This window comes from Miscanthus floridulus, chromosome 4 (assembly GCF_019320115.1).
Source record: "Miscanthus floridulus cultivar M001 chromosome 4, ASM1932011v1, whole genome shotgun sequence".
NCBI lineage: Eukaryota > Viridiplantae > Streptophyta > Magnoliopsida > Poales > Poaceae > Miscanthus > Miscanthus floridulus.
Genome location: NC_089583.1, coordinates 855,452 through 927,006, shown reverse-complemented (window position 1 = coordinate 927,006; position 71,555 = coordinate 855,452). Strand labels below are relative to the sequence as shown.

General features: G+C 45.2%; 3 protein-coding genes across 7 annotated transcripts; 2 read left to right on the top strand and 1 right to left on the bottom strand.

Moving 5' to 3' along the window:
* Positions 1-29,308: 29,308 nt before the first annotated feature.
* LOC136550741 (polyadenylate-binding protein RBP45-like) lies at positions 29,309-36,242 on the bottom strand. Of its 2 annotated transcripts, XM_066542339.1 has the most exons (7): positions 35,863-36,242; positions 34,490-35,003; positions 30,550-30,602; positions 30,343-30,473; positions 29,985-30,081; positions 29,777-29,887; positions 29,309-29,641 (listed from the first exon to the last, which is right to left on the bottom strand). In XM_066542339.1, exons 1-7 carry the CDS (start codon positions 36,046-36,048, stop codon positions 29,639-29,641), a joined length of 1,095 nt encoding a protein of 364 aa, XP_066398436.1. In that variant the 5' UTR covers positions 36,049-36,242; the 3' UTR covers positions 29,309-29,638. The 2 variants fall into 2 exon arrangements, 1 of the variants encoding a protein (XP_066398436.1); XR_010782359.1 differs by lacking the exon at positions 29,309-29,641 and having other exon boundaries at positions 29,985-30,070.
* A 3,796-nt stretch (positions 36,243-40,038) lies between these two features.
* LOC136550740 (uncharacterized GPI-anchored protein At1g61900-like) lies at positions 40,039-45,190 on the top strand. The gene is made up of 8 exons (XM_066542338.1): positions 40,039-40,241; positions 40,527-40,769; positions 40,937-41,521; positions 42,624-42,869; positions 43,021-43,032; positions 43,879-44,022; positions 44,683-44,727; positions 44,863-45,190. The coding sequence occupies exons 1-8, from the start codon at positions 40,193-40,195 to the stop codon at positions 44,940-44,942; spliced, it is 1,404 nt and encodes a 467-aa protein (XP_066398435.1). The 5' UTR covers positions 40,039-40,192; the 3' UTR covers positions 44,943-45,190.
* A 2,959-nt stretch (positions 45,191-48,149) lies between these two features.
* Positions 48,150-51,829, top strand: LOC136550739 (autophagy-related protein 23-like). 4 transcript variants are annotated; one of them, XM_066542334.1, is made up of 4 exons: positions 48,556-48,941; positions 49,585-49,710; positions 49,775-51,318; positions 51,784-51,829. In XM_066542334.1, exons 1-4 carry the CDS (start codon positions 48,753-48,755, stop codon positions 51,812-51,814), a joined length of 1,890 nt encoding a protein of 629 aa, XP_066398431.1. In that variant the 5' UTR covers positions 48,556-48,752; the 3' UTR covers positions 51,815-51,829. The 4 variants fall into 4 exon arrangements, with proteins under 4 accessions (XP_066398432.1, XP_066398431.1, XP_066398434.1 ...); XM_066542337.1 differs by having other exon boundaries at positions 48,562-48,941; positions 49,582-49,710; XM_066542335.1 differs by lacking the exon at positions 51,784-51,829 and having other exon boundaries at positions 48,150-48,941; positions 49,582-49,710; positions 49,775-51,777.
* Positions 51,830-71,555: the final 19,726 nt, after the last annotated feature.

Here is a 71,555-nt window from a genome sequence, read left to right as displayed (position 1 = left end):
GGATATCACATCTGATCTCCACAGTTGTAGCTGGTGGATTATTCTTGTGCATAGTTAGAAAGAAAGGAAAACATTAATTGGCAGTTATAGTCTCCTTTGAAAATAATATGCACACAAGATTTTCTATTGTTGGTTAGTTGTGATCCTTGTTGGGCATCTCTTTGGTTTTTCCTTGCGCTAATCCAAAAGGAAAGTTCCTGTTAGGGTGTCCACATCGAGGTAGTCCTACTACTGATATTGCTTTGCTGGCCAAGAGTTTAGATCATGCTATAGTACAGCTTCTTGATATTTTTATTTACAATTATTTTTGCAGCACTTTTCTGAGTAAAAAAAGAAAGAGTTAAAGGCAAAGAGGTGCAAAAACCAAAAGAAGGAAAAAAAAGCTGCACCTAAAAACAAAAGAGAGAGAAAAAAATAAAGAAGGAAAGAAAAAGAAAGTGAAAAAAAGTTTAGAAGTGCTTGCATCCTTTTGAGTCCTTGTGCTGAGTTGTATTGTATTGCTTGCTTGAACTAGGTCTAGGACGAGTTTAGGCCAGCGACATAGACTAGCTTGGGACTACTTTTCAATCTTGCAATTTCTGAATTAAATTATTGCTATTCCTTGCTACTATATTGTGCCTGTCCAAGCTCCACTTTCTTCTAATCAAGTACAGGTTCGCCTTGCAACTATTACACTCATTCTACAACGGTATCACAGTCACCGACTGATTGCACCGCCTGTTACTTTGGTAAGAACACTTGTAAGACCGTGGTAAGATGCTTGAGAGTTGAGTGCCTTATTTTTCCTTGTCCACAACCTAAGTAGTTGATAGGGATAATACTTTTGTGTTGTCTTTTGCTGTCTTCTAACAATGACAGGTTGTTCGTATCCACTGACTTATGATGGTATAGGTGCTAACGAGTACATGGAGTGGGAAATTGCCATAGATAACATATTTGTTACTCGCTTTATGTGTCCAAGGAGGAAGGTAAAAAATGCAGCTAGTGTTTTGTGACATTCTGCTTTATCTTAGTGGGAGTCTTTAGATCCTTCTGATAAACCTCAAACTTGGAATGATATGAAACTTCTTATGCGAGAAACCTTTATTAATCCACCTCCTGTTTTGACTTCATATGATGAGGTGCACCATTTAGAGGAAGAGTCTATTGTTATTCCTCTTGCTATGACTAACCTTCTGCAGGATAATATACATAAGCGAGAGGATGACATGGAAGAAAATGAGGAGCTCACAACCTCATATGCAAATTTAGAACCATCACTTCACAATGCACCTATTACTACTACTGAGAACATAGGTAATGCCCATGGTGCTACACTCACGGAAGGTGAGAATTGTTTTAATGTACTAATTTTTTCCACAAACCATGCTATCATAGAGCAATTGTTAGTGGAACTCTCTCTTGATTTATCTCTGTCCCATGATAATTTGCTTGAAGTTCCTTGTGATAAAGATGAATTGGTTGATGATGCTTCAGTTTTACATGTTTTGGAACCTGTCACTTGTGCTGAAAATAAACATATTATTCATATTGCTACTAAAACTGATGAATTCAAACTGTTGTCTTCTTTATATAGTTTGGGTTACATTGAATTTGATGTTTTGTGTAACCTAGATTGTTTGGAGGAGAGCCTCTTTAAATATGCTAATTTGCCTTGGTTTTCTAAACACACATATCATGTTATTGGAAAATATAACAACAAGGGACAATATATGATACATCGAGTATACATTCGTAGTAATATAAATTCTCCTTTTGTTGTACAAGATTATGATCATTTAGAGGGCAGCCATAATAATATAAACATTTTCTCATCTTCCTCAAAGAAACAAGTTCACTTCCAAGAAGGGGAGCATTGTTGGATGCTACCTATGTCTGCTAGACCATCTATTCCTGCATTGTCTTTGGTTAGTTCTAATCTTTTGCAGGATAGTGTTGACATATATTGTGTGCATTCGGATCATGGAGTCTACATGCTTGCTGAAATTTTTACATGAGATGACATGCTAGAAACTTGGAAACATGGTCATGTTTCTTCTCATAATTATTTCAGTTCCCTTTGTCTTCATAACCCCGTTCTCCTTTGTGTTGTGCGGGGTCAGTTTCAAGCACAATCGACGCCGAAGATGGCTTTTCGTCGAGAAGAGGAGGATGATGAGGACATGACACCCATGCATATGACCATGTTTGGTGCATGGTGTGGCGGGGTAGGAGGCCAACTAGGGTGTCCAAGTCAAGAAGGAGGTCCGAGGCTAATTCAGTTTGAATCCCCGAGGTGGAGGCCCAAAACAACTCAAGTTCGAGTCTGCCTCGACCTCCAGGACTAGTCTGTCTTAAACTGGTCACCCAAGAAGCATTCAGACTCCATTTTTTACGATCCACATATTGTTGGAAAGCTAATTTGATAAGAAAGCCAATACAAGTGGTCTCATGTCAAAATACCTTCAGAATCAACAGAAATTATCGAAACAAGTCAGCGTCCAGAATCTACCAGGGTGCTGCGACACCGTCTTTTGGTCCGTTGGACCGTGTATCGTGTTTGGGCCCATTAGAGGGCGCATCCAAGGAGTGACGCCCAAGACTCTATAAATAGCAGTCGTCGCTCTCCTTAGGGTTTGGGTTTTTTTAGTTCTTGATTTCCTTATAAAACAGACATCGTTTTGCTGCAACTGTGCCGCCAAGGCTGCTTGCTGTGAACCAGGGCCCCAGTTCTTGATCTTGTTCGCCTGTGATGATTAGTCCTTTTGAATAAAGACTTAAACTCCTTGTTATCATAAGCCTCATATTTATTTGCAATTTCAGATTGCATTCATCCCGTTCTTGCTTGTGTTCTCGATTCGCTTGTAGGAAAGCCTTCTCAGCAAGGTCAATCACGTTCGTGTGGTTGATAACCAATGGAGCAGTGGTGTAACGGTTGTGAGGGTCCAAATCAGTTTTGGTTCAAAGCCTAGATCTTGAACGTCGAGTATCCACCAATCGACGCTATCATACCTTTCGGAAGATCAGGCCTAGTCTACATCACATTCATACCATGCTCTTGGTGCTTGCTTAAGCCCATACAACGCCTTTTGGAGTTTGTAGACATGGTTGGGAAACTTATGATCTTCAAAGCCAGATGGTTGCTCAACATAGACAAGTTCTTGAATAGGGCCATTGAGAAATACACTCTTCACATCCATTTGAAATAGCTTAAAGTTATGATGAGCGGCATAGGCTAGAAGCATTCGAATTGCTTCAAGTCTTGCCACCGGTGTATATGTTTCTTCAAAGTTCAAGCCCTCTACTTGAGTGAAACCTTGAGCAACCAACCTTGCCTTGTACCTTGTCACAACTAAATTCTCATCTTGCTTATTGCGGAAGACCCACTTGGTGCCAATGACATTGGTATTGGGTCGTTCCACCAAAGTCCACACTTGGTTTCTTTCGAAGTTGTTTAGCTCTTCTTGCATGGCTATCACCCAATCTGGGTCTCCAAGTGCTTGTTCTACCTTAAGAGGCTCCAAAGAGGAAACAAACAAGTAAAATTGATAAAAGTTTGCTAAATGTGAACGAGTTGTTATCCCCTTTCGAAGACTCCTAAGGATGTTGTCAACGGGATGATCCTGTTGAATTGATTGCCTTAGCCTTGGATGCTCAATGGTCTCTTGTTCATCTTCTGGATCTTCATCATCATCTTGCTCAAATATGGGTTATAGGTTTTGTCCTTGAGCTAGAGTAAATAGGTGTAGCAGCAACTTGAGGAACCTCCACTTCAGTGACTTCTTCTTCTTGTGGTCTAATATCACCAATAGCTAATTGCTTGATTACTTCACATGGTGGATCCTCCTTTCCTACAACATTTGAATCAACTTGCTCCACTTGAGAGCTGTTAGATTCATCAGATGTCACATCTATCGCAATCTCAACTCTCTCGGAGGTTTTGTTGAAGACACGGTAGGCATGCTCATTTGATCTATAACTAAGAAGAAAACCTTCATCAACTTTAGGTGTAAACTTAGAGATTTTGGGTTTTTTGTTAAGTATGAAACACTTGCACTCAAACACTCTAAAGTAAGACACCTTAGGCTTGTTACTGGTTAGAAGCTCATATGAAGTTTTCTTCAACTTCTTGTGTAGGTAGAGGCGGTTGATGGCATGGCAAGCGGTGTTGACAGCGTCACACCAAAAGATGTCCAGCGTCTTGTACTCATTTAGCATTGTCCTTGCTATGTCAATGAGTATACGGTTCTTCCTCTCTACTACACCATTTTGTTGAGGGGTGTATGGAGTTAAAAACTCATGCTTGATGCCCTCTTCATTAAGAAACTCCTCAACTAGAGTATTCTTGAATTTGGTCCCATTGTCGCTTCTTACTTTCTTGATGGGAAGATCGAACTCCTTTTGAGCTCTTCTAGCACATATCTTCACCTTCTCTTGAACTTGGCACTTGTCATGCAAGAAAAATACCCAAGTGAAATAGGAATAGTCATCAACAATAACAAGACCATATTTGTCACCCCTGATACTTAGGTAGGTGACAGGTCCAAAGAGATCCATATGTATTAGCTCCAATGGTTGCTTGGTGGTCATGATGCTCTTTGGCGGGTGAGGTGCTCCAACTTGCTTTCTAGCTTGACAAGCGCTACAAATCCTATCTTTTTCAAAGTGAACATTTGTTAGTCCAAGAATGTGTTCATCTTTTAGAAGTTTGACCAAGTTCCTCATCCCAACATGGGCTAGTCGACGATGCCAAAGCCAACCCATGCTAGATTTTGCCACTAAACAAGTCTCAAGCTTAGCTTTACTTTCATTGAAATCAACTAAGTAAAGCTTGTTCTTTAATTGACCCGTAAAGATAATAGAGGAATCCTCCCTTCTAAAGACTTCCACACCCTTATCCAAAAAGAGACAATTGTAGCCCATCTCACATAATTGAGAAACGGACAACAAATTGTAACTCAACGAATCAACATGTAATACATTTGTAATTGAATGCTCAAGGGTTATAGCAACTTTACCAAGACCAATCACATCCCCTTTTGAATTGTCTCTAAAGACAATATTTTTATTTGAGTGCATCATCAGGGAATATGATGAGAACATACTCCTTTCTCTGGTCATATGATTTGTACATCCACTATCAAGCACCCAACTTGATCCACCAAAGGAGTATGCCTACAAAACAAGTTTAGTTGCTAGATTTAGGTCCCCAATTTGACTTGGGGCCTTGTATGTTAGTCACAAGAATATTAGGAACCCAAATAGAAATATTCCTATATATGTTGGTTTCCTTTTCAACATATTTTGCAACGACTTTCCCCCTGCTGTTGTTCCTCAAAACAAAGCATGATGTCAAGTTTTGTCGAGGTGCATAGGTCTTTGGTTGATAGGCATACTTATTTTTAGTGGCCTACACTGATTCCTTAGGCTTCTAGAAAACCTGTTTCTCCTAGTACACCTTCTTCTTTAGCTTAGTTTGATCAGGAGCAGAATTCGTAGCCTTTCCATTTTTGCGGGGCGCGGCACTGCCGCTCGGGGATGCTGCACTGCCATGGTCTGTGCAGGCTAATTTGTACCAATTTTACCCTTCCTTTCAAACTACACACACTCATAGCCATTCACTATCCTTCTTCCATTTGTCTTGGCTCCTTTTGTGTGTCCAAGCCCATGTTTGATTGAAGGATGCCTTCCTTGCTTGAATTGTGGGCCTTTTGATTCATTATTCTTCTTATCATTGGATTGGGTCTTACCTATCCACCCTTTTCCAATGACTTCATTAAGCCTAGCAATTTCCTTTCTCATAGCCTCAATGTTTGCAAGGTTAGTGGAATAAGCATTCAGATCAATATTAAAACATTTTCCACAACCTTGACTAGTAGAGGGAGTAGAGGTTTCCTTTGCCTTAGTGAGATGTGAGTTGCTATCCCAAAGAATGCTATATTGCATCTCAAGTTCTTTGTGCTTTTCATCTAAGTCACAATACTTTTTCTTGAGAGCTTTATTTGCTTTCTTTGTGATAGCATGGTCATCTTGCTCTTTAGCCATAGCCTTGCGCAAGGATTCCACCTCGCTTCTCTCTAATGCAAGAGCTTCTTTGCTAGCTATGTAGAGATCCTCTTGTTGGATAAAAGTCTCTTCTCTAGATTCTAGCTCAGCTTGCACACTCTCTAAATCCTTCATTAGCTTAGTGATGAATAATTTGGTCTTTCCATCCAAATTTTTAGTTATCATGTTTATTTCTTCATCACTAGATTTATCATCACTAGAGCTATCACTAATATCACTACTAGAGATATCACTAGGAGATAGAGGAGATTTGGCCTTCGATTTGGATTTTACCTTCTCACCCTTTGCCATGAGACAAATGTGAGGGGAGTAGTAGTCATCGTCGTACATGTTGTTGAAGAGCCTTGGTGTAGGGGATGACTTGTGAATAGCAATAGTTGCAACCTTCTCATCCTCTTCACTTGTGCTCTCTTTAGTTGAGTCCCATTCATACCCAATGTGAGCCTCTCCCATGTACTTCTTGCTCTTTCTACGGTCGGCCTTCTTCTCTTTCTTATCCTTCTTGTATTTGTTGTCCTTGATCTCATATGGACACATGGCAATGAAGTGATCGGTGCTTCTACAATTGTAGCATGTCCTCTTTTTCTTGTTTGGAAAGCTTCTCTTCACTGCCTTGTAGCCTTGCTTCTTTAGCCCCTTGTGATACCTCTTCATAAAGAGAGCAACATCATCAAATTTCTCATATTTATCATCATCATTTTCACTTTCACTTGAAGATGATGTGGTCTCTACTCTTTCTTGAACTTGCTTGCTTGCTTTGGGCTTGCTAGTTGAAGCTTGTTGGTTGGTCTTGGACTTGCTTATAGAGCCTTGCTTGCTTGATTTGTTGGCCTTGAGAGCTACAACTTTGATCTTGATGCCCTCTAAGTTTGCTTACAATTCTCCAAGTTTCTTCCTCTCATTTGCTTCTTATCTTTGCATGTCAAAGGTCAAGATCCTCCTAAGTACATCATTTGGTGTGAAGTACTCAAACTTCTTCTTGTCTCTAATTAGAGTGACTACGGTCTCATTTCTAGGTGAATAAGCTTCCAACATAATCTTGACAACTTTGTGATCATCTAACTCATCACAACCATAGCCTCTAATCTTGTCCACCATCATCATCAACCTATCAAACACCTCTTGTGGCCCCTCTCCATCCAAGATTACAAACCAGTTAAGCTTTGTGTTGATGCAAAAGTGGATCTGCAAACACAAAGGGCTAATACCCGAATCGATATCCAAGGCGTGCTAGTCGATTTGACCTGTTAATCGACAAGGATGAAGATACGAGCACTTTGGTCCTCACAACAGCAATACGCCCGGAAGTCACGGCCAAGAGGTACTCACACAGAACTCGAGGATCGCCGAAGGTCGCACTGAAGCGATGCAGCTCGCCGAATCAATGAGAACTCATAAAGAGAAAATAATGCAAATTGACGAAGTCGCCGAAAAGTAAGTAGATGCAAATGGGAGTAAAAATTGGTTTTGATATTGATTGATGTCTCTAATTACATTGCCCCTCACTCCATATTTATACCCTGATCTAAAGAGACACAACCAAACACAACTAGGACACCAAGCCCATATCTAAGGAAACACGTGACTCTTACATGAATCATACTCTAACAAATATAGAAAAGGAAATCAACTCCTATCTATTTCCCTGTCCGCCTCAATTACGATGGAAATCTCACCGTCCTCCTTCCCATCGGCATACCCCCTATTTCATCGGCAATAGTCTTCAAGTCTTCCCTCATCAGTATACTCCTTGTTTCATCGATAGTAGTCCTCAAGTCTTCCTTCATCGGCATACTCCCTGTTTCATCGGCAGTAGTCTTCAAGCCTCCCTTCATCGGCATCACCAGCTATCGGCAACCATCTTTACAAGCTGGCTTTCATCGGCTATCAAAGTATACAGTGACTTTCCCCTTGCCGATTAGTCCACTCCGATCATTTTAACATGTGCAAAAAATGGTGTCAACACATGCCCCCCAATTTCGGAGTATAAAACCATTAATGCTCCGAAATTTACTCCAGATTACCGTAACTCATTCTTCAAGCCAAAACCTGATCTGTCATCAAATCCAATCAAATCTAATCCTGATTCATGCACTTCAGTAAATATCGCACAATCGCCAACCACTCTTGCCTTGATTATGGTTAAGATACCGAAACAATAACCCATCGGCAAGATCTTAACATGATAATGCTGTCATTTTCAGAATTAAAATATCCTGTACCGATATCTCTTCCAAGTCATGATTACTTGCCATCAACCCATCTGTACAATCCCCTGATTATCGTGCGAACAGTTACCATATCCATCTGAACCACTTCGACCTACATGCGCGTGGCATAGAGATAAGTCCAAAATACCCCTACTCCAAGCGGCTTATAAATAGATTCCTCCGGAACACTCGTCTTCTACCCTCAGACTCCAATCTTTGACATTTTCTTTTTCTGGCGGTGACTCCGACGAACCACTGCACGACCTCAACCAACAAGAACCCTTCTCCAGCGTTACCTCAAGTCTCTGGCTCGTGCCCTCATCTTCCTTAAGATAATGGCAATCAACTTCGACGTCCCCACGGTTCGCTCCACTTCCATTACCTTTACTTTGATTCCCCTAGTTTTTGCAAATCCATACAGTTGGTGATTTTTCCTTTCTTTTGTTCTCCAGATCCTTCAAACTTAGGAACTGCGCAACAAATTAGTTATTCCAACCGATCAGCCGCATGTCTAATGCCTAGGACCAATGGGCAACCCAGATCCAACCAATCTGATTAATGCAGAGGTTAATAGAATCCCCTTTAGAGCCCAAAATTTCTCTCTGAATTTATGGAAAGACACATTCCGATCTTGGCCCAAAACCACCAAAGGGTGGAAAGATTGGTACTTGAGGGTTAATAGATCGATGCAAGTATACTGGGCAGAACGGAAGTTAGACCAATGCATTAGGTTATCTATTGCCGATATGCAGAAGAATGAATCGATGATGATTGCAGCTGCTTACTTCTGGTCAGACACAACAAACACTTTTATGTTTGGACATGGCCCAGCTACTCCTACACTTGCCGATGTCCACATGCTCACTGGCTTGGATATTTCAACTGCCGATGAAGGCTCCATTTATGGTAGAAAATCTGAATATAGGGTGAATACCCGCAACATCGGCGGTTGGACGGGATACATTCAAGAATACCAGAAGACTGGGACACTTAACCAGAGGGAACATGCCACATTCTTGAATATGTGGTTAGAAAAATTTATCTTCTGTGGTCGATCAGTAGGACCAACCAACGCCTTCCTCCCCGCAGCTAAACTTTTAGCTAATGGTGTAAGGTTTCCTCTTGGCCGATACCTTTTGAGCTCCACTTATCATCTTCTTCATCAAGTGTCTCAGAAACTTCTGCTCGGCGAACCCATCGGCAACCTAGGAGGCCCGTGGTGGTTTATCAACATGTGGCTGAATGCCCATATGCACAAACGTTTGCAATGGGACTTTTTTGCCCAACAATTCCCACGAGAAATTGCTGAAGACCATGTGCTTGGGGATGATGAATCGGCAACACGCTCACCCCTCAATTTTGGTGAAGCCATAATTGTCCTTCCTGGAACAGAGGCCAATGAAGACCAGATCGGTAGATTCTTCCAAAACTTCTACAATGGTCTTTCTCGTGATCATAGGGCCTGGGTACCTTATATTGACGAGGAAAACAGATTTCCCCTTCTTTTCAACTTTGCCGATGACACCCTGAATCAGGATAAGGAACTCATGATGGCCATCATTACTCCTAGGGCAATTCCAGTAAATACATTTGGTAGCGGGAAAAACACCAACATTTCATATGAATTTTACAACCCATTGGCAGTATCCCATCAATTAGCTTTTGGGCAACTGCCAATCAAACTTTGCTTTGCCGATGTGATCAAACCTAGGGAAACAATCACCTATGGAACAGATTGGAACAAGGTAGTACAACTCTCCCCCGATGCTGATACCACAGATGTTGATATATCCACCTGGACGCCAGTATCCTTCATCACCGAGTCATACAAGCAATGGTGGCGAGAGTGGAAGGAACAACTGTTTGCAACTTCTGCTCACACATATCGGCACATGATCGACCCTGAATATGCCATCCCTGACGACGCAGTAAGTTTCTTTTAACTCCTTTTTGCTTTTTCCCTACATATATCAGTAACTGACTCTCTTATGACAGGTTAACAACCCAGCACCATCGGTGAGCAAAAGTGGGAAACCCTTCGATCTTTAGCCTGTTTCCCCGATATCACCGATCGGCTACAACGCCCCCACCTTAACTGCTTTGACCCACCAGAAGATCCGTACCAAGACCATCACCTCTAAGTCCAAATTGGCTACAGCTAGGGCCACTCCATCGGCTGCTACTACAACCTTGGTCAAGGCATTCAAGGTAACAACCTTGTTTATTTCTACTTATACCGATTACAAACTGTATTAACATTAATCATCAGGGGGTAAGAGCTGCCACTGGATCGTCATTGGCAATTCCTCCGATATCAAGCACCACTTCTTTTGACAAACCTTTAGAGGTATTCTCTTGACTTCTCATTTTATCCATTAAATATCATACCTTACACTTGTTTTGCAGCAACAATTGGGTACATCGGCAAGCGTACCAGACGTCCAAGCTTCACAACCAACAAGTGCCGATGCCCCTTAGCCAATCGTTGCTGATGCCCAAGCAAAGTGCAAAGCTTTAACAGATGCCGAGGCACAGCCAAAACGACAAAGGTCCATGCCGATCCCTACATCTGCCCCAATGTCATCGGTCACCATACCTCAAGAGCCAACCACTGATGAAGTCACAGAGGACATCCCATCGGCAAGCTCAGTCGATCCCTCACACGGCACACTCCAGGTTGTTTCTTCCAGTCAAGCACAGGAAATTGCCTTGAAACAGGTAAACCGATTAACCTAGCCGATTTACAATATTCATACTTATCCTTAACCGACCTCCTCTTCTTTCTCTCAGGAACAAGACTCCCCAAACAGCCTATTCTCCTTCGCTATTGACATCTCTGACGATGATGGAGAGGAAACAAGTTCTTCCCTTGCACTGGGAACAATATCGGCAGAAACTAAGTCCAGGTTGGAAGCTCTCCTGAACTTGCTACAGCAGGATACCGCCCAACTGGTAGATGACTCGGACCCCGCAAAGGCAATTTTCAAAACAATCTGTGGCCAGATCCCTACCGATGTTGAAGAAGTACTCTTCCCAGCAGCCCATTTAGAGAGTCGCCAACTACAATATCAACGGGCTGCTCAACGTATTGCCGATAGAGCAGCTCAGGCTCAACTCAAAGAAGAGATGCTACAACTGAAACAAATTGCTGATGAGAAGCACAAGGGCATCGGCAACTTGCAGACTTCGGGTGCTGAACTCAAGCAGAAAATCTTGGATTTATCAGCAAGGAAGATGGCTCTATTGGCTGAATTGAAGGAAATCGATGCAGCCTTAACTCATGCTCAACAAGAAGAAAGCCAGCTACCCGATGCCATCAAAACCCTTCAGCAAGAAAGAGATATCCAGGCTCACAAAGCTTTGGCCATGAAGAAAAAACTCAAGCTTGTGGAGGGTACTGCCGATGACGATATCAAAGAAATGGAGGAAGCCGAGCAGATTCACCTGCGTGCGATATTAGCTATCCAATCCTTGTTGAACTTGTAATCTTGTTTATTGTATCGGCACTTTATGAGACATTGACATCCTTGCATAACTCTAGCCGATAGGACTGTTGTCGGCACTTATACTTTTATGCATCTATCTAGATACTAGGGTAATATTTCTTTAAATATTTTCCATTTAATGCTCTAGGAAACACAACCCCTTCGAGGGTTTCTAGAATATATGCGTTACCAGGAACAGACTGATTTATCCGATATGGACCTTCCCAATTAGGAGACCACTTTCCAAACTTTGAACTTTTAGTCCCAATCGGTAAAACCAATTTCCAAACCAGATCTCCATCGGCAAACTCCTTTATCTTCACCTTCTTATCATACCATCTGGCTACTCTTTTCTTATTTTCTTCGATGCTAACTAAAGCCCTTAACCGATGACCCGCCACATCTTCCAACTCATCCTTCATAAGAGTATTATAATCATCGGCTATCAGCTGATCTTGAGAACGTATTCGCCTAGAGCCAACTTTAATTTCCCAAGGCAATACTGCATCGTGTCCATATACTAACTGATAAGGCATTACTTTGGTTGCACCATGACATGACATCCGATATGACCACAAGGCTTCATTTAATACTGTATGCCACCTCCTAGGATTTTCTTCAATTTTGCGCTTAATGAGTTTGATGATCCCTTTGTTAGAAGCCTCAGCTTGACCATTAGCTTGAGCATAATATGGAGAAGAATTTAAAACTTTAATTCCCATACCTACAGCAAACTCATCAAATTCTCCTGATGTAAACATAGTGCCCTGATCGGTAGTGATAGTCTGAGGAATACCAAATCGGTAAACAATATGCTCTTTCACAAAATCAATCATATTAACCGATGTCACCTTTTTCAAAGGAATTGCCTCAACCCATTTTGTGAAATAATCGGTAGCAACCAGAATAAATTTATGTCCCTTACTCGATAGCGGATAAATCTGACCAATGAGATCAATAGCCCAGCCTAGAACAGCCACGGTTTGATTATAGGGTTCATAGCCGATGCAGGCGCTCTTTGAATATTACCAAACTTTTGACATCCCTGACATCCTTTAAAATATTTAAAACAATCTTCAAGAATAGTCGGCCAATAGTATCCATTCCTTCTGATCATCCACTTCATCTTGAAAGCCGATTGATGCGCACCACACACTCCTTCATGAATTTCACCCATCAAAGTTTTTGATTCATCACTGCCAACACATCTGAGTAAAACTCCATCTATAGTTCGATAATATAATTCATCATCGAGGAGCACATACTTAGTAGCTTGGAACCTTATACGTCTCTCAACCTTTCTATATGGATCCTTTAAATAATCGACAACCTCCTTCCTCCAGTCATCGGTATCAACTGCCGATGTTAGCACTTCCTGAATAGGCTGATACCCTGAAGCATGCTGAGCTAGTCGATTAGCTTCCTCATTATGCAACCGAGAGATATGTTCAAGACGAAAATCTCTAAATCCTTTCAACAATTGCAAACATCTTTCATAATACGAAATCAAAGCTTCACTTCGGCATTCATAAATTCCAGCCAATTGATTTATAACTAGCATAGAATCACCAAAGATTTCAACAGCATCGGCACGTATCTCCTTTAGTAATTCTAACCCTTTTATCAAGGCTTGGTATTCAGCCTGATTGTTTGTCGATGTAGCAACAATCGGCAATGAAAACTCATATTTCCTTCCTTGAGGTGAAATCAACACAATGCCGATACCTGCTCCTTCACCGCATGTGGAACCATTGAAGAAAAGTGTCCAAGGGGCAATCTCCAGAGAGTCCACTGTATTACAATGCTGAGTAACGAAATCAGCCATAACTTGCCCCTTAACTGCCTTGGTCGATTCGTAACGTAGTTCAAATTCTGATAACGCTAAAATCCACTTGCCGATTCTACCACTTAATATCGGCATTGACAGCATGTACTTGACTACGTCGTCTTTGCATATGACCGTACATTCAGTAGATAATAAATAATGTCTCAATTTGACACAAGAAAAGTATAAACATAGACATAATTTTTCGACGGCCGAATACCTTGCCTCAGCATCCACTAATCTTCTGCTCAGATAATAAATAACACGTTCTTTCTCTTCAAATTCTTGAATAAGAGCTGAACCAATAACAGTATCATCAGCTGACAAATACAACCTGAAAGGCTTTCTGTGTTGAGGTGGAACTAGCACTGGAGGATTTGTTAAATATTTCTTAATTTCATCGAGGGCTAACTGCTGCTCAGCTCCCCATACAAATTCTTGATCGGCCTTCAATTTAAGTAACGGACTGAAAGCCTTGATCTTACCCGACAGATTAAATATGAATCTTCTAATGAAATTAATCTTACCGATCAAAGATTGCAATTCAGTCTTATTGGCAGGAGCAACCACCTTGTTAATTGCATCAATAGACTTCCTACTGATTTCGATGCCCCGCTGATGCACCATAAAACCCAAGAATTGACCTGCCGATACACCAAATGCACATTTATTAGGATTCATCTTCAATCCATGCTTCCTTGTACACTCCAGTATCTTTCATAGATCGGCTAGATGTTTTGTGATATCTCCAGACTTAATCACCACATCATCAATGTAGATCTCTACTAATGTGCCGATGTATTCATGAAAAATAAAGTTCATAGCTCTCTGATAAGTAGCACCGGCATTTTTCAAGCCAAACATCATGACTACCCACTCAAACAACCCTACATGACCTGGACATCTGAAAGTAGTCTTGGGAATATCTTCTTCAGCCATGAATATTTGATTGTAGCCTGCATTACCATCCATAAAGCTGATAATTTGATGTCCGGCTGCAGCATCGATCAATAAATCAGCAATTGGCATTGGATAGCCATCCATCGGTGTGGCTTTGTTGAGATTCCTGAAATCAATACAAACACGAAGTTTTCCATTTTTCTTATAAACAGGAACCACATTAGAGATCCACTCTGCATATCGACACTGCCGAATAAACTTTGCCTCAATTAATTTAGTTATTTCGGCCTTAATATCAGGAAGTATATTAGGGTTGCATCGGCGCGCTGGCTGCTGATGTGGCCGAAATCCAGATTTGATAGGTAACCGATGTTCAACTACCGATCGGTCTAATCCAGGCATCTCAGTATAATCCCAAGCAAAACAATCTTTATACTCCTTTAACACATCAATTATTTGCTGCTTACACTTGGAATCTAACTTAGCACTAATAAAAGTAGGTCTTGGCCTATCGCCATCACCGATATCTACTTCTACTAAATCATCTGCCGATGTGAACCCTTGACCTAATTTTCCTTCATCGGCAAACCTATCCATTAAAATTCTTCTTCAGAACCGACTGCTTGGATCGGTGGAATTTCATAATCAGCAACTCTAAGGAACTCTTTTTCCCAAGCTTCTCCTGATATGCATTTAGTTCGCTCATAAGTATCTGATTCTGCCGATGCGATGATATAAGAAGAATCACCAGGGACAACCTCAATCTTATCCCCAATCCACTGTACGAGGCATTGATGCATTGTAGAAGGAACACAACAATTAGCATGAATCCAATCCCTCCCTAGAAGTAGATTATATGCACCCTTGCCGTTAATAACAAAGAACGTCGTCGGCAAGGTTTTGCTGCCGATGGTCAATTCAACGCATACTACCCCTTTAGCCGGTGACACATTGCCTTCAAAATCTTTCAGCATCATATCGGTTTTGGTCAAGTCTTGATCTCCCTTACCAAGTTTCCGATACATCACATAAGGCATAATATTAATCGCAGCCCCTCCATCAATAAGTACCTTAGACACAGGCTGCCCATCAACTCTGCCCTTCACAAACAAAGCCTTAAGATGCTGTCTCTCGTCATCGGTAGGTTTCTCAAAAACAGCCATCATTGGATCTAGTGTCAACTGAGCTACTTGATCAGAGAGAACAACTTCTTCCTCATTATCAGATAGTGCCAAAAATTCCATCGGCAACATGAATACCATATTAACATCTGTCGATGGACCCTTATTTTTGTGTTTTACCTGCCACTGCTGATGATCGGACCTCTCATTGGAGGAATTTTCCTCTTGGTATAAATCCTCCTGACGCTCACGTTGCATCCTCCTTCTCTGTGTCTTTGTTAGACCCTCCGGGCACCATCGAGGAAACTTGGTTTTCCAAACCGGCTGATAACAGGTCCTAGTCGATTCTACACGGCGTATATTAGGGTCCCTGTAGAATATTTCCTCATCGGGAACTCTTGCATTTGCCATTTCCTCAAGCTCCTCTTGATTCCTTGGAAAATATCCAGCGCGTTTACCAAGCCTTTCATGTACACTAAGTCTGCCCCCCAGCCGATCATGCACTGATGCTCTGCTTCTGATCGGCTCATTGATAAATAAACCCTGATTGCCAGGTTGAAATCTTCTTTCTGACCGATTGACCCCATAATAACCATTGCACTCAGGGCAATTTTCAACAGTTGGCAATTTAATACCTTCTTCCCAGCAATGGATAAAAAATGGGCACCTCCAATGATCTTTATGCCGATGCCACTCTTCCCGACGTCTTTCTTCTTGCTGTTGTCGATATCGATCATTACGCTGACGCCAACCCTCCTGCTGCCTTCGATGAGTAATCACAATACCAGGTCGAGGAGGTTTTTTGGAACTACTGCTTTCTCCCAACAAACCTTTACTTTTTGCATCATCGGTAGTTATCCGATGTTGGGGATCCACTGATGCGCTTTTCTCAGCAGCCTTGGACGTCAATACCTTGGTCTTCCCTTTGGCTTCCAACGTATTTGCTGGAAAAGGGTGTTGATCAATTTTCATCGGCCTTTGGGCATTGGAAGTACCAAACTTAATTCTCCCAGATTCAATAGCCAATTGTAACTGTTGCCTGAACACCTTGCACTCATTTGTACTGTGTGAAGTTGCATTGTGCCATTTGCAGTACAAGATCTTCTTCAACTCTTCTACTGATGGGATCACATGATTAGGTGACAGCTTAATTTGGCCCTCTTGAAGCAGAAGATCAAATATTTTGTCAGCCTTGGTGATATCAAAGGTAAACTTTTCTGGCTCTTTTTGACCAAAGGGACAAGATATCGACTTTTTATTCTTAACCCACTCAGCTAAGCCGATAACTGATTCTTCATCAGAATCAGAATCTCCTACTTCTTCAACAAATGATACCTTTTTACTCCAATTCTTTTTAGGTTCAAAAACCCTAGTATCTTGATCAGAGATCCTTTGCACAAGATGACTGAGGCTTTCAAACTCCTGAGAAGCATATCTGTCTTTAAGATGTGGCAATAACCCTTGGAAAGCCAGATCGGCAAGCTGCCGATCATCTAGCACCAGACTATAGCACTTATTTTTTACATCTCGTAGTCTTTGCACAAAGCTCTCTACCGATTCATCATTGCGCTGTCTCAATCTTACTAAATCGGTAAGCTTCTTTTCATGGATTCCAGCAAAGAAATACTTATGAAATTGTTTTTCTAGATCAGCCCAGGTAATAATAGAATTTGGTGGTAACGAAATGAACCACGTAAACGCCGATCCAGACAAAGATGATGAAAATAATCGAACTCTTAATTCATCTCTGCTAGCTGCCTCTCCACATTGAATAATGAAGCGATTGAAGTGTTCCATTGTTGATATATCATCCTGCCCGGAGAATTTAGTGAAATCTGGTACCTTGTACCGATTTGGGAGAGGAGTTAAATCATATGCAGGAGGATATGGAGTCCGATAAGAATAAGTATTGACCTTGGGCTTTATCCCAAACTGATCCTTCATAATTTCTGCTATCCTATCGGCCCAAAAAGCATCAGCTTCCTGCTGATGAACTGGCTGAATTTCTACAGGAGGTACCTGCTGATATCCTTCCACATATCTTTGTGGCCCATGATCTCCAGCAATCGGCATATTTGCCGTTACTTGTGGTCCATTAACCTGTTGGAAAGGATTCATCGGCTGAGCTGCCGATGCTTGATTCTGGACACCAGCTTGCATATAACCTTGTTGAATCCCTGCAATCTGTTGATTTTGCTGAACTGTATGTTGAACAGGTAACTGTCCTGACCAACCATTATTAGAACCCATCAGTACAAAACTTACCGATGGCTGGTAATTTGCTGACATTGTTGGATAATTATAACCAGCTTGAAGCATAAACTGAACCCCAGTTTGATTCATAACAGGGGCTTTTTGCTGCATCGGCAGTAAGCTTGCCGATGGATTTGAACTGGGTGTTTGAACCAAAGGCATCTGGAAACCCCCTGGAGTTGGTTGCACAGTAGTTGCTGTGGCATGTTGAGGCACTTGGGCCATCGGCGAAACAGCCGATGGTATAGGAGCTTTTCCTACTGCATCAAACACTTGAGGTAATCCAGGATTGAAAGCAGATGACTCCGGAGGCATACCATATCCCCACCAATTAGTAGGAATCTGGCTATTTTGAGACACAGGGCCTGACATAGCTGATGCCGATAGATCTGTACTAAGCTGAATTCGTCCTCCTAGTAGTACCAGATCTGATCGTATCGGTGTAGATTGAATATTAGGTAAGCCTGCCGATACTGGAGAAGAAGTAACTTCTGTACCCACAACGGCCGAGGGAGCCGATGAAGTATTGACAGATGTCGGCTCTAGTTGGTGATAGGCAGGCCCAACATAATGCGGTGACGCTTGTCCTTCCTTGAGAGTTCGAACCACAGCATTATGAACAGTATTGGACAACACATTGGAATGATTAATCAAAGCATGATTTACTGTAGAATTAACCATCTCTTGAAGTTTACCAGGATTGGAGTCAAAGGTAACCTGCCGAGGCAACGGCAAATCTTGCTTCTGGATGACTTGTCCACTCTTGTTCAGGCTAAACGATTTCAAACAAAGCTGCCTGTATTCTTCTACGGCCTTTTCCATAGCCTGCCTCTGTTCTTCCTTAAGATCTTCTTCTGATACCGCGATAATGTTCCCCGCATCGATCTCGGAATTGAACATATTGATTGGATTGATTGGTCCCACTGGGCGTGCCAAAAGATGTGTTGATGCAAAAGTGGATCTGCAAACACAAAGGGCTAATACCCGAATCGATATCCAAGGCGTGCCAGTCAATTTGACCTGTTAATCGACAAGGATGAAGATACGAGCACTTTGGTCCTGACAACAGCGATACGCCCAGAAGTCACGGCCAAGAGGTACTCACACCGAACTCGAGGATCACCGAAGGTCACACTGAAGCGATGCAGCTCGCCGAATCAATGAGAACTCGTAAAGAGAAAATAATGCAAATTGACGAAGTCGCCGAAAAGTAAGTAGATGCAAATGGGAGTAAAAATTGGTTTTGATATTGATTGATGTCTCTAATTACATTGCCCCTCACTCCATATTTATACCCTGATCTAAAGAGACACAACCAAACACAACTAGGACACCAAGCCCATATCTAAGGAAACACGTGACTCTTATATGAATCATACTCTAACAAATATAGAAAAGGAAATCAACTCCTATCTATTTCTCTGTCCGCCTCAATTATGATGGAAATCTCACCGTCCTCCTTCCCATCAGCATACCCCCTGTTTCATCGGCAATAGTCTTCAAGTCTTCCCTCATCAGTATACTCCTTGTTTCATCGGCAGTAGTCCTCAAGTCTTCCTTCATCGGCATACTCCCTGTTTCATCGGCAGTAGTCTTCAAGCCTCCCTTCATCGGCATCACCAGCTATCGGCAACCATCTTTACAAGCTGGCTTTCATCGGCTATCAAAGTATACAGTGACTTTCCCCTTGCCGATTAGTCCACTCCGATCATTTTAACATGTGCAAAAAACGGTGTCAACACTTTGACATCAACAAGTCAATTCTTGCCTTTCTCACTTTGTCAACCCCTTCATGTGCTAGGTGTAAAGTGTCCCATATTTGCTTACCAACATCAACTCCAATCACTCTATTGTACTCATCACCATCCAAGGCACTAAGCAACACACTTGTGGCTTGACCATTGAGGTGAATGGTTCTCATCTCTTCTAGTGTTGGGTTTTTGGGATCAATCGGTGGCTCAAACCCATTGCAAACAATCTCTCAAATGCTGGGGTGAAGACCTATAAGATAAGCTCTCATCAAGTGCTTCCACTTGGCAAAGTTAGTCCCATTGAAATGAGATAACTTGCCCATGGGCACATTGATGAAAAACCTCCGATCATGGTTAGTCATAGGAATAGAAGAGTAGTTAAAGGATATGGCGGCATATTTATTGTTGTTACCTTGCCTTTTTCTTTCTTCTCCTTCTTGTTCTCCTCCGACACTTGGTATGACTCATCATCATCTCCATCTTCGGAACTACTTGATATGCTTGATGATGCACTTGTTGCCTTCTCTTCTCTTCCTTCTTCTTCCTAGCTTCTCTTCTTTTTCATGTTGCTTCTCTCTTAAGCCTTCTTTCTTCTTTCCTTTGCTTCTTCTCCTCTAACCGCTGCTCCTCCTTCTTCTTCTCTTGTGCTTCTCTTTTTAGCTTTCTTGCCTCCTTCCTTCTTCTTCTCTCATTATCATCGAGAGCTCTTTGGGTATCGGTAGCCTCAAGATGTGGTAGTGTGGTGTTGCTCGCTATCAACACGCTCAGCTCACTGCTGTCCGTGTCGACATCCACCTGCTTCATGCTACTAGTTTCTCCTCTAGCCTCCATACCTCACATGGTGAAGTGTATATGAGGTAACCCACTCTAATACCACTTGTAGGATCTCTGGTTAGCCTAGAGGGTAGTGAATAGGCCTGTCAAAATAAACACTCAAACTTTTATCAAATTCACCCTGCAGCACTATCGCTCTAGAGGGCGGCACTACCGGACTACGTTGCTGCCGAGCTAGAACAGCGGCACTGCCGCACCTGTAGATAACTTTAAATCACAATTCAAAATCCATGAATGAAACCTTAGATCAGAGAAATTTCCTAGCTTATTACAAGAATGGCAATCACAGATCAAGAGTTAGAAGTGGTAGGAACACCATACACAAGTAGATCGACTAGAAACCCTAGAAATCATCTCAACCACAATATGTTATGCAAGTAATGTAAATCAAGCACAAGTGACACAATGATTTATCCCGTAGTTTGACTCACCACCAAGCACTACCGGAGGTGGATTCTTTGCCGAGTGCCTGAGGCACTCGGCAAAGGCCGATATACACTCGGCAAAGCCTTTGCTGAGTGTTATACTCGGCAAAGGGCGCTCGGTAAACTATTTATCGGCAAAGACCTCTTTGCCGAGTGCATTATATCAGGCACTCGGCAAAGGCTTTGCCGAGTGCCAATCCGACACTCGGCAAAGAAAAGTGGCCGTGACGGTGAGTGCCACCGTGACGGTGGCTTTGCTAAGTGTCAAGGTCAAGCACTTAGCAAAGGTACCCGATTTGCCGAGCGCCATTGACTTAGACACTCGGCAAAGGTGGCCACTTTGCCGAGTGTCACCGACAAGACACTCGGCAAAGTGACGACCTTTGCCGAGTGCCTGGACCGTGGCACTCAGCAAATCTGTGATGTTTGCCGAGTGCAATGGCTATTGCACTCGGCAAAGCATGTTCCCAGGTAGTTCCCAGATGGTCACTTTGCCAAGTGTCAGGCCATTGCACTCGGCAAAGTGACTAAAAATAGCCTTTTTTTATTTGTTTTTTACATCCCATCCAAACAAACAGAAGATATATATAACAAACATCACCAACATCACATATATATCATCAACATCACATATATATCACCAACACCACATATATATCACAAACGTCACATGTGTCACAATATATCACAAATAAATTCACAAGCAATCCAAGTGCTCCATCATCGTCAACCATAATTGCAAATAGAAGTATCATTAACAACCACAAGTATCATCACTAATTTGGTGAAGGATTCGCTGAAGCATGAGGATCGTTCGATGCCGCCGATTGATTCTGCACAAAGGAGAAGAGATTGCATGTGTGAGACAAGTTAAATATATACCATACATAAATAAAACTTTTATACTCCACTAGGTTTGACCGTAAGCATGAACATACAAACTAAAACATTTATACTCATAGGAGTAGAATAGTGAGGAGGTGGAGGTGGAGGTGGAGCGAATAGCGAAGGTGGCGGAGCTACACCCGTAGCGGCGCCAAGACTTTGCATGTACTGAAGAATCTCCACCACCCTCCGTTGCTCAGCCTCCTGCTCGGCCTCCACCCTCTCCATCTTCGCCTGCATCTGCTCCTGTATCCTCCTCTCTTGTTCCAGCTAGGCCTACAATATATTCACCTCAATGTTACAATAATGCAAAGGAAAGGTATGAAAAAACCAATGAACGATGAATAAACTAGGAATAACCTTGAGTGCCTCCACCCGGTGGTGTGAAGTGTCCTACTGAGGTCGTATGGCCGGGCTCCTACTTGTGCTGCTTGCTCGAATCTAGGAGAGACTAGGAGTAGCGGCCGAGTCAATTGCGCCGTCGCCAATCCAGTACCGCCCATATTTCTTGCCTCCTCCCACCCTCATGATGACTTCTCCATCAAGGTCCTTGGTGCTCGGATCGTACTTTGACCCATGGATCTCCCTCGCCATCGATGTGTACTCACTGAGGCGGTTGTGGACGGTCGCATTGTTGTACGCCTCAGGCCCATCCTCTAGGTTGTAGTCGACGTCGGACGTCACCTTGCCCTTATGGGCCATAGCAAATTCCTTGAACATGGAGCAAGGCTAGCCACCATGTGACGCTGACTGCGAGAAAAAATGCAAGATGATTAGAAATCATGCAGAATTGAGCGTTAGAATAAATAAATGAATTTGCGTACCCATGTTTCTGCGTATCCGCTAAGGCTATGGCTGCCTTGATGGTGTGCTACACCTGGCATCATCAAACGCCGCTCCCGACACAAGTTGTGCGTCTCCTCCCACTCGCATGAGCACCACCTGTCCACCATCTGTTCCCAGCACTGGGGATGCACGATGCACCAATACGGAATCATCTATAGGCCATCAAGTACATGACATATCAGAAGATGAAATTAAGCCTACTTAATCTCAAAAGGAATCAGTATTAATGTTCTATATTTACCTGTAGGTACTAGTCTCGGGTCAGCGTCATGGATCTTGCATCCCTTTTGGTGACCTTTGTTCCAAGGACGGTCCCATGGTAAGTTACGATGGCCTGGATACACGCCTCGTAATGCATGTCCACGATGAGTTTTTTATAGCATTTGGTAGCCACCGCATCCACCCTGGCCTCATATCCATCCTAGCATCTAAAGAAATCTTGCATATAAACACAATGTATCCATTCATTATTTCAAGAATGTATTGAGCAATGTAGTGCGAGGAAGACTTACCCACAGCTCTTGCTTCACCCGCTTCACCTTGTTGTTGAATACCCTGCGGGCCCGATCTACAGCATCGGGGGTGGCGGCGTAGTGGTCAAACGAGTAGGCCGGCCCAGTCACTCCGGCGTACTCAACCAGGCCAGGGAAGTGCTCCTTGCACAGAAGACCGGGGATGCCATTGACTTGGCATGTGTTACCACCTCCACTCGCTATAATCGTCCAGTTCCTGCCCAAGTGATTAAGAAAAATTATTAATTTCTATTTTGATTTTCAACATATCATATAAAGTAGTGATAACATCTAAAGTTACTTACTTTTCCCCCTCGGTTCGAATCAGCGGGCATCTCTCATGAGGTATCGGTCGCTGAGGGAGGCTTGTGGGACCTCACAAGTAGACGCTCGACGAACTAGAGAAAGCAGAACCCCCTGCTATCGCCTCATCCTCATCGTCCTCCTATGCCTCCTCATCGTCCTCCTATGCATCCTCCTGCACCTCCTCGGCATCCTCCTAGGGCACCTGCTCCTCCTCCTCCTCATGCGACGGGGCGGCAGGTGACGACTCCCTCCTGTGGCTGCTCCTCCTCCTACTCTCCCCTAGTGCAGCAGTCCTTGTCCTTCGGTACAAGGACGTTAGCTTCCTCATCCCACCACCCACCATCTTTGTTCAATCACCTACAATTAAAAAGAGTAAACCAATAAGCACAGATAAACAAGAAGTACTTAGAAATAGATGCAAAATAAACAAGACGTAATTACAAAATAACATAGTATTACATGTATTAGAAATAATCTTCATGATTGGAATTAGCTGGATCATAAGTCTCATCATCACTATCAATCATGTCGAAATAATCAATACTATCCGAATGAGCAATGTTGTCATTGTCATTGTCTAAATGTAATTACTCAAGCATTTGTAAGTCCTTCACATTTTGCACCTCATCTCCAGCGTCCTCTTCAATAACCATTTCATTGTCTACTTCCATTCTGATCATTTTGGTTAAGTCTATCTCAAACCTCCCTTCTAGTCCTTCTTCTTGAAAGAACTCTCTATCATATGTGTTTGGGTCTAAGTTGTAATCTTCATCGTTTGGGACAGGCACTTTACCGTGTGGCGATACCCTGTGCATAATATCTCAACCCTTAAGATGCCTTATGGTTTGACACGCATATGGGAGATAATAAACTTGCGTGGCCTGTTGGGCCACAATATAGACATCGTCTCCTGGTAAGACGGAATCATGTCGAATTTCGACTAGCCCAAGATTAGAATATGTCTGTCTCATTACTTCAAGATCAAACCAATGGTATTTGAATATGACGGGATTAAAAGGTTTGGAACCATGAAACTTGAGTTCGTATATTTCTTCAATTCTTCCATAATACTCGACCTCATCAACGCCAGGCGTAAAAACTCCGGAACTTGTGGTTCTTCGATTGGGCCGACTCTGCTTGTAGCTTGTTGTGCGAAAGCGATATTCATTCATGTCATAACCAGAAAATGACCTGACCCTATAGGCAAAGCCATCGGCAACCTGTCTTAACTCGGCACGCATAGACGCATCAATCACAGGCTCCATGAACACACCCATAATGTTCCCCGGGTGTCCAGGAATTATCAACGACAAGAATACGTTCTGTCATTGAAAGCATACGCCGGGGGGGGGGAGATTGAGGGGGATAACGAACACGGGCCAACATGTGTATGGGACAACCATCATTCTATAAGGATTGAACCCATCTATTGCTAGTGCAACACATACATTACGAGCCTCTTTAGCTTTCTCATGATGAATGCCATCAAAGTGGGTCCATGCTTCACCATCGGATGCATGTACCATCCTGTTAGGATTGTATCATTTGCCATTTTTGTGCCATGTCATCTGTTTCGCGGATTCCTCGGTCATGTATAGCCGTTGGATCCTCGGTATGAATGGAAGGTGCCGTAGGATTATCATGGGAATGTCAAGCTGCCTCTTCTGGCCATCACCAGAATCTACCTCTAGGAACCTAGAGGATTTACACTTTGGACAATACTTTGCTTTTACGTATTCTTTCCTAAATAGGACGCACCCCTTCGAGCAAGCATGTATCTGCTCATACGGCATCTTAAGTGCACGAAGGAGTTTCTGTGACTCGTGCATGCTCTTTGGCATAAGGTGACCCTCTGGAAGTAGGCTGCCAATAACTGTCAACATACCATCGAAGGTGTCTCGACTTAGGCTATACTGGGACTTTAACGCCATTATGTGTCCAATGGCATCCAGTTGAGAAACCTTTGTCTGGCCGTGAAGGGGTTTCTGTGCCACGGCAAACATGTCGTAGAACGCCTTTGCGGTTGCCTCTGGCTCCTCCTTCATATGTCCTTCAGCGAATTGTGCCTCGTGATAGTCATTTAACATGTCTGCTACCCCGGCATCAGCATCATAATCCTCGACGCGTGGTCTCACCACCTCCTCTCTCATATGATCGGCTTCACCATGGTAGACCCATCGGGTATAGTCTACCGTAAATCCATTCTTCCAAAGATGTTCCCCCATGACCTTCTTCGTTTGTCTTTTCCTATTGCACATTTACTGCATGGACAGCAAATTTTACTCGCTCCTTTAGCAGCCACGCCAAATGCTCATTCCAAGAAAGCATCGATCTTGTCGATCCATTCATTGGTGACCTGACCTTGACTTGCGCGGCCCGTGTACATCCACTCACGGTCCTCCATCCTCTAACATATATAGCGATGAGTAATATAAACATCAATTGCATCTACACGATGTTCCTACTATCTAATAGGTGAGGATAGGTCATAATCCCACGCGAGGATGCGTATGTGGGGTTAGTTTCCATGCTCTACTCCTATCCGTGATAGAATTTTGGTAGCACCTCCCCGCTGTTCTCCAAATACACATCCTGCCAGAGAGAGTGTGTATCCGGAGAACAACAGGGAGATGATGCCGAAACTCTGTCTCAGATCGGAACAAACCATGGAAACTAACCCCACCTACGCATCCACGGGCTGTCCAAAAAACGTGGACAATTCAAAACAGATATGGTTTTAGATATGGAAATATCTGCATATTTCCTACCGTATCTCTTTCGAACAGGAGACGCCTAACTGGGTTACATGATCTACGACCATGATACGAAAAGAGGGGTTATACCTAGGGCGGCGGTGGAGTTAGGCTAGCGAGGCCATGGCGGGTCGGTGCAGTGGCGAGGCAACGCGGTGTAGGTAGACCCGCAGCGGCGAGGAAGGCGATCGGGGTCGCCGAGGGACTCTGGCTCCGCTCCGACGGGCTCTTCTCTACAAAAAAGAAACATAAAACTGTCAATACAAAATTTCGGCAGCACCTCCCCTGCATGGTGAGATTTCCAAAACCTGCAAGAAAACCAACGGCACGATGGCCGACATGCACAAGATTATATCCAACCACATATATATAACAATGTCACAACCACTCCTACGACTACCACCACTGCTACTCTACCAGTACTACTACCGCAACTACTAGTAATACTACGATGACGACGATGGTAGGGCACACCTAGTGGGCGTCGTAGGGCGGCGGTGGTGAAGGGGCCAGAGCGTCGGTGGACAAGGCGATGGCTAGGGAAGCGCCGGGGACGGCGCGGGCGCGGCCGGCGGCGGCGCGGGCGCGGGTGACGGCGGGGCTGGAGCTAGCGGCGACGGCAGCACTGGCGCAGGCGTGCGTGCGGTGTGTGGGCCGGTTGGGCCAGGAGGTTAAATCCCCTCTTTGCCGAGTGCCCCCGATCTGGCACTCGGCAAAGTTTTTTTTATATTTTTTTAATTCTTTGCCGAGTGCCACCTGGCCAGGCACTCGGCAAAGAGGGGGTTTTTAATTTTTTTAAAAAAAATCTTTGCTAAGTGCCATAGGTCTTGACACTCGGCAAAGAGACTCCTTTGCCGAGTGTCTTCTCCTGACACTCGGCAAAGAGGCTCATTTGTCGAGTGTTATTTTTTGACACTCGACAAACCATATTTTTTTTACTTTTGACCTCCAAAGTTTTTCTGCAGTCCTCAGACAATACCTGGTACTCCATGTTCCAATGTGGCACATTTCTCGGATTTTTTCTATATTTCTTTAATTTATTTCATTTAATTGAATTTTCTTGGATAATTCAAATTATAACTGCTAGTCATTCGAATAATGAAAAAAATGAATGGAAAAATGATATTCATGTTATTTAGTATAATGTGAGGCCGTATCCAGGAACAGACCACCAATTTCGAACATCTTGTTCACGAAACATGACCACGAACTTGCGGTCGAGTTGTTTTTAAATTCTATAAAAAGCAAACGAAGTTCGAAAATCATGAAACTTGTCAAGATGTCAAGATATCATATGTGGAGGCTGTGATAAAAAATTGAGGAGGTTTCGCGCAAGTTGTCACATACGATGCTTGCAAACCGTTAACGGCGGCGGCCCTTTGCCGAGTGTTATTGTTTGACACTCGGCAAACCTGGTCTTTGCCGAGTGTTCGGCACTCAGCAAACCACCTTTTGTCGAGTGTCATTTGTTTGCCGAGTGCTTTCTCTCTGACACTCGACAAACAGCCTCTTTACCGAGTGTCCGATAAAAAACACTCGGCAAAGTCTAGGACACTCGGCAAAGAAGCCGTCGCCGGTAGTGAGGGCTTGCCTACCTCCATGTTGTTGAGGTTAGCCACTAAGGCTTAGAGATTTCCAGCCCTTCCTCGTTCTCAAGTCAAGAGACTTAACTCTTAAGATGAGGGGTAAGTTCACTAGCTTCAAGAGATGATTACAAACCTCTCGGGGCTGCCACACAAGTTGACAAGCACCACGAACGACGCTCTAGCCGGCTAGGAGCCAAGCTCCAAGAGTAACAAACACAACCGCCAGCCAAAACGTGAACCAAGTGCTCTTTTGAGTTGGGAATCAATGGAGCTTCTCTCTAATCGAGTTTTAGACCCTTTTTCCTCTAGGATTGATGGGGAAATCAATCTATTTGCTTGGGGGCTTGAGGTCAACAATGGAGGGAGAGAGAGAGCTCCTGCTCTGTTTTGGGCGTGCTCAAGTGAGGAAGAAGAGGCAGATGACCGTTGAGAAGGAAGGGGAAGGATATAAATACCCCCAGCCCCAACGGTCACTTAAGTCATAGGTAGCCGTTGGCGATGAAAGGGAAAATGTATATATACCCCAGCCCTAAATGGTCACCGCACCCAAGGGATTGGGCGAGACAGAGCTCACGGCCTCGAAGTCGAGCGAGACGGAGCCCGCACCAAGGGGTCGGGCGAGACGGAGCCCGCAACCTTGGGGTCGGGCAAGACCATTTAATACGTCTCGAGCCATCCGGGGAAGTCAGCGTGGACGCTAACTTTCTTGTGCCGTGACTCAAGTGCAGCAGTGTCTCTCTTCAGGTGCGACAGTGCCACACCACGCAAGACAGCAAGGGTAATAGTAAAGTGTAGACTGTCTTGGCTGTGAATCTAAGGATGCATGTGATTGTTAGAGCACTTGGTAGCACATATTAGCTTAAACATTGTGTCCCCCTTTATAGTACAGCTTTTCCTATACTCAAATTCAAAATATAAAAGAATTTAAACATCCTTTGAATTTGAAGCCATCTACATTTATAATTAGGAGCTCCTCTGTTTCGTGTAGCATCCTCGAATATAAATTTCCTGCATGTCATCTCGATAAATCTCATTAGTTCTCTAATTACGTGGTCATTATCATCAAAATCCACAATTATGGCTTGATTGCACTTTCAAAACTCTTTTTAAATCATCATTTGGAGAGTCATTTTAAAGAGGTTGCATCAGACTCTCTCTTTTCAAATCATTCCCCTCCAAATTAAAGGGATCCCCTAATCAAAGAGGTTGCATTAGGCTCTTTGTCCTCTCTCAGATTAGAAAATCATTCTCCTCCAAATTGAAGGGATGGATGCAACTGTTAATTTATTTAATCATCTCAATATTCTTACCAAAGCAGGCGAACGCTGCCAGGGGCCTGGGTAGGCTGAGACCAAGGTGCCACATATGCCCTCTCAAGGCAGTGTAGCCGAAACATCTGCACATACGCATGGGGTACCTGTTCGGCTTATCCAATATTCGGCTTGTTCGGCTTCTTTTTTTTAGCCGGCTTCTTTTTTTTAGCCGGAACAGTGTTTTTCTCTCACAACAATTCAGCCGAAACAGTGTTTTCAGCCAGTTTCAGCCGTTTCAGACCAGCGAACGGGGCCTCAACCTACAACTTGTTTCATTCAGGTGTTACAAGTAACTCGCTCTGAAGTCTGAACCCAAGTCATGACAGTAATATCCATGGCACAGCAAAACTCAGGCAAACCAAATCCTCTGTTTCAACAGGTTCATTCAAGGGGCCAAATTCTCAATGTCTGTAATAGCAACACTGTCGTCCCAGGCATCACAGGGGCCTCCGTCGTGGGATACAGCTGCAGCCGCAACGCAACCAAAGGAGGAAGCTATTTCCAAAAAAAAAAAAAGTGACAGTTTTCATCGACCAAAAATCCCTCTACATCTTGTTCCTTGTGACTGACATCTTTCTTCACATGATCTCACTGCACAAAGATATAATGTACTACTCATTATACTTGAATGAATCTCTGATACTCGACTTTATTACAAAAACAAATACAATGTATTAAAATCTCTGAAGACATACTTCTTCCTGATTCTAACCAAAAAAAATTTACCTGCACTGTGGGCAGCTGCTGTTGGTAATATCCATATCCTGGATGGCCTGTCTGAGCATAAGCATAGGGATCCTGAGGAGACCAACCGAAGCCGCCGCTATTCCTTTGAGCCTGCCCATATTTGTGCAGGAAGAGTATGCATGTAAACAAACACAACTTGGATGGAAATTAGCTTCTACGTAGCAAATAAACAAGCTACGGAAACTACCTGCTTCTCAGCAGAACGTTGACCCCATGAAATTTTTATGGCTTTACCTCCCAGTTGACTTCCATTTAGCATTCTAATGGCTTCCTCTGCAGATGCCCTAAAACACGTAAGTCAGTCCTCCCGCCCAAAACATGTGAGGGGGCTTTGCTGAGCCAGCTAAAAAGTTGCACGACACAGCCAAAGTTTAAATTCTTGCAATCACAAATTCTGCAGTTGCGGTTTGTGTACGAACCACATGTGACAAAAAAATTATAAGAGTTCTCATATAGCTTGAAGTCATGACGAGAAAATTGATCAGCTAGTTCACTGCAGATCCACCATCTACTGTTTGAAATTGCGATGACAGAAAACAGATTACCTGTTAGAGTATGTGACAAACCCACAGCCCTTCCCTGCTAATATCTTGACATCAATAAGCTCTCCATATGGACGAAAGGCTTGCATCATATCTTCATAAGTGACACTTTGGCCAAGTTGCCCAACAAATAGCTGCAAGCAATAAATACATCCTTATGTTAAATGTTCTTCCATCTGACTGCTTTCAAAAAGCGAAAAATGTACTCACCCTTGAATTGTTATCATGATAAGACTCAGTCCCTTGTTTGTTGTGGAAAAAATCTGCATATCACAAAAAAATCTGATTAAATGGTTCTATTGGGACGGCTACTTCAGGCTAACATAATAGTTACTAGCTACTCTGAATCTTGAATGAACAAGTATTTGTGATTAACCCAACAATACTCATGGACAATGTAATGCTAATGCATCTTATCCTATAATTCTAGATTTCTGACTGATCTGTATTTTATATTCATGCACCACAAGCCGAGTAGCAATAGACTAATACAATGCAATGCAGCAACATTACAAAAAGTGTACCGAAAATATCTGTATGTACTGTCTTAGCATTAAGCAATTTTTTTACGGTCAATGGAGGGGGAGAGAAACCTCCACCTGGAATATCATTGCATGGAGGCCCTTGTGACCAAATAACTTAAGTTTTTACAACACACACTGTATTTTGTTGCTTTATGAAACAAGGAAGAGCCAAAAGAAACAGAAACGACAATGCGGTACACAAAGACCACTCCTTGAACGAGAAATCTAAGTAGAGTGAACTGGCTCCACGGGCATGCTTATAATCCTTACTTTACTACTTACTAGGGGCTAAAAAAGTTCACACAAACCTAATGCGACAGCAGGAAAAATATATTAATGCTGGAGGGAAGCAACTCAGAGGAACAACCCTGTACAAAGATATATGCTTGAGGCATTGCAACTCAAGAAAACAACAACAACAACAACAAAGCCTTTAAGTCCCAAACAAGTTGGGGTAGGCTAGAGTTGAAACCCAACAGAAGCAATCAAGGTTCAGGCACGTGAATAGCTGTCTTCCAAGCACTCCTATCTAAGGCTAAGTCTTTGGGTATATTCCATCCTTTCAAGTCTCCTTTTATTGCCTCTACCCAAGTCAACTTCGGTCTTCCTCTGCCTCTCTTCACGTTACTATCCTGACTTAGGATTCCACTACGCACCGGTGCATCTGGAGGTCTCCGTTGCACATGTCCAAACCATCTCAAGCGGTGTTGGACAAGCTTTTCTTCAATTGGCGCTACCCCTAATCTCTCACGTATATCATCGTTCCGAACTCGATCCCTTCTTGTATGACCGCAAATCCAACGCAACATACGCATTTCCGCGACACTTAGCTGTTGAATATGTCGTCTTTTCGTAGGCCAACATTCTGCACCATACAACATAGCAGGTCTAATCGCCGTCCTATAAAACTTGCCTTTTAGCTTCTGTGGTACCCTTTTGTCACATAGGACACCAGACGCTTGCCGCCACTTCATCCACCCTGCTTTGATTCTATGGCTAACATCTTCATCAATATCCCCGTCCCTCTGTAGCATTGATCCTAAATATCGAAAGGTATCCTTCCTAGGCACTACTTGACCTTCCAAACTAACATCTTCCTCCTCCCGAGTAGTAGTGCCGAAGTCACATCTCATATACTCAGTTTTAGTTCTACTAAGTCTAAAACCTTTGGACTCCAAAGTCTCCCGCCATAACTCCAGTTTCTGATTCACTCCTGTCCGGCTTTCATCAACTAGCACTACATCGTCCGCGAAAAGCATACACCAAGGGATGTCCCCCTTGCATGTCCCTTGTGACCTCATCCATCACTAAAGCAAACAAATAAGGGCTCAAAGCTGACCCTTGATGTAGTCCTATCCTAATCGGGAAGTCATCCGTGTCTCCATCACTTGTTCGAACTCTAGTCACAACATTGCTGTACATGTCCTTAATGAGCCCGACGTACTTCGTTGGGACTTTATGTTTGTCCAACGCCCACCACATAACATTCCTTGGTATTTTATCATAAGCCTTCTCTAAGTCAATAAAAACCATGTGTAGGTCCTTCTTCTTCTCCCTATACCGCTCCATAACTTGTCTTATTAAGAAAATGGCTTCCATGGTTGACCTTTCGGGCATAAAACCAAATTGGTTCATAGAGACCCGCGTTATTGCTCTCAAGCGATGCTCGATAACTCTCTCCCATATCTTCATAGTATGGCTCATCAACTTAATTCCTCGATAATTTGTACAACTTTGAATATCCCCTTTATTCTTGTAGATCGGTACCAATATACTTCTCCTCCACTCATCAGGCATCTTGTTCGATCGAAAAATATGGTTGAACAGCTTGGTTAACCATACTATAGCTATGTCCCCGAGGCATTTCCACACCTCGATTGGGATACCATCCGGTCCCATCGCCTTACCTTATTTCATCCTTTTCAACGCCTCTCTGACCTCAGATTCTTGGATTCTCCGCACAAAGCGCCTATTCGTGTCATCAAAAGAGTCATCCAACTGAAAGATTGTGTCCATATTCTCACCATTGAACAATTTGTCAAAATACTCTTGCCATCGATGTCGGATCTCATCCCCCTTTACCAAGAGATGCTCCCTTTCATTCTTAATGCACTTAACTTGGTTGAAGTCCCGTGTCTTTCTCTCACGAGCCCTAGCCATCCTATAAATGTCCTTCTCTCCTTCCTTCGTACTCAAATGTTGGTAAAGATCCTCGTACGCTCTACCCTTTGCCACACTTACAGCTCACTTTGCAGTCTTCTTTGCCACCTTATACTTCTCTATGTTGTCCACACTCCTGTCATGGTACAAGCGTCTATAGCATTCTTTCTTCTCCTTAATAGCCCTTTGGACTTCCTCGTTCCACCACCAAGTATCTTTAGCCTCACGTCCCCTTCCTTTGGTTACTCCACACACCTCTGAGGCTACCTTCCAAATGTTGGTTGCCATCTTGTCCCACATATTGTTTATGTCGTCTTCTTCCTTCCAAGAGCCCCCTTTGATAACCCTTTCCCTAAATACCTCTGACGTCTCCCCTTTCAGTTTCCACCACTTTGTTCTTTCAATCTTAGCTTGTTTATCCCTACGGGCACGCATCTGAAAACAAAAATATGCCACCAAAAGCTTATGTTGAGAAACAACACACTCCCCTGGTATCACCTTGCAATCCAAGCATGCTCGTTTGTCCTTTCTTCTTGCGAGGACAAAGTCAATCTGACTACAGTGTTGTCCGCTACTGAAGGTCACTAGATGAGATTCTCTCTTTCTAAAGAAAGTGTTGGCTATCATCAGGTCAAAAGCTACCGCGAAGTCTAGAGCTTCCTCCCCCTCCTGATTCCTACTACCATACCCAAAACCTCCATGAACTGCCTCGAAACCTGCGCTTGTAGTACCTACATGCCCATTAAGATCTCCTCCTATAAAAAGCTTCTCACTACTAGGTATAGCTCTAACCAGGTCATCTAAGTCTTCCCAGAACTGTCTCTTAGCACTCTCGTCGAGGCCTACTTGGGGGGCATGCGCACTAATTACGTTCAAGACCATATCACCAACGACAAGCTTGACTAAGATAATCCTATCTCCTTGCCTTCTCACTCCCACCACACCATTCTTGAGGCTCTTATCAATCAAAACTCCTACTCCATTTCTATTCGCGATTGTCCCTGTATACCAAAGCTTGAAACCTGTATTGTCCACCTCCTTCGCCTTCTGACCCTTCCATTTAGTCTCTTGAACGCATAATATATTTACACGCCTCCTAGTCGCGGTATCAACTAATTCTCTTAACTTACCTGTAAGTGACCCTACATTCCAACTACCTAAACGGATCCTAGTTGGTTCGACTAGCTTCCTTACCCTTCGCACCCGTCGACTCTGATGTGAAGACCCTTGCTTATTTTTCACTACACCCGGGCGCCGATGTAGCGCGCCACTAAGGAAGCGACGACCCGATCCTTGGTTACTTGACACCATGCCCAGATCACGACACGGCGTGTCACGGGGGTGACGACCCGGCCCTTGCCCATTTAACACCATACCCGGGTTCCGATATGGCGAACTCAAGAAAACAAAGGAAGTCAAAATTAAAGAAGCTAAACCGCAGATTACTTAGTCATATGGGTACGTACTTTTCTTGTTGGGAACAGGTCCAATCCGCATAGGCCTGGTAGAACAGTAGGCTCCATTCATTTCTGTCAGTGCCTGTGTCTGCTCATTGACATCTCCAAACTGAACAAAGCCAAAGCATTTTGACCGACCAGTGAACCTGTCAAAGATAATTTTTGCGCTCTTCACTGATGGGTAGCGGGTCTTGAACAGATGGTGTAGCATGTATTCTGTGACATCATAGGACAAGTCCCCAACAAATATGGAATGCTCAGAAGAGGAATCGTCGTCGGCGTGCCTCTGAGGCGCATCCTGCTGTATGGCCGGGTCGAGCTTGAAATCTGGATCATGGAGTTTCTCGGTAGAAGGCTGTTGAGTGGCCCAGTTGAGCTTGAAATCTCGAACAGCGTTAGGCATCTTCTGACCATTGTAAGACTTGAGAATCTGAGCAGCGGCGGTATGGTCAGCAAATTTGAGAAAGCCAAAACCCTCTGATTGCCCAGTCTGCTTGCTCCGTCTGATGACAACGGAAAGAAGCTGCATCACAGGAACCGAAGATGTTGAGGGAACAAGTGGAAATTGGGAGTCGTGATAGGGTAATAGTAATAATAATAATGAGGAGGAGGAGGAGGAAACATAGGTGGAACACTAATAGCAATCTACGTGCTACTGCAGTGCAAAACATCAATGCTGAGGTTCAGGGTATTGGTATCACAATGAAAGGAAAACAGGGGAGGATAATACTCCAATTTGGGCAGGCGTGATAGATGATAGTACTAGTACAGTAGTAATAAGGAGGTAATTACAGTAGAGGTGGAGTGGCAGTAGTAGTATATTAATCAATCAATTACATATAAACGGGGGAAATTGACGATGGATGAGTCACATGGTTGGCACAAAACTAGACTAGAACTGAGAGCATATATCAATATATATGTGTGCACGACACCCATGAGGAAAGCGACGGCCATTAAATAAATGAACAAATCAATCAATGCAGTGGCTTTGACTTTGAGACGATTAGGCCACAATCCTGTGGCTTGGGTTAAACTACTAGTGCATTGCCGCAGCGACACGAAAAGAAAGAATGAATAAACAAATACTCCCAGTAAAAAACACAACTTGACTGCTTGCTTATGCAGGGGGTGTTCCTTCCTAGACGCACAACTAGTAGTTGCTAGGATTATTTAAAAAAAAAATGAGCACATGAGAATTTGAGGAAGCCCCAGGCCCCATCGCAACGGTAGCGCGAATTGGGTGGGCAAGTCAAGCGCACCGCGCACACCAGCACCAAACGGATACGGATGATGATCGAACAAACAGCACAGCAATATATATATAGTAGATTGATCGAATCGAAGTGGGGGGCGGGGACGGGGGCGGGAGCGGGACGGACCTCGGGCGAGGTGGTGAAGCAGGCGTAGAGGTAGTCCTCGTCCATCCAGTGCAGCAGGCCGCCTATCCAGAGCGAGCGGGGCCCGGCCCCGTCGGAGGAGGCGGAGGAGTCGGGCGCCAGCTGGGGTGTCGCGTGGTAGTGGTAGGGCGGCGCGTCGGCCCAGCTGAGCGGGTGCGGCGAAGCCATAGCCGTGGCGGGGTGGTTGGTGGCTGGGTGGCTAACACGAGCGGAGCGCGGAGGGAGGGAGGATCAAACCCTAGGCATTGATGAGTTGAGCTCCTACTCCGCCGCCGCCGCCGCCGCCGCCGCCGCGACTCTTTTCTTCGTCTCGTCTCACGGGGACACGGGTGTCGGGTTCACGGAACGCCCGCCGGCCTGCCTGCCTGCCTGCCTGCCAGCCACCTGGACTTTATACGGCGTGCGGATGCGGATGCCCCCTCCGTCCGTCTCCGTTGAAGGTGATTGTTTTTTTTCGTACATCACCGTTTTTTTAGGCATGGAATTTGTGAAGGTCTGTTTGAATCCACTGTGATTACGATGATCAGCTCAAACAATTTAATTACAATTTCACGTATATCGTATAATACATATAATAATGCAATGCACCTTTCTTCTTGGTCTCTCTTTTATTATTTATAAAAGAAAAAAAATGGGAGCTCATCATAAAAAATCGGATATCTAGCATACGAAAGAGTAATAATAAACTAACTGGTCAGTTTATTCAAAACGTCAGCGTAACACCCTGTTTTCTCATCCGGCTTCTACTTTGCTTGTTTTTAGCACTGTTTGGAGTGGTTTTCACGATATTTCTATTGAGCATTGCAGTAGAGATGCAAACCGTGTAGCGGATGAGTTGGCAAAGCAAGCTATGCAAACCAAGACATATTGTATTTGGGACGATGAATCCCCTAGCTTTATTCTTGAGTGTGTGCTAAATGATGTAACTGTCTTTAATAATTAATAAAGCTCGCGATTTGCATTGTCAAAAAAAAGGAAGGTTTTAGAGTCCACTCCTGCTATGCGCTAACTGAATCCATAGAAAAGGGTTAGAAATCTTAAGTATTGACTGCGGTATTTAGGAATGTAAATGATACATTTTTTTTTACCATTTGCACCTAACTACTAGACATGATCATCTCAAATATCTAAAATCTTGAATTCCTGGTCACATTAGACATGCTATTATAGCAATGTTAGAAAACCTCGCAAGTTATGAAGCGCTCGGCTCACAGCCAGAGGTCGCAGCATCACGTCGCAGGTTCCTACCAAAAGTTAGTCGCATGTTTGGTTTGCTCCTTGAGTTGCGATGCCGCCAGCCCTTATCATACGCGCCTAGTTCATTTTTCGCATCACAGTTTGCTAAATGTCTGACATATCATTTGTCCACCGTACTTTTAGTGTACTTTTAGTGTACTTTTAGTGTGTCCGCTTCTCCCGCAGGGCATCTATAGGCGAGCACCAAATAGGCCTTACTGCGGCAATCTCACAAGTGTTACAAGGCCACCAAAGTTAAAAGCGAAATGCACAAGGGAAGAACCCATGGTTTGTCCTAGCAAAGCTAGTCTGTTTGGTAAAGTTCTTAATTATTAGCTTCCACTCTTTAATTTTCGATACCGTGACTCTGATGGGACCAGACAACAAGTAATTCTAGTGCACATTAAATAGTGAACAGTTGAGAGGTGGCCCCGTTCACTTTGCTTTAAAAACAAACCAAAACATTGTTCCGGCTAATTTGTTTGAGAGAAAAATACTGTTCCGATTAAAAAAAGAAGCTGAAAAATACGGATTATAAGAGAAGTGAACAGAGCCAGTATATTTTTAAAAAAGCCAAGTGTAAATAGAGAACGGATTCTCATCCGACATCATTTAAATCTATGTGAATTTTTATTATTTAAGAGCATCGTTAAATGCCCGAACAAAGATATGATCCAAAGTGGCGCCTGGGGTCTTGGGCTTTAATTAATTTTATTTAATTTTATACGAGGACAGACAGGGATGATAGACGTTCAGTTAATCTTACCCGTCTTGTAATGTCACAAAAGTCCGGCATGTTAGGCAGGTGAGGGTCATTTTCGGTGAAAATGTAAATTTGTCCAAGCTAGGTAGGCACCACCGCACAGTTTTATGTGTATGGATCGCCGCGCGTTGACAATTTTCTCTTGTCAATCAAGCACGCTAATGTTGACTCCTGATTTTTCTCTTCTCGCAAAGGATCTTATTACCACGCACTCCCACCACGCAAAGATGACCATTCGGACTGCTCGCGGGCCCGTGCCAGGCACGGCCCCGTAGGGCATGGCACGGCAGAGCACGACGGGTCGTCGGGCCATGCTGCCCCAGTCCACCGTGCTTAGCCCACGGCCCAGGCACGGCTCGTTGGGCCACTTTCCGTGCCGGGCCGATCCGGAAAGCACGACCTTTTTAACAGGTCAGGCCGGCCCGAGGCCCGTATCAGCAGGAAAGGAAGAGAGGACGAAGGAGACGAGGTCCTCAGATCGACGGTGGCGGCGACAGCGGGTGCCCAGGGGGAGGAGAGAGAGAGCAAGGCGGGGGAGGGGAGGCTGTCGGCGCGAGCTGCTCGAGTCGCGGGAGGTGGCGGGCTGGCGGCGACCGCCGGATCCGGTGGCAGGAGCCAGGAGGAGGATGGATGAGGCCGAATCTGTGGAGGATGGAGGAGGCCGCCCGCTCGACGCTGCTGTTGCTGCCGAGCTCGACGCCGCCGCAACAACGCTCGACACTGCGTCACTGCCGCCGTCAGGAGGCCGTGAGGGAGGGAGAGGTCGTCCGCGCCGCGTTGCGGGAGGAAGACGAGGCGTGCGGTTGCGGGCTTGTGGCGCGGGGGAGGGGACTGCGCGGGGCGCCGGCGGCGGGGAGGGGGAGGGGAAGGGAGTTAGGGTTCGGGGGTGGGAGGACTGGGAGCGACGGAGCGTGGGGCTCCGTGGGGAAGAGCCGCGGCCGCGCTGGGTGTGCGAGCGTGCGGCTTATATATGAGGAGGGGGGAGGCGGGGATGGTGGGCCGGCCGCGCTGGGCCGCGGGGAGAGGAGTGGAGTGAGGAGGGGGAGGGGGTTGGCCGGGTCGCTGCCGGGCCGGCTGACGCAGGCTGGGCCGTGCCGTGCCAGCCCACGGGCCTGAGCAGCGGCCTAGGCACGACCTGCTACCTCGGGCGGGGCTAGCCCGGACCCGCATGTCACCGGCCGTGCTGTGCTCATGTCGGGCTAAAAAAGCGGGCTTCGTGCCTCGGGCTGCATGGACATTTATACCACCACGAGGCAATCGCAATGACAGAACGGGCCCACCGGCGCCCCAGCATCTGGTCCCACTGGTCAGTGAGATAGTTGAGGCGGTGGGGGCAGAGTAGAGTTACTAGTCCCACTTGGCAGCGAGGCATGTAGATGAAGGAGTACCGCTGCCGCACAGGGTGGCAAGGGGCTGGATTGAATGAAGGGCGTTAATGTGGCGTATTAAATGGGCTGGGCCGCCATCAATTTCTGAGCACCCCCCAGTCCGTCCCTTGCTACGCCCACCTCCACACATGTACACCACCAGATGCTATTGAGTATTTCTCAACACCATGGATACGCTTATATCACTCACTCAAGCTATCATAATAACTCTTATGAAAAAAAACTATCATAATAACTATAACTAGAGCTGCTGCTATGCCATTTTACAGTAATTATAATTAGGTTCTCCCTTTTCATTCTGGCATCTAAGGTTCAGAGGCAAACCAACATTTCATGCAACCTGTGATTTATGTTGAGTCGTAAAATATTACGGATAAACAGGGATAGATCTATGTTCAGAAGTTATTGACGTCATCTCCACTAAACCATGACATACCTTTTTGCAAAGGAAATTATAAAAAGCTATTGTTGTCATGTGACATCATTTTAATGGGCTGGCTCCACCCCCTCGAATAAACATGAACAACATTGCAACATTCAATTTCAATATATTAATCATTAGATTTTCAAATTATCTCTAACATTATTTGCAGCTTTAGTTATAACCAAATTTGACTTAGCGTTTACTCGTACTTTGGACTTCTACTAGTAGTATTTATGTATGGCCATCTTTTTCTTTTCGAAGGAAAGGAAGACTAAAAAAAGAAGAGGCGGGGGTCAAAGAAAGAAAAGAAGAGACGTGCTATTTCTCCGGGTGTACTAAACAATTTCGCAGTGCTCCTGCTTCCCCCTTCCAAAGCGAGCTGCCCACTTTCTCCACTTCCTACTCGCGAGCTCGCGCAGACAGCGCCGCCGTCGCCCCCTCCCCTTCTTCCCCTTCCGCTTCGCCGCCGCTCACTGCTGCTGCCGGCTGCCGCGGCACCCTATGGCGCCGGCCGGGCGGCTCCTCGCGGTAGCCGCCCTCTCCTTCCTCTGTGAGTGCCTACCTCCTCGTGATCTGCCTCTGCCTCAGCTTCTGATTCTTTCCCTTTCCTGCTCCTATTTTCCTTCCCCCCCACCCCGGGGCCCTGGACTCTTGCTTCTTCTTGCTCCCGGATGGTCCTCCGTTCCCTGCGCTGTGCTTTGTTGGTTTTGATCTGTCAGGCGCAGGGAGGCTGCTACGGCTGCCTCCTGAATTTACCTCTCCACTGCCTGGGAGTCAATTCTCCTTGCAAGCAACAAAGCCCGCTGATTTGGGCTCTTCGCTTGATAATGTGCAGGTGTGCAGGGGCTGTGGGGCGATTCAGGCAGCGCATTTGCTCAGAGCCAGCCGCCGCTTCACCGGATCGTTCGCGCACAGGCAAATGACGGCAGCGGCCTCATGCCGGAGCTCCCGCCCAGCGGTCTCATGCCCATGCCGGAGCTCTCACCCTCACCCAGCGGCTCGCCCAGGCCATTTGTTCCCTTCCTGGCGCCCGCTCCACTCGCGCCGTTCTTTAACAACAGCACGCCAAAGCTCTCAGGTTGGACTCTCTGTCACTAATCTACTTTTCCTTTCTTTTCGAGCTTCGTTATTATGGTTGGGGGAGCTCAAAAGTTAGTGCGTACGTGCAATTGGTTTACAACTAAACAAGATGCAACTGTGGTCTGCCAACTGAAAGTGCCTGTCGATTGCCTTGATGCTTTGCAGGGAAATGCACACTGAACTTTACCGCTGTCGACAAACTCATAACCACCACGGCTGTCGACTGCTTCACCTCGTTTGCTCCTTTCTTGGCCAATGTCATCTGCTGCCCCCAGCTTCAGGCAACACTGACCATCCTCATAGGGCAGTCTAGCAAGCAGACAGGGTCTCTCGCATTGGATCCCACGGTTGCCAACTACTGCCTGTCGGATGTCCAGGAGCTGTTGTTGAGCCAAGGTGCCAGCGACAATCTCCACAGCCTTTGCTCGGTTCACCTCTCGAATGTAACCGAGGGATCCTGCCCTGTTAGCACTGTGGATTCGTTTGAGAGTGTAGTTGATTCGTCCAAGCTCCTTGAGGCCTGTCAGAAGATCGACTCTGTTAATGAGTGCTGCAGCCAGACGTGTCAGAATGCGATAAATGAAGCTGCCCAGAAAATCTCGTCCAAGGATGGAGGTTTGACAAGCTACCCTGGGAGCTCCAAGACTGACAGTTGCAGGAATGTTGTTCTGAGATGGTTGTCAAGCAGGCTTGACCCACAGTCCGCAAAGCAAATGTTGAGGCAGCTATCTAACTGTAACGTCAATGGAGGTACTTCCAAACTATAATAACTAATTCAAATGTGATTTCCATGTCTTAAGTTATTACCTTCTGTTTTGATGGAATAAATACATATATATTCCCTGCTTCTATTATTTATAGTTCACTTACAATGTTAACAATTTCATAGCTTAGTCCTTGGCTAGTTCCTCTGTAATAGTTAAAACGGACCACACCTTCTAAAATACTAGATGTTGCAGACCATGTTCATGCAACATTTTATTGACTCATCATGTTTATGGTCTTTTTACCAAGCAGCAGGGGAAGAGCCAGAAATTACAGATGAAGGGGGGAGTGCTAAAATATTAATTATTACAGGGGAAAACAACGGATTAGTAAATTATACGCACATAAGAGGAACTCATCTAGCATAGGGGGTGCTTGGCCCCCCTCTGCCCCAGGTTGATTTGCCTGAATTTCTGCAGTAGAAAACAGTTCTTACATCCAAATATTGACTTCATAATTTAGTTAAAGCCAGAGCACACTGCACAAGCACCAAAGTATTTGAACTTGAAGCATGGACTAGAGTGGAAGAGGTCAAAATTTTCAGGTCTATAAAGGAAAGGAAATGCTAAAGCCAGATAATTTAACTTTAATGACATTATGCTTTTCTTTTTGGCTAAAGAGTGCCTGGGGGCTGTATAACGCCCGGCAAGTCTAGTTTTTTTTTCTCTAAAGAAAGAGCTGAATAATCCATATAAGGCTGTTTGAACTTTCCTCTTGCCATGTGCAATATTTGGAACTCTTTCATGCTATTTGAAATTGATAGCATTGAACTCAATAGGAGTCCAATGCAAGGTTTTTGACTTCAAGTGTTCAGGTCAGCCATATGCCACTAAGGTATTAGGTGCCATAGTACTGAAATATATATGATTTCGATTAAAGAACAAAAGTGTAGTGCAATATATATGATTTCGATTAGAACAAAAGCTTTGGCACATTTATTTGAGCTGAATTTCAAAAGTTCATTGGACATAGGTTTTAGTGAACCTGGTGGAATACGTGGATATATGTTTTTAATTCTTTAATAATAACAATTTTAAATACTTGTTTAGTGCTAATAGTTTTACCTGTTATTACTCCATCCCTCTAGTTTGTCCGCTAAGCTTTCCAGACACAAGTAAGGTGGCAAAAGAGTGTGGCGGAACAATGAAGAACAGTACTGCATGTTGCAAGGCTATGTTAACTTATGTCGCCCATTTGCAAAAGCAAAGCTTCATAACAAACTTGCAAGCTTTAAATTGTGCCTCTTTCCTTGGGGCAAAGTTGCAAAAGATGAATGTCAGCACGAATGTCTACAGCTCTTGTCAAATAACACTAAAAGATTTTTCACTACAAGGTAAGTTATTCAAGAACTATCAATTGATTATGCATAAGGGCCATATTTATCTTCTGGCTCTGCATTTCTTGGCAACTGAACTGATGAAGTATTTATTTACCTTTTCAACCATTGTGTTTGAATGGCTGGCCCCTACTGGATTTGCAAACAGTTGGATCTCAAGGTAAGCTAACATTTTCAAGTTTTTTTATTAGTTTGTTCTAATCTAATGGTGTCTGTTGTAAATCATTTTTTTATAGCAATACGGCATGCTATGCTCTGGTTAAGCTGATTGTTAAGTACTATATCCTTGCAAAATGCGATTGATTGTACATGTCTTGCTGCATTAGTGCTTGGAAACATATAACAATATGTACTAGATGTTGTCTCATGTACTATATATTAACTGGAGCCTGGGGTCAAGAATTTGCATTTTTGAACTTTTTGTTTAGTTTTTGCAAAGGTTTACATTATGTTCTATCTTCAGGGTAGAAGTACAGCAACTATTGGATGGATCCGCCTTTTGGAATTGTTTTTGTATCCAAGACCCAACCTAGTAGGGGCTTGTTTGGAAATGGTGACTAGGAGTTTATACAGCTCAAATTTTCCTCGAGGGATCCCACTCCTACAAACAGGCCCTAATTGGGAAAATAATCTTGGACAGTTGGACAATGCACATAATGTGAAATTGTTCTCAGTGAATACTCAAATAAGTAGCATCAGTTAGTCCTAGGAGAACGAAGGGTGCAAAATTGTGTATAATATAGAACTACATGTAGGAGCTGGAATTCTAAGCACATCTATTATTGACTACCTTGTTTTGTTGAGAAATTGCTTCTGTAATCTGGCTTTGTAGGTTTATGTTTTGTCTGCCTAGCTGACAGATTAACTCTTCAATATTGCCTAATTGTTAGAAAATAATTTATGCTCAAACTTATTAGATTAGAGCTCACATCATCAATGTTATAGCTGTACCCAAAAGAAACTGATTTTATTCTTTAGTAGTGATTGGTCTCGTGGTTTTACACAGAATCTGGATGCCTCCTTCCAAGTATGCCCTCTGATGCATCTTTCGACAGCACTTCTGGGATTAGCTTCACATGTGATCTGAATGACAACATTGCGGCCCCATGGCCATCTTCTATGCAAGCACCATCTTCATCGTGCAACAAGTGTATGCTATCTACTTGCCGTGCTGAACATACTTTGCACTTTAACAATTCTGTTTACATGCACATCAACTTCTTCAGGTTTTCTCTTAAATGCTATTTGGTACATTACTCTGTACACTTAAAAATCATGAAGTTAAAAGTTGAAGCCTTCTGTTGTATTCCGCTAGATTATTTCACCCCATTTATGCTGAAACTGTCTCTGATGATGCCTGAATGCATGATTTTGTTGTAGAAGCAGGTTCAGTGATTCAATATACACCTTTCTTTCTGCTTGCGGGGTTATACCCCATGTTTGTTTCACTGTTTGCTCAATTTCTTGTCGTATTAGTCTTCTGTCTTGTCTTAAGGACAGTTTTTAATGTATCTCAACTGGTCGACACAGAGACTCGTCATTAGATAACTAGTTGTATGAATTTCTTTTAACAATAAACTATGAGATTGTAAAAATTGCTTGTACCCCCCAACTCTTCCATCTTGAATTTAAAGCACTGTTGTGGTGTTGCCTAGCTGTGCAGGCAAGTACTTGTGACATATTAATTGCTTAAATATAAGACTTTCCATCTATATTGTGTCATGGACCTCCTGTGGTGCTTGGATGTGTCTGCTTTTTTTTTTCATGTTAGTCTGCTCTCTGCTGTAACATTTGGTGCTTTTTTATGCAGCTGTCAATATCCCAGAGCGACCTGCCGCGACATCGGCACAAAATGGTGAGAAAACTAGGAGTTAGTTCTCCTCTCTCAGTTATGCTTTGATCTCTGGCGTATATGTCTAATTCTCAAGGACAAGATGAAACTTCCCTGTTTAGGCAAGGTACAAGAAGATCTGAGAGTTCCTTTTTGCAGGCGTGAACCACAAGAACCTGAAGCTAAGACTCCTTTCTTCCTTGGTCTCCCTTCTTCTGGTGCTCTTGGTACAAGTTTAGCAAGGTCCAGTTGCCCTATTATGGAGATGATTTATTCAGGAGAGCTAACTGGAAGTGTCAGTGAAGCGCTGAGTTTTTGCGATCTCATGGTCGCATCAAAGTGTTGTAGGTTCACATGTGTTTTATTTTTTGAATCTCCTGGTAGCAATTAGTGTAATTTGTTGTAAGGCATATATATATATAATATAATGATAGTAATAATTTATATTCATCTGTATAGCGAGAAAGAACGTCAATGTTTCTAAAGATGCGAAATGCGCATGAGGATTTGGTGGGATGGAATTTTGTTGTCTGGTGGAGGAGAGCTACACTGGGATTCCAGCATTGTTTAACACAATGTTTATTGTTTAATTGATGTGTTTGTCTGTTTGATATTGATGCCCTAGCAAGTAAGTTTGATAGACGGATCATTTGATGCCCTTCAACATTACATAGGGTTTGTTTGGTTTCCTGTCTATCTTCTAGCATGGCTAGAAAATAAGTCAGGCTAGCTCAAGCCTGTCCCTAGCAAGATAAGATATACTTGTTTGGCTGCATGTACCATCTAAGCCTGGCTAGCAAATAGTGTGTTGGTTAGCAAATAGTGTGTTTGGTTGGTTAGTTTGGCTTAGGTAGAGTCACCTCTTCTATGTACAGGTAAGTTTACCGCCCTTTGAGGCAAGGGAGAATCGCGAGTGCAACATCCGCAGCTCACATGCATCTATCACACCTGCTACCCGAACATAGCCTCAATGTTGCGGTTGGCTGACAAAATTTAACTTCGGCAGCAACTACGTTCAGACAGGATTTCAGAAGCACATTTCATTTCCATTAAGATAAGACAGACCACCATTACAGAAGCATCGGTGCAAGATAAACAGACATTCAGAGTAGACAGGAGGCAGTGAGCATTCAGGCAGCTAACATTCAGAGTAACATCTGAAAGGTTTCAGAGTTTTCAGCTAACATTCAGGCATTCAGATCAAGCATACATTCAGAGCAGACAGGAGGCAGTTGAGTATTCAGAACAGAGAGACATTCAGAGCAACTCGCCGCAGCTCGCTGAGAAGAGGACGCGATGACTGTAGGTGTTCTCGTCGGTGTGCAGCAGAGCTTCAAGCTGAGGGCAACTGGAGACACTCCGTCTGGAGCTGTGCGAGCGAGATTCAGTGGAGCCACGGGCAAGGGCGGGGATGGCCGGCAACCATGGGCGAGGTCGTTGCCGCGGGGTGGTCCAGAGGAGCTGCGCGGCCGAGCTCCATCCGCGGTCGCCGAGCTCCATCCAGAGGACCTGGCACAAAATGGTTATTTTAGCTCTGGTCTATCTGAACTGAAATCAGTTGGTTATGTTTGCTGTGCGTGTATGGAATCATTTGAATGTCTGAATGCTGTTGGGGTCCGCTGCGGTGCTGTCTCCATATTGAACCAGTAAACATCTAGAGAAATGAAGAGGAATGCCAACAGCTGAACAATGAGGAATGGAGACTGTTCTTAAAAAAAAAGAGGAATGGAGACGGCTATTCCTTTGCGTTGTTTTTGCATATATTATTATATAGTTAAGAGACATCTAGAGGTTGTTTAACAGGGAGTTGGCACGTCTTATCATGTAGAAGCAGTAAACTAAAGAAGCATATATTTCCTGATTCCCCTGTATTGTATTGTATTGTATTTGAATTGTTGCAGGACCAGCCAACCAACATCTGGAAACCCACCTGGGGGAGAGGAGAGGAGGGGGACCAGACCATTCTAATTCTAGGCCGCGTTTAGTTCGGCCACCGAATCGGCGCCGCCGGATTCGGTGCGCCAGTGCAGGTACTGTAGCGTTTGTTTTTATTTGGTAATAATTGTCTCATCGTTGACTAATTAGGCTCAAAATGTTCGTCTCGTAAAGTACAACTAAACTGTGCAATTAGTTTTTAATTTCGTCAACATATAGTACTCCATGCATGTACCGCAAGTTTGATGTGACGGAGAATCTTCTTTTTGCATAGTGCCAAATTCTGGAATTTGGGGCAACTAAACATGGCCCTAATTTCTAATGAAATGGAGAGGAAATGCCCAAGTTGCCAACAGCTGAACAATGAGGAGCCACCAACAGCTTACTGCCGGCAGCCACCTTACAAGTACTGCTACATATATGTAAGTATATATATCTGTAATCTAACCAAGAATAGAGGGAGGGCTCATCTGTTGGGAGCTTCACAATAGTTACTGCTGTCATTCAACTTTTGTACAGGGTACATCTTCGCTGTCTTCAAGACGTAGCATTTGAAGACAAAATTACTCATGCTTGCAATGGAAGCTGTTGATATTCAGAGGTACAAAAACTTGTTTAAAATACCATGTGCTGTTTGTGGTTTCAGATAGTAGTAGTGATAGATTAATCAGCAGCCACATTTCCTTGTGATGTGGATGTACCCCTCAAGGCCAACATCAACTCCTTGGATCCGTCCACAACTCACATCATTCGTTCCTCTCGTACAAACCTCCCCATCCCCAGTTGATCCTAGTACTATACTAGAGCAATTTTAGTGTTCAGTTAAACTAGCGGAGCTTAGCTAGAGAATGACATCTATATATAGCGAGGGTGCTAAACTTTTTTATTTTCTCCCCTACGTTCGGCACTTGCGCATGTGATCCACCAAGATAAATAATAATAATTCATGGCCTTATATTAGTGACTTGCCAGCTCTAGAATAATAGGTCAGCAGCACACCCAAAGAGGTAAAGTAACTTTCTTGATTCTTGGATTCATGGCGTCATCCTTACATTCAAATATATAGAGGGGTACTATATGTCATCATGGGAGAAACCTTGTTGTTTTGAGCTAGAATTCAGCCCCAATGCCCTCCAAATTTCATATCAGATCAGTTTGCTTGACAGTACTACAGCCTGATTGGAATATTTTGGGGGTCCCTCCACCACTGCACGGCTAGGAGGACAGATGAATGCATCCAAATCCGACGTTGGTCGGGTACAGTTTCCACGCATCCATCCAACCAAGTCTGTCGCTGCAATCACCCATAGCCTAGGCATACAATGCACAAATAGCATCACATCACATTTCACAATCATTAATCATAGGTTGCATAATTCCGATGCATGTGCTTAATTAAGCAAGAAATTAAATGATGTAATTCTCGCCTCTCGGACAGTTTTAAGTTTGATCAGATTTGTATAAAAATTGCTAACATTTATAATAATAACAAATAAGTACCATTAGATAGAATATATTGTCATAGTACACCTATTCTGAGTCATAAATGTTAAAAACATTTTATATAAGCTTAGTCAAACTTAAAGGAATCTGAATCAACCTAAAGCTAAAATTGCATCTTTTTTTGGAGAGAGGTAGTATAATAAACAGGAGAAGAATGAGTGGACAAGCATGGCATGGCAAGAAGAGAAAGGGCGGGCAGTGCTGGTGCTGCTGACCGGAGCGGAGAATGAACGAATCTATCTGCTCCTATCAGGTAGAAGTAGACAGAGACTAGAATGGCAGCAGGGGATAGGATAGCAACAGCTCACTGGATCGTCTTATCAACGCGCGCGAGAGATCTACTCCGTATCATCTATTCTAATCTCCCTTTTCTTGATGTCGCCTCTCTCTCTCACTCTCTCTCTCCTGGAATAGTTCTCCTCCCCTTGGCGATGGGGTTCCTCTTCCTCGTGATGCGGCGCTGGGTCTCACGCCACACATGACAAGTCACATGCGCATGCAAACCAACCACATCAGATTGCCATCAATAACTCCATCGCTCCAACGAACGAACCAAGCCTCTCTTTCTCTCTCGTCTCCATGCGGCAGGAGGCCATGACCATGATCGTCCCATGATCCCCTCCTCCGCCACCCCTCGCCGCCGGACCTCCCAGAGGAGGCGTCCCCGCAATGCCGCCTCTGCCTCTGTCAGGGGAAGCGCCTCCGCCAGGGCCCTCGCCGCCGGTCTCTGGAGGCTGCGCCACGCCGAGCGGATGATGGCGGCCGGGGCCTCGCCGGCGCACGCTGCCCAAACGCAACCGGTATGTGCCTGTGCTGTGCGGTGCCTCCCCTTGATGAATCATGGAATTGATGATCCATTCCGTTCCCTCTCCATGCACCGTCTGCTGCTGTGATCCTGTCCCTCTCCCTGGTTTGGTTTCTTGCCGGATTTGTGTTGTTGCCCTCTTGATCTTTGCCTCTTTGCCGGATATGTGCCTGTTCCATGGATCCTTCTATTGCTGCTTCCTTTTTGGATTGTTCGTCACCACAACTTTAAATGAGAACATGGGAAATGGGGTCGGTGAGCATTCTGATTTCTGGCCAAAAGCTGCTTCCTTTTTTGACTGATCATCCCAAAGATGCCCCTTTTTCCTTTCTATATTACCCTTCCTATATAAGTGATTCTGGGGGTTGGATCATTAGGCACGCATGTTCGGCACATCTGTTAGCATAGCATCCAGGATTTGATTAATAATGGGGAAAACAAAAAGATTGCTGCAGATGACTAGTACGTATTCCATTTGAAGCAGAGCACTCTGTTTCTGTTTGTACCTGCCCCATCCCCATGATACTCCATTCGATTATTAACCCAAAATGTCTGCACAATGCTTTTTGGAGATGGCATTTCTGTTTCCGGAAGATGAATGAAGACTGATTTTTGCCATGCTTGTCTGTTGCCAGCAGAAGCTCAACAAGGGACGGAGCCGGAGGAGGCCTGCAAGCCACCTCTGCTATGGCAACAAAAGGCGAGCAGATCATCTCGCTGCCGAAACCCATTGCCGATGTAGGAACGGCAGCATCTTAGACAAGGTACCATCCCCACCATCTTCCATTCACCATGGAGCAGATCACCTCATTGACTGCATCGCATCAGATCGACGCGTGCGTGGAGTGTCCAGCCGCATACGGCTCGTCGTCCATGGAGAAGGCCACCAAATGGGACGCCAACCATTTGCATTTGAGGGGAAGGGCACGGGGACTCCAGCTGGACGACATCTTCTTCGCCTCGCCGTCGACCTCCCCTCTGCTGCTACTGATGGAGGCTGAGCTGGAGAAGGCGCGAGGCCACGTCAGGGAGCTGGAGGACGAGCAGCGCGTCATGACCAAGCGGCTGGAGCGGTTCCTGCGGAAGCTGGCCGAGGAGAAGGCGGCGTGGAAGGCCCGGGTCCGGGACAAGGCCCGCCACGCCGTGGCCGCCCTGCGGGACGAGCTCGGCGCGGAGCGGAGGCACCGGCGGCAGCTGGAGCAGGCCAACGCCAGGCTGCTGCGCGACCTGGCGGAGGCGCGGGCGTCGGCGAAGCAGCAGGCGCAGAGCTACGAGATGGAGCGCAAGGCGCGGGAGCTGATGGAGGACGCCTGCTCCGAGCTCACCCGGGAGGTGGAGGAGGACCAGGCCGAGGTGGAGCTGCTCCGCCGGGAGTGCCTGCGCATGCGGGAGGAGATGGAGGAGGAGCGACGGATGCTGCAGATGGCCGAGGTGTGGCGGGAGGAGCGCGTGCAGATGAAGCTCTCCGACGCCAAGCTCGCGCTGGAGAACAAGTACACGCACCTCAACCGCCTACAGGCGGAGATGGAGGCCTTCCTCCGCAGCAAGGACGACGAGTCCGCCTCCCACTCCGCCGCGCTGCGGGAGGCGCGCCTCATCAGCGACGCCGCCGCCGCCACGAGCTCCTCTGTGGTGAGGTCGAGGCAGAGCGGAGAGAACCACCACCACCATCATCATCCGGTGGACTCGGTGGATGCGGACTCGGTGCTGGACCACTTCCGACGCAAGGAAAGGGAAAGGCACCATCATGCAGCTGCGGAGAGGGAAAGGGACGACGACGGGCGCAGGTACAGCAGCAGCCCGGCGAGCCCCGCGTCGTCCAAATCCAGCGACATGTTGCAGTCCGTCAGCCCCGCCACCGACCTCTTCTTGGCCAAGGCCAATGACGACGACGACATGTACGCCGACGGCGGCAGCTCGGCCGACCTGGAGATGGATTCCTGCAGCTGGGTCGGGACCAGCGACCGCTCAGCTTCCGTGGCCAATGGCAACGGCGCCGGCAGCGGGGTGACGACGGAGGCTCGTTCGTCAGGCGCCAGCCGCCGTTCGACTAAAAACACGGCGCTCATACGCAGGCTCTGGAGGTCGGCCATCACCGAGAGCAGGAAGAAGACCGGGAGGACAGCTGCCGACGGTGGCGGCTGGTCGCCGTCTTATTCGGCGCACAGGAGGAGGTCGTGCGTGACCGCGGAAGGGCCGCCGCCTCCTCCTCCTCCAGCCGTTGCAGGCGAGCAGTGCAGCTCGTCAAGCGGCTCCGGATTGCCACTGCCGCCGCAGCGGGGAGGGGGAGGCAAGCAGAAGCAGAGCCTCAAGGAGAAGCTGATGGAGGCCAGGATGGACGAGCACAATCCCCTCCACGCGCATGCCGTCAAGTAAAAACCTTGATGATGAACAAGATTGCTACTGCTAAATATCATCACCGTATCTGAACATGATATGATAGATTAATAGGCAAAAAAAAAATCACCTTAACATCCCTCCAAAGTTCCACTAGTCCCTGTATTATACCCCTACATAACACACTAGTCTTGATGTCCAATGTACATTGTTCACATCAAGTATACAGATTATTACACTAACAGAGGCCTCAATTTCATTTAACATTTGGTTTGCTGCCTCAAACGACCTGAATGCAATCTATCTATCTATTCAGAAACGTCTGAAGCCTAGTCGTTTTCTTTTTCTTCATCATTAAGGCTTCAACTTTCAAAAGTTGTAGTAATCGCAAGTCTGTGAATGGTAGTAGTAGTAGTCTTCTTCTTCTTTCGGGCAAAGCTAAAATTCACTCTAAGTGATTCAAGGCCATCTCTAACTTGATTTTTTCTACCCAATTCAAGGATGCCACATGGCCTTCTTCCCCAACTCTAGCAAGGTAAGGATTAAGGCTCAGAGCTTACCTAAATTCGGCGGGCTTAAAAAGATTGCCAGGGGAGAAGGACCGCCCGACGGTGGTGGCGAGCGTGGGGGGCAGCGTGGAGCAAGGTAGTGGTGGAGTCGGTTGGGGGAGATAAGGATTAGGGTGTGACCGAAATAGCCTTTCGACCGGCAGCAGTCATTGGCGACAAAGGGAGAAGAAGGGAAGGAAGAGAGAGAGACAGAGTGTGGGGCTTGGCCGAGTGATGCGGGTCACTGTAGCATCGCGGGAACACTTGTAGCACCGGGAGTAGTACCACCTCGGCAGCTGAAGTTGAGCCAAATCGTGTGTTTGGTTGAGCTGTGGCTGTGGAAAAAAGCTGTTGTGGGCTGTGAGCTGTGGGAAAGCTGCTGTGGGCTGTGAGCTGTAGAAAAGCTGAAAGCTGTTTGATTAAACAAGTATAAAATATACCTTCTATCTTTATCTCTCTTGAAACAACTATGGAAGAGCTTTTTATTCTACCAATTTTGAAAAGCAGAAAGCTAAAAGCCAAAAGCAGGGTCAAACAAGCTTTCAAAAATGTACTACGAAAAAGCAACTGCTTCTGAAAAAGCAGCCCCTTTGGTTGGGCTTTTGGCCCAGGCCAAGGACGCGTAGTAACCTTCGGTTAACCGTTTTACGTGAAGCGAGGACGAAAGCGTAAACGAGTTGCTACGTAGGTGGGCCCACTCCTCGGTAGAGTGGGCGTGTGCCGTGTGCCGGGCCTGGGGCGTTACAAATGGTATTCAGAGCCAACTCTCGCGGTTTCACGGATATATGGCTCGGGAGCTCGGACAGGCTGCGCATGGTTCCTGTGAGAGCATGGCACTTGGGTCGAGGAGCTGGGAATATAGACGTGGGCCAAGAGAGTCGAGCGGTTTCATGGACATATGGCTCGGGAGCCCGGACAGGTGGCGCTTGGCGCTTGGGTCGGGGAGCTGGGAATATGGACGTGGGCCAAGATAGTCGATCCTAGACACGTTTGGGTAGGTTGGTTCGGTCCTCGACGATGACGTCGAGTCCTTAAGGGTGGGTGTATGTGAGACCCCACTAATGGGCCTTGGGCCGGTCTGGGGGTCACTGTAGCGACAGAGTGATGCGGGGTTACTATGGCATCGCGGGAACATTGTAGCACCGGGAGTAGTACCACCTCGACAGCTGAAGTTGAGCCAAACCAACTTAAATAGCCAGGCCAAGGACGCGTAGTAACCTTCGGTTAACCGTTTTACGCGAAGCGAGGACGAAAGCGTAAACGGGTTGCTACGTAGGTGGGCCCACTCCTCGGTAGAGTGGGCGTGTGCCGTGTGCCGGGCCTGGGGCGTTACAGAGAGGGGAAGATTTTATTTTAGCTCTTTATTCTCGATCTAAGAGCAAAAAATCAAGTGTTGATTGCCCTTAAAATATTTAATTATTACCTAGACTAACTCTTTTTAACTAGACTAGACTAGATAGCAATATAGTAGTACGCAAAGTCTACTTCTGTGACCCATTGCGCGGAACATGGACGATGCGTACCCATGGCCCAGGAGCCCATTACGCTGCCGCCGGCGTTAGGGTTCGTGAGTTGGGGATCCAATCACCGACGATTGTAGAAAGGGGTCGGGGAGGGGGGTAGCGGTCACGACATGGCGGTGGTGGCGGCTGAGACAGCAGTAGGGTGGGGCATAGCCCACACGGAGCGGTGGGAGACGGCAGTTGGATGGGGCTGGCGGTGGAGGAGTCACGGCGTGAGTACTGAGGAGATCTCCGATGACCCTGTGATTAGGGGAGGGCGGGATCGAGGGGCAGTGGTGGGAGGTGGGCGGCGCAGCGAGGCACCGCCGACCGACAGTGGAGATAGTGGAAGGGCGAGGGAGGCAGGGTGGCCGAGGCGCTGGGAGATCTCGTGGTCGGGTGGGGCGGCGGCAGAACTGGCGAGGCAGGGGCGAGGGTACCGTGTCTCTTTAAATCTGTTGTTTTCTTCTTACAAAACAATGCAGGTTGCAAGGCTGTTTGGTGATTCCTTTCCTTTGCAGGAAAACTTTGCTGGCTCGGTCGAATTGCCGAAACATAGCTTTATATCTGCAGAGGTACTCACATGAGTGCCCATGGCCTCTATGTCTCAGAACCCAGGGGCGGAGCGATGAGGCCGGAACGTTGAGATGAGCCCAGTCCAGACCAACCGAGCGACCAAGAAATGCATTTTGGCGTTTGTCATCCATCCACGCATGGATGACGGATCAGAATTGCATCAAGAGATTGTCTTTGTCTAATCCACAGCTCAAATTGGTGTATGAGAGAGAAGATTTGGATCCGAATCTTTTAGTTACACCATTAATTTGCAGGATGTGCTAAAACACTACTCTACACCGTAGTAAGCAGGGATCGGAGTTTCGTTGTGGTCACCATTCACCATGCATGCATCCATTTGGCTTACAAAACAATTAATGGTAGCCACTTCAACGATGAGATGGAGATGGAGATGGAGATGGAGATGGAGATCCCTTCTGGTGTCGGCTGCTGCGTTGTGGGCCCGGACCAGCAGAATCTTTGGTCTGGTGGTCATGTCGTTGTCTCTCGTGCCCTCTAGACTCTAGTTACTACATCTCCCTCTCCTGTCAACTGTCGTCACGGCGCAGCTCGGATCAGGCAAATAAGATTAATAAGATGCTCCTACTCGATGATGGCATATTATATTAATATTAATATTAATAGTAAAAGGATGGGGAGACCACGTGATCAACCATAGTCCGTCCGACCGTCCATAGGAATAGGAATTTCCTGAATGAAATAAATAAAGAGGAGGATTGACCCTTCAAATAATTGGGCAGGCACACAATAATGTGAACGTGAGGTCACCGTCTGAATGAATTGAAAGTCCAGCAAAATTGTTTGGGGATCGGTTGGATGGGCGACAATATTCTTTCACACTCAAAGAACCAGTAGTATGCTCGTGCTAACGCCACGGTAAAACCCAAAACACGATCGAATTCATGTGACAGCTTTCATATAGACACTTTTTCTAACAAACAAACATAATTTCACACATATAATTCCCAACTTTTTATATTGTAGCTACAACTCAATGAAAGGTCCTCTGCCTCATAGCAAAACTCCATACTGGATGTACATACATAAAGCTGTCAAGCTCATGTGAACACATTATTTACAAGCGCAATGTGGTTATTTAAACAAATTTAGTGCAACGAGTGTACCTTTCAGTCAGCCCAGTTCACTAAAAAGAGAATACATTAAAAGGAGCTCAATTAAGGTGTTCATGTTTACTGAGTTCAGACATCTTCTCTTTATCAATACTACCTTGAAGCTTGTGATCTCAATATGATGTAGAGGAGAGCCAAAGCATATTACCTGTAAAGCAATAAAAAGATATCTAAGTATAACCGAAATTTAGGACAGCACCGAGTTATGCAGTTTGCTTCTAGCATACCAGCTTACAAAGATAGGCACATCAGTATATATAGGCTTCTAGCATACCAATGCCGACTCAAATCCGGAAAGCCCATCATATTTAACTTGCTTTTCTTTCTCAATTCAAACCCAACCAACATTTCACAACATGAATGTTCTGACATTTGACCATGCCATTTCCGAGTGCAGAACCATCTTTCTATTAATATCAATGGCCAAACAAATTCTGTCAAGAACGGCTTTTCTTGCAACAAACTGGCTAAATTTGTGAAAAAAAACATAACCATAGTAATCAAGGATACAATATGATAAGAGGCCATCTCATGTTAGATATGTGCTACTTATTTTATCAGGGGGCCTAAATCATGCTGCGGGAATCTCACTACTTGGATATCTTTCTTGTGCTCTTAGAAACTTGACAACATTATGCAAGGCTGCAGCTAACTTGATCGATTTTCCTTTGTTTTATGAATCCATTTAGTCACTGGAGTAGTTCTTCTGCTTTCTATTTCTGAAAGCATGATAGGCTACTTGCTACTTATTTTACTAATCCACAAGTAAAAAAAATAATTTGCAGGATTCTAGCAATTCAAGATTTTTCTAACCCTCACTACGCAGATATGAGCAGTGAGCCATCCATAGATCCATCCTCAAAATTTAGAGAGGTTCTGCATTTCAGCAGAGAATGTTCCTTGAAAATAAGAGTCAGAGTGTTGAACAACAGAGTCCATGCTTTAATAGAGGAAGCCACTGTATTCATAAAGGTAATAGAATCCATGTAAGAATTTCCATAGAGCATAATTATTTGGTATTTGCAACAAAGCAAGGAAGCAAATATGAGAGTGCCCATGTGTGATCACAAACAAAACTATCATTGGGTCTCTATCAATGTAACACGAATCCACAGAAAACTTCTAGGCTGAGGCATTTAGTTTTTTTCTAACTGTGTATGAATTCTTACAGAATGAAAAACTACCTATAACCTTAGCATAAAGCACAAGTCAGCTAGGAGCTCCATGTTGCTTGCAAATAAATTGGTCACAGTGACGCAGTGTAACATGGATGCTTATTAATTACTTTTTAGTGCCAACCAAAACATGTATGTTAGTGAGGGAGAGTGTAAAGCATAGCATAGCATAGCAGAGCTGAGCTGAGCTCAACTGTGAGCTTACCTGCAGCCCAAAAAACTGCAACGATGTGGGCTTGCTTTTGACGCATTCCAATTTAATAATTGCTCACTGTGTTAAGATACTCCGTTCTGCCACTCAGTTATTACCACTGCAAATATTGAAGAGTATCTCTTTCTAATTTTCCGTACAAATGAAAAAGATACCAATCTCTATTGATCACGATTTGTTTCCACAAAGGCACATGCACTGGCACATACGAATGAGAAGGGAAAGCAGGCCAAGACTCAATTGGCAACTGCAGAGTAGGATCCTCTTCGTCCGCTTAGAGGAACATGCAGTCTCTTGGCGGTTAGTTCTGGCGGAGTACTCTCGGCCACTGCAGGATCCTCCTCCTCTGCCTATGTTAGAATAATAGGCAATTTCTGTCATTTTAATTCCATAATTTAACAACATGATGATGACATATAAAGAAATATTAATCATTGAAATCATGATATCCATTATCTCCATGGTGAAAATACATGCTAGATCATGTATCATGTGAAACATAAAAAACAGAAACATGTGAACTTGATTCATAAATCATAACAGAGAGAAACTGGCATGATATACATCTCAGATTTGCAACAAGCATAAGGCTACATATGAAGCAACATGACTGTAACGATAAAGCACATACATGGAGCATATATTTCACAGAAACAGACTGGTAATACTGGACATAGGGAACAAACTGAGAGAAGATGAAACGATCATACCCTCCCGTCCGTGATTCCGAAGTCGACATGCTGTAGGAGAAGAATCCTCGACGAAGAAGACGCCGGTGATCGGGAAGAAAACGAAGACTCTTGGGCAGTCGCGTAGACGCTCCCCAAAAACCTAATTGCCGATCCTCCGTGCAAGGTCCCGAACGACAAGGGCTTCGGAGGCACCTGCCCTCTCGCTCCTCCGTGCGCGCAGAGTTACGAGATGAGGAAAGCTATCGAACAACTGAACCGTGTTTCTGAAATGAGTCTCTCTTTTATCTGGAGATGGAAGAATCGCAAGGGAAGCCGAGAAGCCTCGGAGGCATGCGCCGGGAAGATCGAGAGTCTCAGGGAGATCAAGCGTCAGGTCGAGTTAGTGGGTGCTAAAAATTACCACGCCACGCCACGCCCGCCCGCCCGCCCGCCCGCCCGCCCGCCCGCCCGCCCGCCCGCCCGCCCGCCTGCCTCGCCACGCCACGCCACGCCACGGCCCGAGCCCGAGCCCGAGCCCGGCCTGGCCGGCGGCGGCGGCGGCGGCGCGCGCGCGCGTGGCACGCCCTTGTCCGTTTCTCAACTTCTCAAATTAGACGGATCTCTTCCAATCATTTAAGTTGAGTCAACGTCCTTTTAACTTTCAATCCGGTACAAATAATAATACCCATAATTACAAGCCATAGAGTTATTGATTTATTAGATATATAAATGGGCCTAGCCCATAATAAATCCAACAATCCCCACCAAACTCTAGGGTTTGTAACTATATAGTTCCAGAATCACAATTCTTTGATATACCAGTGTTTCGATGGAGACTGTTAAGTTGAACATCCACCTAGAACAAGAGTTTCACTCAGTCACAACTGAACAATGGACTATGCCTTGAATTGACAGTTTTGTGTGAGGTGAGATTCACTCAAGTCCTTTGCTGGTACTAGGTTGCAACAAGCATCCCCGCTGTTTGAAGCATATAAGTCACACTTCTATGCCTTTCATGAGTGTTTAGGGATAACCCAGGTCCCATAGACTGTGACCAGTAGTCTGACTCATATAGGTGTACTTCTCAAAATATGTTCTGTAGGACAACATATCATCTTTATTAGACTTTCGAAATACATTAAGGTAAACACCATCCTGCCTTACAGAAAGAAAGATATGCATCAGAGATAGGTTCATAGGGAACTTTCCTCTCAATCTACTTGTAGCTTGTTTCACCACTCTACTTCACGGGATCTCCGATCACATAGAGTAGGTTACCACTACAGTAGACTTTCACGTGGGTCTCATACCCATCTCTCTCGATGCACTTTCTATCACATTTCGTGATAGTCCCTTAGTGAATTGATCTGCCAGATTATTCGACGTGTGGACATAGTCCAACGTTATTACTCCGGAGGTTTTCAACTTTCTGACAGTCTTTAATCTTCTTTTAACATGCCTTATGGACTTCATGTTATTCTTGGAATTGTTGACCTTTGTAATCACAGTCTGGTTGTCACAGTTCATTGAAATAGTCGGTATCGGTTTTTCAACTACCGATAAATCCAACAGGAAATCACGAAGCCACTCGGCCTCAGCTCCAACAGTGTCCAATGCAGCGAGTTCTGCTTCCATTGTAGACTTCGTTAAGATAGTCTGCTTGCAAGACTTCCAGGAAACAGCACCACCTGCAAGCAGAAACACATATCCGCTCGTGGCATACAGCTCATCAGCATCAGAAATCCAGTTGGCATCACAATAGCCTTCCAGCACTTTTGGATGTCCAGTATAATGAATACCATAAGTCATAGTACCTTTCAGATAACACAACACTCTCTCAAGAGCACGCCAGTGATCATCTCCCGGGTTTGACACAAATCGGCTCAGCTTGCTCACAGCATATGAGATGTCAGGCCTTGTCGCACTCGCAAGGTACATGAGTGAGCCAATGATCTAGGAGTATGTCAGTTGATCCCTTGCTATTCTTTGATTTTTCCTCAATAGCATGCTAGGATCATAAGGCGTGGGAGCAGGATCACAGTCACTAAAACCAAAGCGACTTAATACCTTTTCCACATAGTGGGACTGTAACAGAGTTACCCCACCATCACCTTCTCTAATAAGCTTGATGTTTAAAATAACATTAGCTTCTCCCAAATCTTTCATTTCAAAATTGCTTGACAGAAGTTTCTTTACTTCCATAATCACATTGAGATTTGATCCAAAGATCAGGATGTCATCAACATATAGGCACAGCATAACAGCTTCACCCCCACCATATCGATAATACACACACGTGTCAGCTTCATTCACAGAGAAACTGTTAGATGTTAAAGTATCATCAAACCTTTCATGCCATTGCTTTGGTGCTTGTTTTAGGCCATATAATGATTTTAACAACCTGCACACCTTGTTCTCTTGACCATCCGCAATGAACCCTTCTGGCTGATCCATATAGATCTCCTCTTCTAACTCTCCATTCAGGAAAGCTGTCTTAACATCCATCTGATGAATGATAAGACCATAAGAGGCAGCCACGGCAATTAAGGTGCGAATTGTAGTCAATCGAGCAACTGGTGAATAGGTGTCAAAGAAATCTTCACCCTCTTTTTGGGTGTATCCTTTGGCCACAAGCCTTGCCTTGTACCTCTCAATTGTACCATCAGGCCTAAGCTTTTTCTTGAAAATCCATTTGCAACCTATAGGTTGACAACCATAAGGACGGTCAACGACCTCCCAAGTTCCATTAGACATAATAGAATCCATCTCACTCCTTACTGCTTCCTTCCACAAGTCAGCATCAGGAGAAGAATATGCCTCTCTAATGGTGGTTGGTATGTCTTCCACAAGGTACACTAAATAGTCATCACCAAAGGATTTTGCAACCCTCTGTCTCTTGCTCTTTCGAGTGACTATAGTGTCATCCTCCTCAGGGATGTGCACATGAGAATCTTCAGCATGATCTGTTGGAATAGACAGTTCATGTTCATGAGGAATTATAGTCTCATGACTTGTTTCACTAGGTGTATTCTTCATTGGAAATTCATTCTCAAAGAATGTAGCGTCTCTAGATTCCATGATTGTATCAACATACATATCAGGAACTTCAGATTTTATAATTAAGAACCTATAACCAACACTGTGAAATGCATAACCAAGGAAAATACAATCAACAGTTTTAGGCCCAAGTTTACGCTTTTTGTTGATTGGCACGTTTACTTTAGCCAGGCAACCCCAAGTGCGCAAATATGAGAGATTTAATCTTCTCCTTTTCCATTCCTCAAATGGTGTGATCTCTTTGTTCTTTGTTGGAACTCTGTTCAGGACATGACATGCTGTCAAAATCGCCTCACCCCACCATTCCTTAGATAATCCCGCTGTACTCAACATGGCATTCACTAACTCTGTTAGAGTGCGGTTTTTCCTTTCAGCAATCCCATTAGATTGTGGTGAGAATGGCGGTGTCCTCTCATGAACAATACCATGTTCCACACAAAACTCATCGAAAACATTAGAGAAATATTCTCCACCTCGATCGGACCTTAACTGCTTTATTTTCCTCTCAAGTTGGTTCTCAACTTCAGCTTTATAGGTCTTAAAATAATTAAACGCTTCATCTTTTGTTTTTAAGAGATACACATAGCAAAACCTGATGGAGTCATCTATAAACGTGAGGAAGTATCTTTTACTGCCTTTAGTCAAAATTCCATTCATTTCGCACAAATCAGAATGGACAAGTTCTAGAGGTGCTAAATTCCTCGCCTCAGCAGCCTTGTGAGGCTTGCGGGGTTGTTTTGATTCAACACATACATGGCACTTAGACTTTTTGACCAAATTGAATTTAGGAATTAAATTTAGATTTGCTAACCGCATAAGGCAGCCAAAACTTGCATGACAGAAACGTGAATGCCATAAATCCGACTCATCAGAAATATTAACACAATTCACCATTTTATTACACACATCATGCAGTGATAAGCGGAACAAGCCTCTGCAATCATATCATTTACCAACAAAGGAACCATGTTTCGACACAACACATTTATTCGACTCTAGAATAATTTTATAGCCATCTCGACATAGCATAGACGCACTAACAAGATTCTTCTTGATGGAGGGCACATGCTGCACGCTCTTCAATGGCACCGTCTTTCCCGAAGTAAACTTCAAAATGACCGTACCAACACCAAGAACATGAGCACGCGACCCATTTCCCATCAACAAGGCGCCAGACCTCTCGACCTGGTAGGAAGAAAATAGAGAAACATCAGCACACACATGAATATTTGCACCACTATCCATCCACCACTCAGGTGAATTACATACTGAAAGAACAAATGGTAAAGAATTACCATACCCAGTTGCTCCTTCTCCAGTATCAGTAGTGACAACATTTGCTGATTTCTTTTCCTGCTTGAACTTGCGCTCAGGACACTCACTTGCCCAGTGCTGTTCACTGCCACAAACAAAGCAGCCTCCATCTCTCTTGTTGTTGTTCTTCTTTTTAAACTGTGCTGTTTGAATAGGCTTAGTTGTGTTCTCTTGCTTGTTCTAGTTTTTCTTCTTTTTATACTTGCGGAATCCAGAGTTTCTCTTCTGTACCACATTAGCAGTAGAGGTCTCAACACTCTTTCCATTGTCTTTTGCTCTCGCTCTCTCCTCAACATCAAGAGTACCAATGAGCTCTTCAACATTGAACTCCTGTCTCTTATGTTTGAGTGAGGTAGCAAAGTCCTTCCAAGAAGGTGGTAACTTGGCGATTATACCGCCAGCCACAAACTTGTCAGGTAAGACACATGGAAAGAGCTCAAGTTCCTTAGCTAGTGCCTGAATCTCATGAGCCTGTTCCACTACAGATCGGTTCTCACCCATCTTGTAGTCATACAGCTGCTCCATGAGATACAGCTCGCTACTAGCATCGGTAACTCCAAACTTTCCCACAAGTGCATCCCACAGCTCTTTCCCTGTAGGAAGGATGATATAGCTTTTCTGAAATTTTGGATCAAGTGCGCTAATCACTGCACCTCGAAAGAGGTTGTCATCAGACTTAAACTTAGCCTCATCCTCAGGAGGCAAGTTAGCAGGTTTGCCATCAGAGATGTGATAACATGACATTGCAGTGAGCCACAATTCCATCTTAGCTTTCCAAACCAAGAAGTTTTTACCATCAAAAGGATCAGGCTTTAACACAGCAGCAAAACCTCTGATAGAAAAATGCCTATAATTAGGTTTTTGGATTGTTAGAATAATAGGCAATTTTCATGTCATTTTAATTTCATAATTTAACAGCATGATGATGACATATAAAGAAATATTAATCATTGAAATCATGATATCCATTATCTCCATGGTGAAAATACATGCTAGATCATGTATCATGTGAAACATATAAAAAACAGAAACATGTGAACTTGATTCATAAATCATAACAGAGAGAAACTGGCATATTATACATCTCAGATTTGCAACAAGCATAAGGCTACATATGAAGCAACATGACTGTAACGATAAAGCACATACATGGAGCATATATTTGACAGAAACAGACTGGTAATACTGGATATAGGGAACAAACTGAGAGAAGATGAAATGATCATACCCTCCCGTCCGTGATTCCGAAGTCGACATGCTGTAGGAGAAGAATCCTCGACGAAGAAGACGCCGGTGATCGGGAAGAAGACGAAGACTCTTGGGCAGTCGCGTAGACGCTCCCCAAAAACCTAATTGCTGATCCCCCGTGCAAGGTCCCGAACGACAAGGGCTTCGGAGGCACCTGCCCTCTCGCTCCTCCGTGCGCGCAGAGTTACGAGATGAGGAAAGCTATCGAACAACTGAACCGTGTTTCTGGAATGAGTCTCTCTTTTATCTGGAGATGGAAGAATCGCAAGGGAAGCCGAAAAGCCTCGGAGGCATGCGCCGGGAAGATCGAGAGTCTCAGGGAGATCAAGCGTCATGTCGAGTTAGTGGGTGCTAAAAATTACCACACCACGCCCGCCTCGCCACGCCACGGGGCCCGGCCGGCGGCGGCGGCGGCGGCGCGCGCGCGTGTGGCACGCCCTTGTCAGTTTCTCAACTTCTCAAATTAGACGGATCTCTTCCAATCATTTAAGTTGAGTCAACGTCCTTTTAACTTTCAATCCGGTATAAATAATAATACCCACAATTACAAGCCATAGAGTTATTGATTTATTAGATATATAAATGGGCCTAGCCCATAATAAATCCAATAGCCTACCCTTGGTGGCAGCAGCAGCAGGTGGAGGCTGGAGCTCGTTCTCCTCCATGGCGGCATGGCCAGGTCCTCCTCACTCCAGCAAACGATAAATTTGTAATAATATAATGAAACAAGAGAATATTTTTTTATTTATTATATATACTGACGGTGGAGATGACCGCTGCGGGCTTTGCTGCATATATATTATTATTATATTATAGATAGAGATTTCTAGTGACACACATATATATATTCATAATAAATAAATAATCTGAATTTGCTGATGGGAGGAGGAAGATCCCTTGCAAATTGCATGCATCTTTTCGATGTGACCACTGCCATCCCCCTGTTGTGTGCTGGTATAGGGTAGGCATCTCCAAACGCAATTAGAATCTTTTTCTTTTTTTCTGTGTTATTATTGCTTAACACCCGCCCTTTTAATACAAGCGTGTCTCTCCTAAAATCGAATCTGCGTGACAGCAAAATTAAGGATGCGTTTGGTAGGAATCCAAATTGTCGTATAGAAACATTTCCGATGGTAAATCAAATCACTAGACCATTTGGCTTCTGATATATTTTTTTCATACACAAGATAAATAATAAATGAAAATATGATTTAAACAAATTTCAAACTTTTTGTGGGTGAAGAACATCTTAATTATTGTAACACCCTCTGTGTTACATGGTGTTATTCCTGCTAAACATTTCATAAGCATCTGAATTATGTGCATATGTGTATGACATGAATTATAATTCAATGTTCGGCACTTGAAACAGGCACTTGAAACATTCATACGAAACATGAGTCCGTGGTTACGTTTCATATAATACCGTTCTAATCGAATTGTTCTGGAAACAAAAAGGCTAAAGAACGTTTTGTGAACGGCGATAGTTAGCTAGTCGAGGGCAAGGATAGTTAGATAGTGTGTTCATAGGTCGAAATGGGGATTCGACGTGAAATCGTTCGGGGCGACGTCGTTTCGCGTAGGTTTACAAATGGGTCGACGAAGCTGCCTTTGGCGATAGTTGTAGAGCGATCGGCTTAGGGTGTGGTGCGATATCTTGGCTCCGTCAGATAGTCCAACGTACCCTCTTGTGCATCGAATAGTTAGTTCGGCTTTTGGAGCATCGTGTATGAGTTTTCTGCCTGCTTTAAAATGCGTGCACGACACTTGAGTTGGCGCCGGGCGCGGTCACCACGTGCTCAGCTCGCTGCTGGCTTGTCAGCGCACTGCCGCACCGGCAGCGTTCGCTGCCGCGCTGGTCGTGTCCCTACGAGGCGCCTGGGCGTGGGCACGCGCGCACGACACTTGTGCTGCGAGTCTTGGCCGCCTGCCACCGCGCTGTCTGCGACCACCGCCACTGCCCGGCCTGCCATCGCTGCTGACCCGCCCTGCGCGCCGAGGCGCAGTCTCGTCCTCATGCCACCGTGACGCTGACGCGCGCTGACCCTGCGTCTTTGGCCTTGGTCGTTTGCTGCCCCGCTGGCGCGTGGGTCATCTCGCCGGCTGTTGCGCTGTGGCTAGGCCGCCGACCAACTCTGCCGCTCCATGCCCTACTCTGCGCTGCCTTGGCCGAGAGCGCGCCGGGCCCACACTACACGCCGCCCGTCGCCACGCCGGTTCTGCGCCCGTTGACATCGCTTTGGCTGCTCGTGTGCTGGACGACAGCCTGCCCCGCCGTCACCTCGGCGTCACAATCACGCTGTGTCCCTTGTCGGACGCTGCCCGCTGTGTCGCCATGCCGTTGCCCCGTCGGCTTGCTGCCGTGCCGTGCTGACTGGCGCCTGGAGCCACGTCCTACTGCTCCCCCATGGTTGTGCACGCTAGTAATTGCATTGACATCCACTGCAGGTCTGAGCCAAGCTACGCCAGAGCCCCGGTCCTCGCTGTAGCCATGATCGGCAGGACCTCTTTCCCCCAATTCGCCGCAACCGCAGTACCATAATCAAATTGACCACGTGTTCGACTCCGCCAGATAGCCTGCAGCCCTGCCGACCCCACCTCGCCGTCTGCAGTTCGGTCCTGTGCTCCAATTTCGAATCGCCGCTCGCTGGGTCCATAAGACCATGGGGTCCTGCGCCGTCGGCTAACCAAGCAACCAAGGCAGCTAGGTCAAATTCCTCACGCTACTAGCCTCCCTTTCAGTCGGTTGTCACCGTGCTCGCCACAGCCTAGGCCCTACCGCCGTAGAGCAGCCCCTGGCATAGCCGTGCCATTGCCGTGCTCCGCCGCACCGCATCGCGCACACGTGGCCGGCTCGGCCTGAGCCATCTCCGGTCGATTCATCACGCTAGCTATAGACTAGCGAAATAGTACCATAGAGCTTGTAGCAAATACCGAATCGTTCGGGGGTGCCCGTGCATAATTGCCTTCGCGCGTAGGCTTTCCCCCGTCGTGGGCCGCTGGCCGGCTGGGCCACGCCTTCGCATGGGCCGCGCGGTGGTCCGCTGACATGCGCGGGCGGGAAAGCGGGATGGGCCGAACCAGCGTGTGTTGGGCCATGGGGCCAGGATTCGTTTTCTTCATTTTCAGTAAATTTGAATTGTTTATTCATTTTGGTTATGAACTGAACTTCGATAATTCATAGTAAATTGCGTAGTTGTCCAAAAATAGTGAAACAAAGTTTGTTACGTTCACAAAAATACTATCTATCTGTTAGTATAGTTAGTTCACAGTTAGCTATTATGATGATAGGCTCATAAAATCTAAGTAGAAGGCTTAGCGTTATATCGATCAATAATTGTAGGAATTATTGTGGCAAATTGGTGATAGCTATCGACATGAAAATTGTAAAGTAGGTTCCCTAGGTCATTATGTACTTGCTGTAAAATTGGTAGCCTTAGAATGAGTTGCTTAATAGCATAGTTACTATCCTTGCTTTATTGTATATATCGTAAATCGACATTAGGAGTAGGAATATCTGTAGTTGCTATAAGAATGTATGTCACATTCATACTTGTTAGTGGTGGTGGTACGTAGCTTAGCCTTAGTGGGTAGACCTCACTTAGTAGTTTAATAGATGTACTTTTAGGTTAAGAGTTGTTGTTGTCATCTCATTAAACATTGCATCATCATTTTATGTAGATCACGAACTGGTAGACTTCGTACCCATCGGCGAGCCGGAGTACGACGAGGTGATCAAGGAGTACGAGGAGGAGCTCTTCGCACAGGAGGAAGCCCAGGAGCCTGTTGGTACTGACCCTACTGACCCAATGCCTGCCCAAGGCAAGCCCCTATGCATAACCCATATTTTTATGACCACTGAATATATATATGATGTGCATTTAAGTTACAGGCATTTTGTGGAAACTACATGCATAAATATATCTATCCCTGAGTCCTACTAGTACAGGTCGAGTAGCTACTATGCTCAGGATATCAGTAGCGTGAGTAACCTGCCGTTACTCGCAAATAGGTGATTAAATATGATCACTCATGATAAAATGTTGGAAAGGAAATGGTGACCGAGCAGGGATATGGATTGGGTACTGGTGGGTGTGAGGGGATGTGTCCTGCGGCCAACAGGGCATAGCTCGGTTACATTTTTTTTCCCTGTCTGTGTCAATTAAGGACCGGTCGTTGCATATGACTCTAGGCAAGTCACAGATTATTGTCCCGAGCGCATACTTGGGTATGGGCGTAGGGAAGGCTTGCCGCTATCTTGTCGTAGATCTGGCTCTTTCCAGACCAACTGATGGGAAGAGGAGGTGGTGGAGGTCCTTGCACCGCACTGAGTCCGAGACTCAGGGGTGGGGGCTTGGAGTCCAAGTTTGGATAGGGACCTAGACACCCGGGATAGAAGAGTGGTGGGTTAGTCCTGCTTGTGCCTGGAGTACAAGCGGGGCGTGTGTTTTTGGGGGCACCCAGCTGGGCACATTGATTCGTGAATCACCGGGTGACCCGGTACGGCTTGTCTGTGGTTTAGCACCGTAGTAAGAACTGAAAGTGGAGAAAGGAGAAGAAATATAACTGATTACTCAACCCTTGCTTGAAAGTAGACATGTGCTTATATAGACTGGCTAGCTAATAACTTAATACAGCTGATAAAATAATAATACATAAATAAGGACTCACTATTAGTATTGCTTTCTGCTAAAGAAAACCAGCGAACCATAAAGCCTATCATATTCCTTGGAGTCAGGAAATCATTCCCACTATTCGGGTAAGTCTTACGAGTACATTGTGTACTCAGGGTTTATTTACCCTTGTTGCAGGTGATGCTTGAAGAGTACCTTGTGTGGAGGATCCTTCTATTGGGCTCAGACGGAATCCTCGCCCCTACCGCTAGATGTTATTTTTAAATTCCGCTGTTTATCATTCCGAACTCTGGTATTTGGTATTGTAATAATGTACTTTTTAAGAAACTCTAAGGTATGAAATGTACTTGTGTTGTAACTCGTTCTCATTATTGGATCCTTGGGAAAAATGTGGATCTTTCGGGTTTTCCCTCGGGGTGTGCCCGACGAACACCACTCGATGTAGCTTACTTTTGGGGTGCTTAGTGTCTGGTGGAAGACGAGCGTCTCCGTAAGTGCGCTATTTCGGGCGGTTCTGCCATAGTTGGTATTAGAGCCAATAATGGTTACGAGTTCACCACTCTTTTCAAAACTTTAAAACTTTGACCAACAAAAGTTTTGCGAAAAAGTAGGATACGATTATATTAGGTAAATAAGTATAAGCCCTAGTAATATGGTCTATCTAGGATAGCGACACTGGTTTTATCTAATCAGTTTTCTGCAAGTACATTGACTTACATTGCGTAAGAAATCGCTTAGTATACGGAAAGTGAGTGTGCGATGTGCCAAAAATTCTACGAGTGCCGCTATATTTCCGGCTTGAGTGAACGTATAGGCCGAAGCATGCATCCTAATAATAGCATCTTACTTGAACTAAAAATCCCCCTTCACGTATAATGGAATTAGTAAATTGGTAGGACTAACTAAATTAATGCTTTAACAATTGTGCTGTCATCTCTCTAATCCCTTGATTCTGATCGGAAGGGTGTTCTAATGGATGGTTCCTATCTCTTTTAGATGAACCTAAGGTCTGGACGTGGGAGCACCAGTTCTAGGGTGGCTAACGAGGGCCAGGGTGATAGTGCTTGGGCCTTTGAGCGTGGCAACGGGGGAGGGCAGGAGGTTCCACCTCTGGTTCCTCATCCTTTCCCACCGCCGCCACCACCTCCGCCGATGACCCCTGTAGAGAATATGGCAGAGCTGTTAGCTGCTCGCCGGGAGTCAGCTGCTGCTCGCCAGGAGACTGCTCGTGCCATGGAGATTATGACACAGGCCATCGCGGGCATTGCCCGCGAAGGTCCCGGGGGCAATGGTGGGAACAGGGGGGAGTGCCCGCCGTCCTGAGGGACAATCCTCTTATCAGGACTTCCTCAAGACTCACCCACCCACGTTCACACCATCGGACGAGCCCTTGGAGGCTTTGCACTGGCTTCGCACTATGGAGCAGAAGTTTTGGCTGCTCGGAGTGATCGACGAGCAGAAGGTGCACTTTGCGTCCCAGCAGCTTTTGGGGTCCGTAGGTGCCTGGTGGGAAACTTTCTAGGCCACAGAGCTGCCGGATCAACCGGCAACATGGCAGGAGTTCTTCACCGCCTTCCGCAAGTTCTTTATCCCTGCTGGTGTTATCAACTAGAAGGTGACCGAGTTCCTGAAGCTGCGCCAGGGGAGCAGGACGGTAATGGAGTACGTGACCCAGTTTAACCACTTGGCTCAGTATGCTGGCAGTCAGGTGGATACGAATGACAAGAAGAGGGACCGTTTCTTTCATGGTCTCACTCCCGCCCTTCAAGAGAAACTGTATCTGGGGAACTATTAGACCTTTGGGGCTCTGATGAACGCCGCCATTGCCTTGGAGGGTTTTCAGCGGGCGTCTCAAGCTGATTGGAAGAGGAAGCGGGTGGCAGCTGGATCCTCCAGCCACCCTCACACATAGAAGGTACAAGTTGTTAGGTAGGGGCCCCTATCAACCATCCGGTGGGCCTCCGTTCCGGTCACCCCAGTAGATGTCATAGACTTCCTCTACTCAGTACCGTGCGCCTCCACAGCAGGTGCAACCTCAGCAGTCTTAGGGACAGCAGGTCCCACCTCGTTAGGGGTTCAGGAATAAGCCTGGTGCTTGTTTTAAGTGTGGCAAGGATGGCCACTATGCTAGGGAGTGTCCTCAACATCAGGTAGCTCAGTCGTCTCAGCCGTCCGCAAATTCTAGGCTTATTAAGAGGACTATCATCAAGAGGAAGGTGCCCAGCAGATCCAATCAGGTGCACTTCATGGATGCTCAGCAGGTTGTGCAGTAGGAGACAGTTATGGCTGGTATGTTTACCATTGACTCCCATCCAGCTTTGGTGTTGTTTGATTCTGGTGCATCACATTCTTTCATGAGCATGGGGTTTGTAGAGCGGCACAACTTATCACTTATGGCTATACCGTATGCCTATAAGATCCATACTGCGGGTTCACAAATGTTCATCAATACCTGCACAGATACAGTAAGTTTGGTATTAGCCACCCACACTTACCGCCTACAGTTCATGATAATGCCTAGGCAAGGCATTGATGCTATCCTTGGAATGAACTGGTTGCTGTTGTATGGGGTAGTATTAGATATGAAGAGGAGAAGTGTGGAGTTACGGCTTCCTTCTTTAGAGGATAGGATGTCTCTTATTATACCCTCTGAGCCAGTCTTACCTGTTGCTACCCATGCTAAAGCCATTCCTGATCTTACCTCTATTCTAGTAGTATGTGAGTTCCCGGATGTTTTCCCTGAAGATCTTCCTAGATTGCCACCAGACAGAGAGGTAGAATTCTCCATTGAGCTTGAGCCTGGTACTGCTCCCATCTCTAGACGCCCATACCGCATGGCTCCGAGAGAACTAGTAGAAATGAAGAAGCAACTGGAAGAATTGATGGACAAAGGTTTCATCCATCCGAGTTCCTCACCATGGGGTTGCCCAGCTATTTTTGTGAAGAAGAGGGATGGTACTCTGAGGATGTGTGTGGATTACTGCCCCCTCAATGCAGTAACAGTTAAGAACAAGTATCCTTTGCCCCGCATAGATACTCTGTTCGATCAGCTAGCTGGAGCCAAGGTGTTCTCAAAGATTGATCTTAGATAAGGCTATCATCAGATCAAGATCAGGCCATAGGATATACCAAAGATAGCTTTCTCTACTATGTATGGGTTGTATGAGTACCTAGTGATGTCTTTTGGTCTCACCAATGCTCCTGCCTTCTTCATGTACCTAATGAATTCTGTTTTCATGCCAGAGCTAGATAAGTTTGTGGTGGTTTTCATTGATGACATCCTAATTTATTCCAAGAATGATGAAGAGCATGCCCGACACCTCCGGACAGTACTAACTCGACTAAAGGAACACAAGTTATATGCTAAATTTAGCAAGTGCGAGTTTTGGTTAGATCGAGTGTAGTTTTGGGGGCATGTGTTGACACCTGAAGGCGTTTCTATAGATCCCAGCAAGGTGCAAGATGTATTGGATTGGAAGTCCTCCAAGTCTGTGCATCAGATCCGTTAGTTCCTTGGTCTAGCTGGATACTATCAGTGTTTCATCCCTGATTTCTCCAAGATAGTCCATCCCATGACCAAGCTGCTCCAAAAAGAACCTAAGTTTGACTGGAGCCCAGCATGTGAAGAAGCTTTTCAGTCTCTGAAGACTTTTCTAACCACTGCTCCTGTGTTGGCCCAACCAGATATTGAGAGGACCTTTGATGCATATTGTGATGCCTCAAAGACGGGGTTGGGGTGTGTGCTGATGCAAGATGGGCGTGTGATAGCTTATGCTTCGTGCCAACTGAAGAAGCACGAGGTGAACTACCCCACCCATGATTTAGAGCTAGCTGCTATAGTTCACTCTCTGAAGATTTGGAGGCATTACCTGTTGGGCAACAAAGTGCATATCTTTACAGACCATAAGAGCCTCAAGTATATTTTCACTCAGTCCGAGTTGAACATGAGGCAAAGGAGATGGTTAGAATTAATAAAGGATTATAATTTGGAAGTCCATTATCATCCAGGAAAGGCCAATGTGGTGGCTGATGCTTTGAGTCGTAAGTCGCATCAGGTTGAGGAAATACCCTTATCGCTCCACCACACAGAGGTGCTAGCTCATATTGCATTGACCTCAGAATTGCTGGAGTAGATTATTCAAGAACAGAAGGAAGACCCTGAAGAGATTCCTCACATCAGGAAGTTGCTGGCTGAAGGGCGTGGCC

Bases quoted from the DNA above. Each gene is read 5' to 3' on its own strand.
- LOC136550740 (XM_066542338.1), top strand. From the start codon at position 40,193: ATGGCGCCGGCCGGGCGGCTCCTCGCGGTAGCCGCCCTCTCCTTCCTC. The intron at 40,770-40,936 runs GTTGGACTCTCT...GATGCTTTGCAG, and splicing joins CAGCACGCCAAAGCTCTCAG to GGAAATGCACACTGAACTTT. The intron at 44,728-44,862 runs GTGAGAAAACTA...TCCTTTTTGCAG, and splicing joins CGCGACATCGGCACAAAATG to GCGTGAACCACAAGAACCTG.
- LOC136550741 (XM_066542339.1), bottom strand. From the start codon at position 36,048: ATGGCTTCGCCGCACCCGCTCAGCTGGGCCGACGCGCCGCCCTACCAC. The intron at 35,004-35,862 runs GTCCGTCCCGCT...CCTGTGATGCAG, and splicing joins GCTTCACCACCTCGCCCGAG to CTTCTTTCCGTTGTCATCAG. The intron at 30,603-34,489 runs GTACGTACCCAT...TGTGATATGCAG, and splicing joins ACCTGTTCCCAACAAGAAAA to ATTTTTTCCACAACAAACAA.
- LOC136550739 (XM_066542337.1), top strand. From the start codon at position 48,753: ATGATCCCCTCCTCCGCCACCCCTCGCCGCCGGACCTCCCAGAGGAGG. The intron at 48,942-49,581 runs GTATGTGCCTGT...GTCTGTTGCCAG, and splicing joins ACGCTGCCCAAACGCAACCG to CAGAAGCTCAACAAGGGACG. The intron at 51,319-51,783 runs GTAAAAACCTTG...ACCCAATTCAAG, and splicing joins CTCCACGCGCATGCCGTCAA to GATGCCACATGGCCTTCTTC.